Below are 71,821 nucleotides of genomic sequence, written 5' to 3'. Positions count from 1 at the left end.
CCAGTGCCCATCCATTTGCTTCCATCCCACTCCCTGCAAGCCTCTTCACCTTGTTTTATCTACCATCTGATGACGAACCTGAGAGCTTGCACAGTATTTCAGGACAATTTGAGTAATTGTCTCAAAACTAATAAAGGAATTATTCCAGTAATGGATTTTGAAAGAGCAGGCGTGGAATTGAATGGCTTCTGGAAATATTTCAACATTTGGGGTTTTGCTGCGTTTTTAACACAGATCAAGATTTTAGAGTCTGATGGAACAGAATGCCCAATCAGAGCTGGAAGTGTTTGTGCAAAGCCTGGCTTAATAGATCTGGCACATGATGTCACTGTGTTCCTCATGTAGGACATTAAGAGGAAAAATACCTTGCTCTGCTAATAAAACAAGCACCTGGTTGGAAGAACAAAATGTATTTAAGGAACAATCCTGTGCAAATTTAGACCAAAAAAAAGGCATGGGTGGAGCATGCTGGGAGTTTTTTCAATCTAAGCTTGCATAAGATCACCTCTTAGGCTGGTAAATAGTGATCCAGCTATTCAGCTAATTTGGTTGCTGTGATCACCATGAATGCTCCATAGATAAGCAAGAGCATTGGCTAGACACATTTGAATTACTGGTTAAGCATCATGTACTGTGCAGGAATTTTTAAGACTGAATACATCTCAGCATGTATTACAGAGCAATTTTACACATATTTACTCAGAATCAAGACCTCTGTTCAAGGGACCTTTGATTCTAAGGAATGTATTTAGGATTGCTCTATAATCCACAGTTACAATCTGAGCTGTTTACTTTTTAGACTTGGACAATTCTTTATATTTTTGAGTATGGCAAATGTTGTTGAAAGATTGCGCTTTCTATCAGACCAACTAATTTGGTTTAAGGGTTTGTTCAGACTTCCTGAGAGCTCCTGTTGCACCAATTAAGAGATCATTCATTTGTTGAAGGGGAGGGATTCCTTCTGTCCCTCAAAAAAAAGAAATGTTCTTTTCAGGAACACAGTTCACAAAAGACAATATCGCACTTAGGTCAGGATCTTGGATTCTGAACTGAGGGGTGGGTGGGAGTGCCAGTTGCAAAGGATTTAATCCTGCAAATGTAAAGCATTTGCAAGTTCCACTGTTGGCCGGATCAAGCCCAGTTTAGTTAAATGATGCAGGAGCTTGCAGCTTCCCATGCTCAAGGTGAAACTGTCAACCTATGATATAAACATGAATTTAGCCCTGCTTCTATTATTATCACCACCAGGTTCTCTTGCTCTTTTTCAAGGTACAAAGTATTTTGCCATTCTCAATAAATGGGACTGGATCCTTGCCTCATTTCTTACTTAAGGAATGACAGGTTTGGGATTTCATTACATAAGTGTTGGCATGCTGCTTTTCACTCTCTTTCATGACTCAGTCTTACACATGGAGTGTAACAAACAGAGGCTGTCTACTGTTTCCACTCTTTACCTCTGCTCTGTGTCTGAGTAAGAGCAAAGAGCCCTGGCAGGACATGAGAAAGGCAGATGAGATTTCCACTCTGGACACTCACCTTCAGTGCAGTACTGTCCCTTCCACCCTGGATTGCAGACTTTCTCTCCTCGCTCCCCACAAGTGAAGTGGCCAAAGGCATCATCCCTGGGCCGACAGAAGACAGAGCAGCCTTCCCCATAGTAGTGCTCATCACATACGAAACGGTAGGAATACTTGAGGTCAGTGCGGCCACTGCTGTGCAGGTCCTGGGACCATTCTTCCCCAACAGTCAAATGTCTCTGGGTAGCCAGGCGGCTAATGAGACGCTCTGGGTTCTCTGCAGAGGAGTGACAGAGAGAGGAAAGGCAATGCAGTTAATTAAATGGAAAGGCTGAGTGGTGTAAAGGAGATCTGAAGGAGGGAGGGTTGAAAGCAGGTGAGCAAAAGCCATGTGTTCCCTTTGGGCACTCAGATCCTGAACAGGAGTAGCAGTGTTGCATTGATTCCAACAAATGCCTTGAGAATGAAGACACAACTGGCTAGCTAAGAGAAAGACAGGGAAACCTCAAATGCAGTGGCTCTGCACCTAACAGCCAGCTGGAGAGCCGCTTACCTGTGTTCAGGTCGTCAGGGGAGTCGGTGTGCAGTGCTTCAATGATGAGAGAGAAAGTGCCCTGGAAAATAAGATTTCAAAAGAACATGGAGAAACAATGAGAGCAAATGTCTACAGTCAGCAGAATAACACGATCAGAGCCGCCGCAACAGGAATCTGTGTGCCCAGCCAGCCTGACTCTCTGATCCCCTGACTCCGGACTGTTTTCACTTTCCTCAAGGAAATGGCAACACTTTTTTGAAAGGTTGCTTCCTGGCCTGTTTTTTCAGCCTGTTCGTACAGGATGCGGTGTTAAAAAGGAGCAGGGAGGGGAAAGGGCAGGGGAGGGATGAGGAGAGCTGTTGTTGCCAGTCTTCCCACTTGGGCTTTGCCTCCCAGCTTTGCAAGCTGGAGAGGTCCGGCGAAGGGGAAACGGAGCCTTCGGGAATTGCAGGCACGGCTGACAATGACACTGCCATTTCCATAATGGGAAGACAAGGGGAATGGGAGCACAATGAAGCATGCTCAGCCAGCACTGCTATCATCCGCCCCTTCAGCTGACTGGCTGAGGCTACTAATGAGAAGCAAGCGGGCTGCCACCAGGCTTTGCTAGATCAGAGCTGCACACAGCCAGGAACTCTTTCTGGAGCAACATCTCTCCTCTGAAGGCAGAGCTTCGCACAGACGTTATGTGGTCTGGACTACAGCTGCCAACATTCCTGACCACTGGCCATGCTGGCTGGGGCTGATGGCATGGGATTCCAAAACTTGAGGAGGGCACCAGACTGGCGAAGGCTGGGGTAAAGCATGGCAACGTTCCAGACTCAGCCATTCATCTTCCATTGGAAGACGTGAGGGTAACCTTAATTCTCCATGGCCTTCATCTCTACCCACTGGAAGGTCTTGGAAAGGACAAGTGCAAACCTCTAGCTGGGGAAGGGGCAGAGAAACCGGGATTTGTGTTTAGTTCATTACCATTTCCCCTTTCAATCCATGCAGTGCTCAAGTCATGTTGAGAAGCATGCACTTGTTCCATTCTAGCAGCATTCCTCTGCTTGGTGACTCCCAGACCTATTGGACTACAGCTTCCATGCAGGCTGCTGTTGTAGTCCAACAGATCTGGGAAGCACCAGATGAGCAAGGCCATACTGTGTTATCCAAGGGGTGTTAATGAGAACACATGCAACACACTTTTACATGACTGGACATGATGAGAATCAGGAGAAACATTAACTCCTGATTCTCATGGAACCCATGACCTTCCCCAAACAAACAACATGCACATTCTAAAGCCACAATCAGAAGCCCACACCCGGTTTTCACTCCCGTTAAATTTGCACCAGAGTGATTAAACTGTGTTTTGCACAAACACACACTTCACCACAGCCCCATTCTTCTGGTCCATGCAGGTGGGGCTATGAACCTCAATTAGCTAACCTGGAATCCTAAGAAACATATTTTTAAGGATGGAGTGGCCAATCGCCCTCTACAATATGGCCCCAGAACCAAAGAGGTGTAGCTATTCCAGAAATAGAAGTGATATCAACTCTGCCTGAAAAAACAACTGCAGGGTGACAAAGGTGTACCAAGGCTCTGGAAACCTTCCCAATTGTGTTACTCAGTTTTCTAAGGCAATACACGGGGGAATTCCCATTAACTACCAGGACTGCGATTAAATCCTGCCTGGTCCTGGGTGTGTGCCTGCCACCCAAACGGGACCCCCCACCTCACTGGGGCCCGGGCAGCTTACCGGCCAGGTGAAGCCAAAGGGGAAGCGGATGGGGTTGCTGAAGGAGGGGTCGCTGCTGCTGGCCGCGTTGTCCGGGACGCTGAAGGAATTGGCTCCGAGCACCGGGGTGATGGCGCTGCCGTAGGTGCAAGGCGGCTCCGGGGACACGCTGGCTTGGTAGTGCTTGAGGCACACGCGGAAGAAGGTCTTGCAGTCGCACTGCTGCAGCCCGGCCGCGACCACGCCGCCGCCGCCGCCGCTGGGGCTGGCCGAGCCGAGGCCCTCCCGGCAGCAGTTGCGGTTGCCCACAAGCCCCTTCTTGTTGACAAACTCCTGCAGCTTCAGCTCGAACACGCCGGAGCTCCAGACCTGCATGGGAGAGGAAGACGACGCGCCGTTAGGGGCTCGACCCGGGACAAGGCAGGGGAAACGCGGCCGGCACTTCGGCGACCGGGGCGCTATGGCCAGGAGGGGGCGGGGCGCGCCGATCAATGGGACCTCTCCTGCCGCCGATTTCAAGCCGAACGGCGGAGCCTGCTGCCGCAGCCGCCGCCGCGTTCGCTCAGCCCGCTTCCCGTTCAGCAGAATGGCCCCCACCGCGCCCCACCCCACCCCACCCCGCTCCCGCCGAGCCGAACCCAGCGGCGGAACCGTCAACAGCGACGCTTCCCCTCCTTGGTTAGAAACAGGGCACCGCGCGACGCTCCCACAGGGGGCAACTGCGACGAGGAGTCCCCGTGCCGCCGCCCCCTCAGACGCCGAGTTCCTCTGATGCTTGGACAAGCGAGCGATCAGTCGCCGCAGCCACCCTCCGCGCGTGCATGCACGGGTGCGTGCGTGTGCATGCAGACGCACATTACACGCTGTCTTCCTCCAACGCGGGCGCCGGCTGGGGGGTGGGGGGCAGCAAGACAGGGATCAAAGACACGCAACTCTGCTTTTGCGCTTCGCTTCAGAAGCCCTCCCCAACCGTCGCCCAGATCGGAGGAAGCGCTTCAACTTTCCCAGGGAGGTGCACCAACTTCCATCGGTGATGGCTCGTGCAATTCCGGAGCCCTGTTCACACACACAGCACAGATGCTTACCTGGCAAGGAAACTGAAGCACGCAAAAGACGACTAGAGTCAACGTGGACTGTCCTCCCATTTTGAGGGGGTGTTGTTGGGGGGGAAAGAGATTTGGGTTTCTTTTCTTCTTGCCCCTTTCAGAAAGAGCCAAACAAAACGGACGTCTGTCAATAAGGTTTGGCAGGAGAATTCGCTTCTCCGAGCCTGGCCGGGGGGGAATCGGAATGAAGATTTATTAGATTCGAGTCTCGCTCGCTCGCTCCCGTCTCTCTCTCTCTCTCTCTCTTTCCGTCGATGCGGTTTTAGATACGCCCTTTGGATGACTGACAGCTCTTTGGGAGGCGATTGTTTTGAAGATGAATTAGTCTCAAGGAACAACTTCTACCCTCCTCTTGGCTCTTTTCTTCCCGGCTGCAGTTCTTCGGCCGCGTCCTTGCGCTTCGCTCTCTCTTGCTCCCAACCAAGGAAAAGCAGAGAAAAGCCACTTAATTCCCAGAGGCAGAGAAAAGGCTTCCCAAAGTAGATTAAAATAATCAACGAGCTGGCAATCCCTCGGGGGACGACGTGGAGATAATTCCCGATGGCTTCAGGCGAAGAGGGCGAGCGAGGTTCCCCTCCCTTTCTTAGAGATCGGGAGAGAGAGAAAGAGAGAGACCTGGCGTGCGGGCGGTTAGCTTTGCAGCGGGGCTGGTGGTTGTCACGCCGTCTCCAAATCCCGCAGGGTTTGCTGATCGCCACTTGCTGCCAGTGAACCCCGATCGGTCTGTTTTTGTTTTGTTTTCTTGAAGGAATCCAAGCCCAAAGAAAGGCGAAATGGTTTTCGTGGTGTTGGTTTCGAGAGAGCCGATGACTGACGGCGCCCGTGTGAGAATGTGTGATCCCAGGTTTAAGTATGGGGTGATCTTTGCTTTCGCCTTGGAGCTAGCTGGCCGTTGGGTCTTTTATTTGGATTTTATTTTTTTATTTATTGTATTGTATTTTTTTATTCGCTCGCTCGCTCGCTCTGTAGCGCTACGGATCTGCCTGTGGTCGGGCGCCTGCCTGCCTTATATCTCGCCGGCCGCCTGCATGGCTAATGAGATGCAAATGAGCAGCCCCCCAATCTGGCTAGAGCGGTCACAAAGGAACCACTTTTCCAAGCCCTCCTCTCAATGGATCGCCAAATGGTCAGTGAGCTGTAAAATGGGCAACCCTCCTCCTCTTCCCCTCCCCTGTGGCTCTCACAAAAAAGGGGGGCTCATTTACATTCCTGCAAATTTGGTAACCTCAAGAAGCAACCTTCCTCTCCCCCCCCCCGCACATGCACACTTTCCCCTTCTTGCTTTAGAAGATGATCTCTCTCTTTCACACACGCACACACACACGCCAGTATTTCAGTCGCGTCTGAACGTAGAAGCACAGAAAACCTTCCGCTTCAGCGGCAAATCTGGAGCACCTTAAATGTGTAAACGGAACACACGCTCGCTTAAAAAACAAACCAAAAGATACACGCTGGGCAACTGCCGTGATCCACGGCACGCTCAAGAAAGCAACAAGATCAGCTGAAATCGAACACCTTGAACCTGGCGCGTGGGCCAAAATAAATGTTTTATAAATTCCCCCACTGGAGGAGGAGGAGGAGGACGAGAGGTGTGTGAACACGGACGAAGGAGCCAGGGGGCACGCGGGCCCCCAAGGCCGCGCTTGGGGTCGCCCTGTGGTTCTTTGCGGTCCCATCCAAGGGGGCTGCATGTGGCACAGGTGTTCGGTGATCTTGGGGGAGGGAAGGGGGGGGAAGGAGATTTGAGGCAGGAGGAGGAGGAGAGAGAAAGCGGGAACGGTAAGTTTCCCCAAGTTTCAAGAACTCCTCGGGATCCCTGAGCTACCCTTTCCTGATCATCGTGTGCGACACGCCACCCCCATCCTGTGCAAAAATCCCAGAAAGACCCGTGTGTTGAGTTCCAGGAGGGGGAGATGCGGGAGGAGGGAAGGTAGAAGCCTGGCTAGGTAGACAGCTCTGCTTTACAAACACCCCCCCCCCCCGCCCCGTTTCCTCCTGCCCTGTCCCTCAATTCCTGGTGCTCTGACAACCCAAAACGCTCCACTCATCCCCGTTTTCCCTCGTTCGGATGATTATGACGGTCATCACCACCACCCCTCATTTACACGCACACGCGCGCGCGCGCGCGCGGGCACTTTCTCCCTGCCTTTTTCCTCCTTCAAGCTTAGTTAGAAAGAAAGAAAGACAGAGGGAAAAAAGTGAGTTTGGTGTGTGTCGTTCGCGTGGCTGTCATTAAGGCAGTTTGTTATTATGTGAGGCCTGAATCAGTTGGGCCTTTGTGCTCTCAGCTGTATGGTAATGCATCGAGCACCTGCTCCCTGCACAATGCGAACGAGAGAAAGAGCTCCCCTCGGCGCACGCTGCTGCCTCTACAACAATGTGCACACTTTTAAAAAAAGAAATCCCTTCTAGCTTTCCTTCCCGTCCCTACCTTAAAAAAACAACTTTATGCCAACCGTCACTTTATTATTATTTTTTACACATCCATCAGACACTGGGGCTTTTGTGCGTCTTGGAGGAAGAAGAAAACACGCGCACGGCGCGGGAAGATTTGCTGATAGAGCGAGTCCTTATTAGCCTTCGCTCCTGGCAGCAGAAAAAGCAGCACTGGAACAACTAAAACTTTGAAGATAACTAATTTGGAGTTGATGGGGACAGGGAGGGAGCTGAAGAGGAAAGGGAGAGTTTGCTCATCCCTCTTCCTCTCCCAGTCCTTTCTCGGGCTCTTTCTCCTCTCCTCCTCCCTCACCACCCTCGCCCTCCCTTTCTGTCTCCCCCCACTCTCTGTAGGCCAGGCTGCAAAACACCTCTGCAGCCAGACAGACAGACAGACAGCCAAGGCCAGCCTGGCGCTTCATTGGCATGCAAGGTGTAACTGTCTGTGTAAATGTCATTTGAATTGCAAGACCCTTTCAGGGAGCGCTTAAGCTGTTGGGCAAGAGAGAAGAGTTGGCCACAATGAGTGCCCTGTAGGTATGGCTTGCTTTAAAACAAGAAGGAAAACAAGTCCCTTTTCTGGCCATTTTATTGGGTGGGGGTTTCCTTAGGCTTTTGCATAAGGAAATCTGACTTTCATTGAAGCAGATGTCTTGGTCACCAATTACCTTAGCATGGGCGAGCAGTTTGTGGGGGGGGGGGGGTAGGGGTGCGTGGCAGAGAAGCCGCTGCTTCAAGTCCAATTGCTGGGGAAGGTCAAGTAAAAGAAAAGCATTAAAAGTATAATTATATGCACATTTAGGCAGAAAAAAAGTCCTATAGTTCCCAGCATTCCCCAGCCACCTATGCTGGCCAGAGACTGCTGGGAGTTGTAGGATTTTTTTCCCAAATAAAAATACATAGTGTTGCACCCTAATTGAATATGCATTAAAGACAATGACTGAGTTCAGGCAATGTAAGAATCTGTACTCAAGGGTTGAGTATGGGTTGAGTGTGGGTTGTTGTGTTGATGAACCATGGGCTATTGTGTTGTCTGAACCCAACTCAGATAAGAAATCATGGCTTTTAACCATGAACAACCCATGAAGAAAAAGCATGTCCGATTGTGAACTGTGGGTAGTTTCCCATGGTTTGTTATCTCAGCTGGGTTGAGACAACATGAAACCCACATTTCAACAACAAAGCACTGTTCAATGACAATCTATGTCAACCTTCAAGTGTGGGTTATGATGTTGTCTGAATCCTGTCATCATCTGTACTTCCTGGTGGTTAAGGGTTCCAGGAAAGCCGGAAACTCCCAGTTGGAACATATTGGGTGATACATTGGGTGATACCCCTTCTGCAAAAGAAGATCGATCCCTCTCTCTCTCTCTCTCTCTCTCTCTCTCTCTCACGCACACACCACCTGAATGGTTTTTGCAAAGTATCAACCTGCATGGTTCCTTCCTTGCACAGATTCACAGTAGCACAGCACCTTGATATAAGAGCACCGTTTTGCAGGCACCAACACAAGGTTTGATCTCAGATAGTAGAGTTGAGCTGGGGGAAAACCTCTGCTTGAGCTATCTGAGCACCCTGCCATTCAGAGAAGACATCCTAGTATAGAAGGGCCAATGGTCTGGCTTGGGAGAAGGTCCCTAGTGTCATGGGACCATCTTATCCTAAGTAGACTTTGCCTTTAATTAATGCAGGGATGGAGAAATGTGGAAATCCGCAGAGACTGATGGACTGCAGTGTCCATCACAGTGCGCAATGGGCTACACTGGCTAGGGCTGAATGCAGTTGTAATCCTGCATCTTCTCCAGGCCCTGACATTTCCCCAACCAGGATTTAAAAGCAACCCCAGAAAACTGTTAGTCATCATGTCAAGATATCCTTCCCAAAAAGTGGAACTTCAAAATGGCTTTGCACTTCATTAAGTCCAGCATTCCAACAGATGCTTTCTGATAACAAACAGGCATGGATGATGGAAAGAACTGCTCCTTGCTTTTGTCTTTTGTTTAAACTCTGCTTATTGGCTTTCAACCTGCTAATAGGTTGATGCTTTCTTTGTGGAGGAACCCTAGGAGGGGATGTAGCTCAGTGCAGGGCACATGCTTTGCATGCAGAAAGTCCCAGGAAAAAACTCCTCCTGAAAACCCAGAGAGCTGCTGCCAGTCAGTGTTGACATTACTGGGTTAGAAGGACCAATAGTCAGAGAAATAGGAGTTCATTTTCTACATTCTTTGCCTTCCTAATGTTCATTTCACTTCTTTCCTTTTCATTTGAAGCTGTTCTTAGCCACAGTGAGGGTGAGCCATTGTCCCTTATTTTGAAATTCTGTATCTCAGGAATATTTATTTATTTTATTACATTTCTCTAGTGCCCCATAGCCAAATAACAATTAGACCTATAAAATATAACATGATAACATATAATTTACATTTTGAAAACTACAGGATAAAATAAAGATTAAAACCAAAATAAAACTTAGCAACAGTGCAATGTTTTAAAATATAGATTTTAAACAGCATACTTCAAGGACTTAAAATGTTTGGAAAAATCAGGTCTTTTACAAGGCATCAAAAACTACATGATGTGGGTATCAGAAGAGCCTCTCTGGGGAGCTCATTATGCATTTGGGGTCACAACAGAAAAGTTTATCATCTTGAAAGCCACTATCTTCCTTCATTTGGCAGGGGCTCCCAGAGAAGGGCTGCTGAAACTGATCTTAGTGTTGAGGCATATATATTTTGAAGGAGATGATCCTGTAGATAACCTGGTCCCAAGTCATTTAGGGCTTGAGAATGTTAATCTCAGTGCTTTGAATTGGACTGGCAACCAGTGCAGATAGAACAGGACTGGCATAATATGATCAAGTTTTCCAAAGCCCATTAATAACCATGCTGCCCTATTTTGGAACAGCTGAAGTTTCCAGACCATTTGCAAAGGCAGACCTACCTTTGAAAGTGTTGCAATAATCCAGAGCCTGGATATCTCTACCTAGGCTATCTCTGCACAGATAAGGTTGTAGTTACTAAATCAGCATAAACTGATCAAAGGTGGCTCATGGCACTGAGTCCACCTGTGCTTCTAGTGACAATGCTGAATACAAAACAATTTCATTTGCTCCAGGAAAGAAGAAATTTAAAGATAATGTGGGTCCAAGGTAATGGAACCAGGGTGATAATAAGTTTTTTTTAGGCTTGATATTTACCTGCAGGAAGAAGGCAAGGAGGTTGGTAAATAGAGCTCACAATTCATCTGTCTGTCTGTCTGTCTGTCTGTCTGTCTGTCTATCTATCTATCTATCTTAATATTTATATACCACCCCATTCCCATAGGCTCTGGGCAGTTTACAAGAAATTAAACCAACAGTAAGCAATATTGACTAATGCAACATATTAAATGAAACTGACATGAGAACTAATCTGGGAAGGCCTGTCGGATGAGATATGCTTTTAACTCCCTCTTAAAGGTGGGAATTTGGAGAATCAGGCACATCTCTCCTGGCAGACCAATCCACAGCTTAGGGGCATCCACTGAAAAAGTCCTCTGGGTAGTTGACATTATCTTACAGGAACAGACTTCAGAAGATTATCCCCAGAGGACCTTAGCTGGTGAGGCGAAATGTATGGGCAAAGGCATTCTTGAAGGTATTTTGGACCCAAGTCATGAAAGGCTTTAAAGGAAATGACCAACACCTTGCACTGTATCCAGAAACATACTGGCAAAGACTTTAGGTGGTATGTGGTCTCTCCATGATGTCCCAGAGACCAGCCTGGTTGCCTTATTTTGTACTAGTTGTAGTTTCTGGAGGAGAGACAACGGTAGCCCTGTGTAGCACACACTGCAGAAATCGAACCTAGAAGTTAGCAACATGTGCACTACTGTTTTTAGGTCATTCTCCTCCAGGAAGGGATTCAGTTGGTGAATCAGTCAAATATTTGGCTTTCCAAGGAGCTTAAGGGCGATATAGATGGGATTACTATCATTTTTCCCTCGCAGGAAACCTGGGAGGTAGACTAGACTGAGAATAATGACCCACTCAAGGCCATTCAGACCTGCACATAGTTCCAGCAGGAATTTGAACCTAGTATCTTCCAAACTTCATTTAGGCACTCCATCATTCTAGATTTTGACCAGGTTGTGATGGTATACTGGAACACAACTCCAGTTAATAAACTGAGAGCTAAAATGAAAGGGAATACCAGTGCTAAACATGAGTACAATTGCTAGAACATGAAACCTGAATGCAATAAATACTTAAACAAGACAGTCATGAGTGCATGAGTTTTCACAAGAGGCACAGAGTATCTTTCACTAGGCAGAACTGCATGGCCACACTTTCTCTGCAACAAAGAATTAACAGGTGTACAAACTTTTTTTGGGGGGGGGCAGTTTATTCATTCTTAACTCTATTGATGGACTGACTGAAGGCTGTCAGTCTCCAAATGCATTGGATTACAAATCCCAGCTGGAAGTGCCTGCTGTGCTGGCTAGAGATGATGGCAATTGTAGTCCCACATTACTGGAAGCCATCCGGTTTCAAAAGGCTGGGTTTAGAATTAGAAAGCATGTCATCCAGGCCAAGCTACAGTAAGGGAAGGGATCCACATATCCTCAGTTTCTTCAGTCCAATCAGGTGAAAACCCTGCATTTACAAGCAGAGTCTTACATGTTTTTCAGGGCTTGCATAAACATCATACAGAGGTCTTATGCAGACATGCACACCAATGGTCTAACCTCCAATGGAAATTAACCTCCTTTTTGTGGGCAAAGAAACTGGGGCAATGATTTCATCAAATTCCTGCTAGGAATGGAGAAAATAGCACAAGCAAAGCTCACCACTGGGACTGTCTCACTCCAAGTTTCTTTTTTTAGCGCCCATTTTGCATGCACCACTATGTAGTTAGTGTCATACCTAAATCTGTCCTCCCAATTCCTGAAATATTCTTCCCTCATGAAAACGTTTATCATTGTTCTGCCTCATCCAGAGTATGTGTTATAGTATACTGTATTTTGGTGATGTTTTTGAGTGTATCTAATCACTGCAAGGTGGCCATGTTTTCTTTCTCCTACACTTCTCTCCATTGCTCTGCAGTCTTCCTGGCTGCCTGCGCTTCCAAATCTGAAAAAAGCCCTAGTAGGGGAATTGCCTCCTTGCATCTTCCCTGGACACAACAGAAAATTGGGAAGCCCAGAAGGCCACATGCTATTGGATAAACAAGGTGAAATACACTTGGATGCACATTTCAGCCACTTCCCAAATAAGGCAAGCACACAGAACCCAGCTTCTCCATCGCTTTCTTTATGCTTTTGAATTCATTTGCTATTAAATCAATTGAGAAAGATCAAGAAAGATGTGGGGGAACTTTTCAACTATTCTGGATCTGGTTGGTTTCAGCATGGAACAGCTACCTCTGTTCTTTAGAGGGGAGCGGGGGGATGGAATCACATCTATAACATATTTTTTAAATTACATTTTGCTTCCTGAATGTGTATAGCTATTCTGAAGTCATTGCAGCAGTTATCTTTGAGATAACAACCTAGGGGAGGTAGTAAGCTGGTGTTTAAGTCAATACCCTGCATGTTCCCCCCTTCTCTGGGGACTTCAGGAGGGATGATGTACAGTGCCATGGAATCGTTTCCAAATGCCAGTTCCCAATGGGTTGGCAGTACGATCCATCAATACCTCCTTCTCTGGCTTTAGTGACTCGAATAGAAGTTCTTCAAAGGCCTTGTTTTGGAACCAGGTCTATTCATGTCTATGGGTCTCCTTGCACAAGAGAAGCTTGCCAGGGGTGTTTTCCTGCTGTTGTTTTTAAGGTATTTTCTAGCTGTGGACGAAGGAGCAGTGAAGAGAAGCAGAAAAGGTGAAATTCTTTCCTGCATCAAGGATGTAGGGAAAAGGATGTAGGGAAAAGGATATCCTTGATATGCATCAAGGATATAGGGATATAGGGGGCGTAGTAGAGTCAAAGGGATCTGTAGATTTAGGGTCTACTGCAGACCGAATTTGGAAGCAAAGCACTCTGCAGAGAGAGAAAGTTCACTCCTTTGACATTCCTGTTTTGGGAAGGAGTTTGGGAATCAAAAGTGAACACGCGCAAGGGCTTAAAGCCCTCCCTTCCCCTGGATTCCGCCCCCCCCTCCAAAAAAAACAAAGTCTCTCCAAATCTTTTTAACAGCCCTGCCTTCGTTCTCAAGGATTTGTTAAATTGACGCGGCACAGATTTCTCGATTAGGCCTGCAAAGCGGAACTGAAAGGCGTCGTAAAATCCATCAGAATCCTGCCCAAAGCGCTTATTCTCTTCCAACTTAATTTATGCCACGCGATTCTATATTGGGGAAATCAAGCAGAAAGCTCCCTTTTTCCTCGACTCACTCTTCCCTCCCCTTTTTGCTTTCCCTCTCTCCCCCCCCCCCCCCCCCATCCCTTCCCCGTCTCCCCCCACCCCCCTTCTCTTTCAGATGCTGCCGGGCTAACGGGGAGACTGTTTAACTTAAGTGTTTCTATAGGAGGCGGTTGTAGTTTAACTCCTGCCCACCAGTAGCTGGGCCGAACAAAGGAAGGACTCGAGGTCTAACCATTCATCCTTTCTCTGCGCTTTAATTTTCATTGATTTCGAAGACAAGGGGAGCCCTCAGGGATTCGAGCTGAAGGGGGATGACACGCCTTTAGACGCGATCAAGCCCCTAGCCAGCCATCTGCTCCTAACCAAATGGCGTTTTTTCACTCCCAGCTCCTGCGTGTCTCTATACTCTGCAGCTCTCACACGTCCAGCTCCTGTCCTGGAGGAGCTCCCCTTTCCTCCAGCGGCCCCCCTCCCGCCACTGCAAAGGGATCTTAAGTTAAAGTATGCTGAATAGATTTGGGGTGGGGGTCCGGGGGGGGCAGTGATTGGGAAAACTGCCGCTGAAAAGGCCATAAATCCTTACCTTTCTCATTAAGGCAGTGTCGCAACCCCTTTTTAAATACTTTTTGATTCCTCAGCAAATTTACTGTACAACATCAGCCTCATTAGCCAGCAGAGAAGACATTAGCCCCTGATACAAGGAGCATTTGTCTCTGGGAAGAGGGGAGAGGGGGTGTTGGGGGAAGAATATGATTCTTTCTCCCAAAGAACTTCTGGGGGTTTTTTGAGCCTGGTCTGATCAGTTTTACATTCAGTGGATCTTTTTTGTTGGCTCTAATGGATCCCCGAAGTGTTACTGGTCAGAAGCCAGTTTTCACTGAGAGTCGTGGTGGTCTTGGCAAGGGAAAGGTCTGTGGTGTCTTTTGGGGAAGAATACAAAGGCTCTCTGAGGGCTCTGGTCTTGGGACAGGTCTTTAAGCAAGCACAGCTAGCATGCAGCCCGACAGAAGTGGCTAGGCTGCAGCCCCCAGTGGCTCTAACCAATGGAGAGGGATGGTGGACACTGTAACCCAACAAACCCTGGAAGGCCACATGTTCCCCACCTCTATTCTTAAGCCATGAGCTTTGACAGGGCCGGTCCAAGACCTTTTGCTGCTGCAGGCAAAATACAAGATGGCACTGCCTCCCATCTTATGCACAAAAGCCAACTGGACTAGCAGATGCGTCTGTCTTCAGCAGCCTTCTCGAAGCCGCCTTCTTCTGGCTTAGCTAGGGGGATACCGAGCAGGATGCACGGCTCACGGCTTTCTCCGTCAACATGTTGCTGCCACCACCCAGCCTCCGCTCCCTGAGGTGAGTGCTTCACTCTGCCTTAGGGCAGTGCTGGCCCTACAGTTCTTACGCCTTGGGACAGCCAGAAGCGATCGAAGCGGTAAGCTTGTAGGAAGAGCCTTTCCAAATTAGAGCAGAAAATTGTGTCCACTTAGTCTAGCATTCTGTCTTCAAGCTTTGATAAAAACTAGATGCCTCTGGAGAAAACTCCTAAGGAGGGCATGAAGACAATCCTTGCCTCCCTCTTCCCTTTATTTCTCACCAGTATCTGGTACATTGTATCTAGATGGAGGTTCTGTCAAGCTACCTTATATATACTAATTGCAAGTTCTTCCCTGAGTTAGTAGATTGCACCATCCACACAAAAGGAGGCATTGGTGGACTGCGAAAAATATCAGGATTTGCAAAAAATAAAAACAATAAAAAATAAAAAATAGTAATCAGGACTAAGGAAGGACAATCCCCCACCAATCCAGCCCAATGTCACTGAAATGTGTGTTTCTGTGTTGGCTGAACTCCATCACACAAATAAAACATGGTTTGTCAGCCATGGACAACCCACAGTTCACAACCCAACAACAAAACATGAGTTCTTTTTATGAGTTGTGGTTAACAAGCCATAGTTGGTTAGTGCACCTGGGTTCAGACAACATATTTCAACAGCCTACTCTCAACCCATACTTAACTCTTGACTGTGGGTTATGTCGTCTGAACCTAGTTAATCTGTCTCTCTGTGATACTTTTTTTTTGCAAGGGCCCATTCTCACATCTTGATGTTGCTCTCAACAAAAAGGCACCAGGCAAGCTATCCTCATTGGCCATCTAGGAAAGGAGCCCTAATTGTAAGCCTGGCCACCTGACACAAACTTCCAAGTCAGAACAGGTCTAGCTCTGTAGCTGATGTAGTCTCAGGGCTCCAGAAAACCCTGAAAAGACCTCTATGACCTGCCTATTTCTCATCCACTAAAGTAGCTTCCCCTCTTGTGTTGGTAGCCTGCCTCTTTCACTCTGCCCCATGATGGCTCCTTGATGAATTAGCTCAAGGAAAGTCCCGGCAACAGCACATTGGCCCAGTCCTGTAGTGCAGTTGTTAACAAGTGAGACTAGGGTCAGGCAGATGAGAATTCAGATCCATACTCATCTCTAGATCTCATGGGTTGAGTTTGAGCTAGGCTCACTCTTTCATCTTCTCAAGCTAAACTACCTCCGTAGTGATCTTGCAAATATAAAATGGCAGAGTTTTCCATGTTGATTGAACCCTGAAGTCCCTGATCATAATAAAGGATAGCATGATTATGAAAATATACATTCACTCCTTGCTTCGTATCTTCATTCAGACATTGTGTTCAGGATGTTTTTGAGAGCTATTAGCCCTAAGAGCTACATTCTGCCTCCAGGATCAAGAGCAGTACACCTCTTAGAGCCAAGTGCTGGGGAACAAGAGAGTGCCATAATGGTGTTCATGTCATGTTTGTGGGTCTCCCACTGGGGCATCTGGTTGTCTATTGGGGGAGAGAATGCTGAACGAGACTGGCCTTTGGTCTGATCCAGCACAGCCCTCATCTTCCTCTGTAGCAGTGCTTTTGTTATATAGATTCATATAACTGTAGAGTTGGAAGGGCCAAGAAGGCCATCAGGCCCAGCCCCCTGGCCTTCCTCTCGAATGAAATGAATGAAAGCAGAACTGTTCAGAGCCACAGCTGCATCCACCAGCTTGGGGAATCCGGTCCAGAATAAGGATTCTGTCTCCAGGGAACTCTGGGCATGGAGCTGTTGACAAATTGTATCATGTGACATATCTAGTTTGCTTAATTGATATATACCTTGCTCAGGGCTGCTATGTAGCAGTATCCCTGCACATGGCACTTTAGGAAGTAAAGGAACCACATACAAAAGGCCCTGCTGTTGCCTACAACAGGGGTGTTGAACTTCTTTTCCCACAAGGGACAAATTCCATTTCAAAGAAACCCTTGAGGGCTACATTCCAGTGCTGAGCGCAGCAGAAGCAAAATGGGACAAAGAGGCAGGGCCAGAATACCAGAATATTTCAGCTCAAAATTCTTACTACCTTAGGATAATATCAACCCTTTAAAGTCAGTTCAAGCTTTTAAAGTACACGGAAGACACAAAAAGGAAACCACCAAATAGTTCAAAAAAGGCTTGCAGACCTACAGTTTCACTGCCCTAGAAAAACCTCAACTCTAAAGGCAGTTCAAGTCAACTTTAACCATATTGCTCGGAAGTGAGTCCTGTTGGTTTGCATCATCAGAGCCCTATGCCCTATGTCCTAAGTAAAGGGGCACTGACTGGGTTCAGACAACCTGCTCATCCACACTCAAGGGCTGAGTGTAGATTGAGCATGAGTGGTCACTGAATTGTGGGTTGTTGTTGAAATATAGGTTATCCTGCTGCCTGAATCCAGCTGAGATAACAAGTCCTGATGAACAACCCATGGCTCACAACCCCACAAAAAACATGTGTTATCTTCATGGTTTGTTCGTGGTGAACAAGCCATAGTTTGTTAACAGAGCTGGGTTCAGACAAAACGAAAACCCATGTTTCAATAATAAAGCATGGTTCAACAACAACCCTTGAGTGTGCCTTATTAGTGAGTTCAATGAGGCTTGCTGCCAGGTAAGTGGGTATAAAATTACAGACTATGTCTGTTCTTTCAAAGTAATCATTCATTCAGACATGGGTTATGGGCCACTGTAGCACTGTCGAGGATTGCAGCCTGTAGCCATCTAGGAAGAATAAGCAGGTATTAATACTGGGGAAGCAGGGTGTCAAAAAGGTGAGCTCCTTCAAGGTATATCTTTGTTAGAAACATACCACATGATGGGAGAGAAAGTATGCTTTTAATGAAGCACAGCGACAAGTTGCCATCTGTTTCAGCACTAAGCCCAAAGCCTTGACCTTTTCCAAACACTAAAGTAACAAAATTACACAAGTTGATGGAGGTGATGATACTCAACCACTATGTCTACACAGGACAAAATAACGAGATAGCTTTCCTTTAATGTATGGTAATTGTATAACAGATAGGTATACTGTACTGCTTAGTAACAGCCGCTTGTCCTCTGGTTTAACTGATTCAGGAAACAATCCATGTTTGGTTAAGCCAATGGCAAAATGGAATGGGGTAGACTGCATACCTCTGCCCAGATCCTCAACAGATTTGTCCATTTTTCAACTAGACTGTCTTCCAAGGTACTCCTGTCACACAAGCTTCAGTGGACTAACTCATCAGTGCCAGACACACTTCCTCTGAAGGAAAACTTGCTGAAATCAACAAGTCTATCTAGGAGGATCAGGTTATAAATAGCAATACAACAGATCATCCAAAAACTGATGTATACATCATGGTGCCAATGGAACATGAGCAGAAAAATGCGAGCTGTTACCCCATAAGAACTATCCTTTGTTGAGCAGACCCAATGAAATTAATGAGACTTAAGTGATTCATGACTATTGTCTTACTCTATGGACAAAAGGTGTCTGCCTCAAGGAGGTTACAAATGTACCAGGAGTCTTCTGCTTTAGGCATAAAAGTTAAAATCTCACACTGGCAAAGTCACACCATGAACCTGGAATAGGGAAATCTATGCTTCCTGATTCGTTATTCGTAATTAAAACAAAAACAAACAAACAAACAAACAAAAGATTGAAATTATCAGCTCAACCTTATCTAAAATAGAGTAGAGCAAGTGGGGAAGCCTCACTTTGCCACTTAGGAATTGCTAAATTCCCTTACTAACAGCCACCAAGATCATTATGTGTGGGTGGCTGTGTGGGTGCAGCTACTGCCAGATAAATATGTATCCTAGGATAGTACCTTCCATAACCTGGATTGTATGAGAAGGCTTCCCGGAAATGAGGGGTAACTGATCAGCATTAAGCAATCTCAAATCAAGGAGAAATTACACAGTGAGAAATGGATCTGAGCAGTTGCACAATCACATTGGGTGTCTTCACCTGCTTGGTCTAAAGAATGTTTGGAATGCTGATGTTGCCCAAGAGTGAGGAGGTGCGGGTTTTAGACACAGGAGACTTCCAGACAACACTTTTATCACACCATTGCCACATTGCCACTTTCACAGAATTTGTGGTGGGGGAGGGGGTCAGGCACAGCTGTCTTCCACTTGAGACCCTTTGGGTTTTCTTAGTATTTTCTTACCATGGAAAATCCATGAAACAAAGCAAAAACATGCACCTGGAATTGCTGCACAATACTTTCTGATTGGTAATGCTAGGAGCTCTCCATCTGGAAGGACCCTCAGTTTTCTCCACAGCTTAGATCTGAGCTCATTGGGCGTCTTACACAGTAACCTGCTGCCTCAGCCGCAAAATGGGCATCGGAATGGCATGCACACTTGTCTGTGGTGAAGGTAAGTAGCATTCTGCTCATATTTATGTCCAGCCCATAATGCTGCAATCCCATGCATGCTTCACTTGAGACTACACTAGAATAAATCCAGCAGGAGTCTGAGTAGGATCCAAGTTACACAGAGGTGATATTAGTAGGAGTATTATTGCTCCTGCTATGATTTCTTGGGTTCAATCCATAGTTAGTCCTGCCTTCTTAAACCAGAACTGTTGGCTTGAATGAGACCAACATTGGCTAAAGCCTATGATATCCAAATCACCTCCTGGCAGTTTCTGCTATGGAACATTTTAACTCATCCTTCCCCCTCATCCTACCTCCCTGCTCCCTCTGCTTCACATGTGCGGGCCACCGAGAATTAATGTGGGAAAGGAATCCCCTCATGCTCTCATGGGACTTCGCTGCCTGCTGCAACACAAGCCTTTCACACGCCACACCAACATGAAGTATGTGGGGGGCAGGGTGGGCGTTGGTGGTGGAGAGGCCGTGTACGTGTGCGTGGAGGGGGCCACCAGTGTAAAAGGAGAGGGTGATCGTGTCATATGCACGCACATACACGCACCCAGGACATCCACGTTCAAAAGGCCGGTGCGTGTTTGTTTTGGGCTTTTTTTTTTAAGTAGAGCCTTAAGAAGTTTCGCATGCACTGCAGATTTGTGGCAAGTTGCAAAGGCATGTGCTGATTAGAATAAGAAAGGGCTGTCGCGTGGCTCAGCTGGCACACAGAGAAGCCAGATGATAGATAAGCATCCGTGTCGCCCCCCCCCCCCCCCGCTTTCTCCTTTGCACGCTGTCTTTTCTCTCCGCCCCTCCCCTTTCAAATCGCAGATCATCTGCTCCGGCCCTCTCCTCTCGCCTCTCATTTTCATCACAAAGCGAGTGTGTTTACCTGGGATCCCAGAACCGACGGGGCATTCCTTTGTCTCTAGATCAGATTGCTTCGGCCAGCTGCTCTTCCCACCCACCCCCCCTTTCCCTGTGCAAATCTGACCGTGGCCCCGACGTGGCTTGTGGTGGGACGGATTGCAAGGGGGGGGGGCGGATGGAGAAAGGAAGGAAAGGGAAAGATTGATCAATTAGTGAATTCTTTCTCTCCTTCCTAGTTTTAGTACATTTTAGCTTCTGGGGCAAGCCGGTGGGTCTCCAAAAGAAGTTTGAGTTGTATGAGAGAGGAGTGGGGGGAACCGTCTGGTGCGCCGTTCGCCCTCTCCGCTCGGCTCCTCAAACTGGAGAGGATTATTGGTTGAATATTCCTGCGAGGGGGCTGAGGTCAGTCGCGTGCCGATGACTACCCAGCGAACATCTGCCGGTGCCTTCGAGCAAATAAACCAGCTGCGCTGCTGGCCGGCGAGGGTGACGTCTAGGGAGCCGCTGCCTCCAGGCCAAGCAAATTGGAGCGGCCTCGCCCAGAAGGGCCGCAGGCGACAGAGCCTGCCGCCCTCCGCTCCTACCTTCCGCCAGATCGCCCGCGGAGCCAGCGCGGGAAGTCGCTCGCCCGCATGCGCACGAGCCCAGGGTTCTGGCCGAACGAACGTCTGGATTGTGCCGATTAGGTTGGGCGCTCATGATCTGCGCACTTGCGTGCCCTGGGCCGAAGAAGGTGGCAGGGGTTTGAGCTGCGTGACTTTTAATTTGGGACTCGATTTTTGACCTAGGTGGGCCGCCCAAGGCGACTGACCATTACAAGTGGAAAAGAAACTCTGAAACATTAAAGAACAATGTAAACACTGCAAAACTTCTGCAAAGCAGAAGAACATCTTAAAAACTTGGCTTGATTTAGCACATCGATCCCTAAATGCCTTGGTCTATGGAGTTCCATAGCTCAGACACTTCGGGATTAAGGTTACAATGCTAAACATGTTTACATAGACATTCACAACTCCCAGAATTCCCCACACATCATGGTTGCCCGGGGCATCCTGGTAGTTGTAAGACTTCTCTGTAGCGGCCTTAAAATGCTAAAAATCCATGGGGAACAAAAGAGAGCAAGAGGGGAGACTGCTCCAACCTGACTTCCATACAGAGACTGTTTTACAGTGTTGCTTCTGAGAAGAAGCTACCCTGTGTTCCCACCTAGCCTGATATTCTAGTGATAAATAAGCATGTATGTACACACCCTGAATCTGGTCTACAGGTTTACCTCAGGAACCTGGCTTTCACGTTAGGCATCATGAAAAACAGAATTCTAATGTGTTCAACAAGAGTGCATTTTGTTCATCAACAAGTAATCATAGCTAATCCACACCACCTTTCTCCCCCCCCCCCCCCCTTCTCCTATCATCTTTGAGCCAGGACATCACTTATTTCAGAAATAAACTGATACAATTTACTCTAGATTTCTGAATGTGATAAATAAGATGTTACAAACTGTGAACTATAAATCTCCTTGAGTTCAAATATCAAATAAGTGTTCAAAGGACTCTTAATTAATGCAAGGACTTGCACTATGGGACCAGTTGTGAACCCAAGGAACATAAACATCATCCTAACAACCATGAGCAGGTACAGAGTGTCTTGTCTTCAAATAGTAATGCCTGCCCTCATGAACACAGTGATATACATATCTGAATAAAATGGGTAAGATGAGGTTTGAATGCTTTTAATATATTTGCTATGTAAATCTGTCTACTGTTTTAATGTCAATATTTTATCACCTCAAAAGCTAGTTTTTAAAAGAAACTTAATGAAGAAATATTATTCTTCCCATTTTAAATTCTGTTAAATCTTGAGATGCCAATTAAATTTTCATTATGAAGTATGATCGTTGTATTACTTCTGTTAACAATTGTATTATCCTATAAGGTCATATCACAGTGTACTGATTTGTATATTATCAGTCATCTTTTCACAGCTGCTCTCTCTTAATGCCTGGGGTGTGATTTGGAGCTCCATAGATCCTGATCCTTGAAAGCAAATCCTAAAGATTTCAGTGGGACTATTTTCAAATGGAGTAAGCTCAAGCCTTAGAAAAAAAAACTTTTTGCTGCTTGTTTTCTACGGTGCCTCTTTTGTGCCTGTCTCTTCTCCAGTTCTTTCCAGGTTCAAACATACAATTTCTTTTTAAGTACTTGCTCCATATCCTTTTTTTTTTTTTTTTGGTCTTTAAGTTAAAGCACTACCACTTTTCCAAAAGTGAATATGAAAGAAGAGTTTGGGGATGAGGCAAAGAGCCCCTGCTTTTGGAGCAGGCTCCCCTTTTTTTGGCAAGCATCTGCCTGGAGAAGAACAGATGTGGGCACCTGCAGTGACAGGCCACATATGTTCCATCCTATTCACAGGCATTCAGACATGGCCACAATGCTAAGCCTTTGTGTACTCAAAGTCACTAAATATATTAATCTGTGTTCCCCAGAGCACTGCTCTGTTTAATATTTTCACTGGCAATAACATCTGATCTAATCCTCCAATTGCCTCCCCATCGTGCCCGTTTCCCCCTCCCCCGGGAAAATATGTGGAGTTATTCAAGCTTCCACCTGTTGCCTATTGGATTGAAGTAGGTTATGTGATCATCTCAGAACTTCAGAGAGGATCTTACTAAACTCTGTGTATGTGCATGTGCTGTGACAGACAGAGGGAGAAGGGTGGGGAAAAATGAGAGAGGAAGCACATTCAATAGTCCCAAACAGGGTATTTTTGAACTGAGCATTTTATGTGACCTGCTGCTCAAGACAAGCTTCCGAGAATCATCTGATGCCCTTGCATGCAAAACTCCTGCAAGGCCAGAAGGGCAATGGTAAAGGAACAAAACATGGCCCTAGCTGTACCTTTTCTGCCTTTTGCAAATGGTCAGAAAAGTTCCCATGTGAGGCTTTGTTTATTAAACTCTAGTGGTTATTAGAAACACCGGTCAATAGGCCAAGCAGCCAAAAGGTAACATAAATCTCAGATGTAAGACTTCGATTTTGGGGACAATTTTGTTGCATGACTCTTTTCTCTGATCATCGCTTCTTCTGTTTTGATTTGTTTTCAGCCACAATACGTCCTTTAGTTCCATTGTGGCCTGCACAATGCCCGTGGATATCAGGCTGTGAATGAAGACAGAAGCAGTTTAAACAAACCAGCCTCTTTCTTCCCTCTCTGCCCATTGTAATATGAATGGGCCTTCTGCATTCTGCTGCTAGGAAACCATCTTTTTAAAGCCCAGTTCCAAGAAAGGGACACAGAGAAAAGAACCCCAATAAAAAAGAAGCAAAAATAAGAGGAGTGTTGAAAAGTGGGAGGGACATTTAAACAAGTCTTGGACTATTTCTAAAATCATTGAATGTTTAAGATGACAAGTATAATTTTAAGAGTATTGTCTCACGTCCCTTAGTTCCAGCTTTAGCAAAGCGAACAGACAATGTCTAAAGTGAGTACATTTTCACAAAACGATGAGCAACACCTATCTATCAACAGGAGAAAAAAGAGGAAGCTGAACTTGTTCATTATTTGTGAAAATTAACTCTAGAGGACATTTAGAGATTGACAATTCTAAACAATATTCTACTTTGGCTGGAATGACAAATCAGAGAAATGTTTCTCTTTTGAATCTAATTTGCTGATCCTGAAGAATGGAGAGAGTATTTTTAAAAGGATATTTATGGGAAAAAGGACCCCTGGGAGGTTCTTGGGAATATGAAATACGTATTATATGATGATGATTATAGAGCTGAGTGAGCCTGTCATAGCTGAAGAAATGTATGCACATATACGCATCTGAAAACATCACATAGGAGAGGCGTGTGCTCTTAATTTGCTTGCAATAAAAATTGCGGCTGTCAAGGAAGGAAGCTGACTCTTCAGACTTCCAATATCCGCACATACGGGCACTGGGCATGTGAGCCATCGTGTAGCGCAGCGCGGTTTTCTCGCAGCGCATCTCGTCACGCCCGGCCTTCTCGGCTTGGCCTCTATTCTGGACGGGTGTGGAGGGTGCCGGGAATGATGCTTCGGCAGCTGGTGGAAGGGTCATGTGACTGCCACAGCACTTTCTCGGTCGGGGAAAACCATAGAGGGAAAGAAAAAGTTTCCGCATGCGCAATCCCACCTCGCCGTCCCCGCTATCGTCGGCGTCTCTGCAGAGAGATAAAACGACAGAAAGATTCACACAAACCTAACTTCCGATTCCGGTTGGATTCTCTCTCTCTCTCTGTCTCTCTCTCTCTCAAAATCTCAATTGAAATGAATGTACATCTTCAACCGCAGCGCTCCTAAACACGTTATTTAGGACGACCTGCCTTAACATCCAAACATGTTGGACTATAACTGCTATCATCCCCAGTTATAGGATATGCCATCTTCCCAGCCGCTATGGTTAAGGATCGCACGGGCTGAGGGCCGTGAGGGTGGGGGTTGCAGTCCAGCACCTGCAAGCCATTTGGTGTTTCTTCCTTTTCAGTCCCAGAAAATTATACAAGTGACAAAGGCCCAAACATGTCAGTCCTGTTTGGGGTGGTACGGGCAAACCTCACCTTTCCAAGCATCCTTGTTTGGGTGCATGTGCCACCGCCTAACTTTGCCATATATATAACTTCACCATCCGACTACAGTGCTCTTTGGTTTCTTGGTCAACTGAACTAGGGTTCTTACGACCACATATATATATGCATGGGATCAAGGCTGCACGAGTGTAATCCAGTGGATTCCCCTGAAAATAAGTGCAACTAAAATTAATAAGACGCTGGATATTGTGCCCTGTTGTCAGAACTAGTGAGGAGGTCGGATGACAAAAGAGAAGTAAATCTCGCCACCGAAACAAAATACCACCCTTTCGTAGCTTCTTTTGTACATTATATTCGAAAGGGGGCGTGTGTGATTATTTCAAAGTGCTGTCACGAAAGAAAAAGGGGAGCATCCCTTCACTCCTTCCTTCCTTCCTTCATTCGAAGTTTTAAGTTTCCTCCGCATCTCAGTACCACGCATGAACTTTATGAAGGCAACGGAGAACCGGAAGTCTCGCTGGAGATTCAGTGAGACTGGGCCCTCTGGCGCTGTTGTACGAGTAGGAAGCGGAGGAGGCCGTGCAGTCGGGTTAGTGGCGCTGGCAGGGCGCGAGCGTTGGGACGGCAGCGGCTTGCCAAGCCTTCCGGGTGTGGCTTCTTGCTCCGAAACGGGCGCTCAGCCGCGGCGCCCCGGGCCGAGCGCAGTTTCGTCTGGGGTGTCCTCTGCCTCCTGCGGGCAAGGATCGGGCGCCCACCTTTTTAGCATGGCAAATGATGGCTACGCCAGTAGTTTCCAGTTTCACCACAACAGGAGGTTAAGCCTGTAGATTATCAAATAATTTATTGTCTTTCCTTAAACCTGGGTCCTTGTACACGGACTCGAGTGGGCAGAATGCAAACTTTCGTTTTTGCGAACTCATTTCTGCAGTTTCTGTTTATCTGGCCCTAAAATGCCACCTGGTTGGAAGCAATGTACATTGTGCACTCAGTTGCCATGCATAATATGGCACGAACTATGATTCATGTGGGTTGAAATGCTGCTGTCCATTGAGATTTTATTATAAGAAATATGTGCAAACTCCATCTTTCATAATTTTTCTACCATTTATGGACAAAGCCTCTATGTACAAATAACTGAACATAATGGCTAGACTTCAACTTTTGCCTTTCCTGCCATAGTCAGTGTGGATGGGATAGAAGTAGCAGTGTCCTGCAGCCTGCAAAACTATTGAATGAAAGCCAGAAAAATTAAAAAGATGATGAGAAATGATACAGAATAGTGCTGTGGCCCTTGATAGACATAACTTATACTGATATCTTGAGAAACAGGGTGGATTGTTGGATAGAACAGTATTTAAGCACTCAGCTAGTTGCTAGTGGTGGTGAGGAATTGCATGTGGGTGATTTAGCAGGCTTGCAGATGAAGGCTGGAAACAGTGGGCTGCAGAACAGACTTCTCTGCTAGTTCCTGCAGACTAGCAGACATTTTTGCAGGCTAGAAACTTTTGTGGATTCATTTATAGCACCAGTATGAATTATTAAGGCTATACTCGGATGGAATATTTGAGTTTCTTAGCTCAACCCTACACTTATACAGATCACTATATATGGCAAAACCTAGTGTCATGGAGGGCATTGGAAAGAACCTCGTGGTTGTGCACCTATGAAGCACATTAGTTACATCTATAAACATTAACTTCATGTTAGATTTAGATTGCTTCAAACATTACAATGAAAAGGGCCTTGTAAGTTGCACGTGAAGAGCAGGAATTTTAAAAACATAGAGCTCGGAAATAAACCCACAGGCAACTTTTAAAGCTGCACATTCACTATCTTTAATCACCATTTTTAAAAGTAGAATGTACTTAATGTAACACTTCAGATATAGTTTGTAACTGAAAATGTGAGAAATCAGCAGTGTGAAAAAAAAGATACCGGCCTAATTAAAAGGTGTAGTAAATTTCTTAACTATTTGTGTTAAAAATCAGGGGAATTTCTTTTCAGTAACATAAAAGAAAGTGTTACATCATCAAAACCCAGAATTACCATATTTGCTTCTGGAGAGATACTGCCTTTTTAAAAGACCCCTAGACTTTGAAAAGAAAGGATGGTTAGCTGAAATTTTAATGACTCTGCTCTCATAAGTATTTATTTATTTATTTAGGAGACTTGTATGCCATTCATCACAGTAGGACATTTTGAAGCAATACTGTTTGAAGGGCAGGGGGCTTTTGGCAATAATGGACATGATCCGGCTTAATTTAAACGTTTGTTCCTCATTTCTTCCTTTCTTGTTATTTTAAGGAAACGGAGGGAAGGTCTTTGGGGTGGGGACCTGGGAGGATACCATGGCATGCGATAAATACCGCGCCAGCAGGTATAGCTGTGTGACACCAGCGTATTTTGAAAAAGTATTTTCAAAAAGTATTTTGAAAGCATGGTTCTGTTCTGTCCTTACATTCTTTAAATTTCCAGTAAGCAGAGATTCCACCTTTTATCATGCAGCAGAGTTGGGAAAAGTGTAGAAAGAGGCAACTGAAGTGATCAAGAAGCTAGAACAACTTCCCTATGTGGAAAGGTTACACCATCTGGGACAGTTTAGCTTAGAAGAAAGGACACGAGACGTGAACAGAATTACACACAGTGTGCAGAAAATGAAAATGAATAGGGAAGCACTTTCCCCTTTCTCTCATAGTTCTAGAATCTGGGGTCATTCCAGATCAGAAAAAGTGAAAGGAATTACTTCTTCACACAGCACATAAACCATGACTTTCACTTCCGCAAGGTATAATGATGGGCACCAATTTAGATGGCTTTAAAAGGGAGTGTAGAAGTTTCTTGAGGGCCAGGTTATCAACAGCCACTAGCCCTGATGAATATATGCTACCTGCAGTATCAGGGTCAGGAGACCTATATACGCCAGTTGCTGGGAGGCATGGATGGTAGGTGCTGTGGCTCTCGTGTCCTGTTTGTGGGTTTCCTGTGGGTAGCTGGTTGGCCACTATCTGAACAGGATTCTGGGTTAGATGGTCTCTGGTCTGATCCAGGACATTAGTATGTTTCATCATCCTGGAGCATTGGCTGTGGTGGCTGGGTCCTATAGGAGTTGGTGTCCACAACATCTGGTGAGCCACAGGATCCCTTAGGGTCATATCGCTTTTGAACCCATGCATTTAATCGTACAAACAAATTTATTCAATCATCTAGCTATTTCAACAAAAATATGTTTTGGCATAGACTGATTGGTTTCATACGGAAGGAACATGGTACAGAACTGCATGTAGCATAAAGCACTGGCATGTCTGCGCAAGAGCCAGTGAAATCAAAGGCAGTAGTGCGAGAGCAGCCACATGAAAACGATTCCTTTTCATTTCAGTGTTGAATTGTGGCTATTTCTGTTAAAGTAAGCTTTATACGTTTGGTAACCCGGATGATACACAGTGGAAAGGGTAGGAGATTGAATTGAGTTTACATGTTGAGTATTTGAGGGTAAAGGGATGTCAAATCATTCACATCAGGGCTATTTTTCATAGCTCTTAGCAAGGGTACAGTGAGGGGAAGAATGAGATACAATTATGATAAAAAGGTACAGTCAGACTTCCAAAGAGCTGTTTGAGGTATGTCAGTCTCCAGTGGGACTTTTGACTTGCCTTCCTATTCAACAGCTGCGTTCAGCAAAATGTTATAGACTGCTTTCAGAAGGCTAATCAGTTTCAAAAACAGAGTGTTGTGCAGCATTAATGGCTGCCGTTCAAGAAACACAAGCTTGGGTGCATGGTACTAACTGGGTCATTCCTTGGATCCTGAAATGTTCCATCTGCTGCATCTAATGGAAGACCAGGGCTATGCAGATGGAACTAGTACACTGATCTTCTATGGCTTTATATAGTGCTTGTGTTGCTTTTGTTTTTATGCGGTGTTAAGTCATCTTTGACTTATGGCAGCCCTACTGTATGTATGAATACTCTCCAGAGTGCCTTGTCTTTGACAGTCCTGCACAGCTCTTGAAAACGCAAGGCTGTGGCTGGCTTTCTTCGTGGAAATGATCCATCTCGTATTTGGTCTTCATCCTCTTCCTCTGCCTTCAACCTTCTTTAGCATTGCTGTATTCTCCACTGTGTGACTTCAGTTTTAGTATTTTTACTTACAGATAGCATTCTGGCTTACTTTGATCTAGGCTCTGCTTGTTCAACTTTCTGTCAGTACAGGATACTCAGCTTTCCTCCAGCACCTTGTTATGAATGCATCAATTTCTTCCTGTCAGCTTTCTTCACTGTCCAGCTTTCACATCCATACATAGAGATCAAGATAGCGTGGATGATCTTGGCCATGGTATCCAGTAAAACATCCTTATACTTGATGATCTTTTCTTGTTCTTTCATTGATGCTTTTCCAATTCTCAGTCTTCTTGGCTGCAGTCTCTGTTTGAATTGATGACTGGGCCAAAGTATGCAAAATTGTATTTTTGTGTACAATTGATTATATCTGTAGAATGTCTTTTCCGTTAATATCATCGTGGAAGAAGCCTTAATCCAGCAGGGAAAAACATGATTGCTCTGTGTTTCAAATACTAATGACAAGTTTCTCACATCTCATACTTGTTTTGGACAGTAATTTGGTAGACAAAAACATCTTTTCAGATACCCAAGTGATACAACTATGTATGCTTCAATGAAGTGCAATCTCATCAGTTGTAACAACATTCTTTCCCAAGTGAAGAACTACAAAATCTTGTTGAGTCTACACAAATGAATGGATTTTCTCAATAAAAATACTGTAATACAAAGTGCTTTGGGATGACCTGGTCTTGAATGAACAATTGAGATCCATTCTGGATGGAAATGAAAATTGCTAGAACTGGCATGTTGATAGGGATCAACACAGCTGCTGAAGGTTTGAACTCTTCTTCAGGCTGTGGCTATAGGGATGTCATGATGAGCACCCACACTTCAAAATTCATCATTACTGCACTGGTACTTGATCAATCCAGTCCTCCTCAGACAGTTGAGATATCTTGACTTGCTTTGGAGGGACAACCAAGAAACAAAAGTGTTCTTACAAAAAGTGTGTGCAAACTGGATAGTGTGGAAGGGCCTTTTAAAGGTTTGGAAATAGTTTCACATACTAAGGAAAATAGTTTCAGTTTATGGTATCCCCTACCTGGTGCACTCCAGTTATATTGTACTACAAGTCCCATCTTGAAAGGCCCTGTTGACTGGAGATTATGTGAGATGTAGTCCAACATATCTTGAATGGCTCCAGGCTAGGAAAGGCTGCTTTAAGTAATTTCTCCTTGTAATGGCCTTGTTTACTGAAACTGTCTTAATTCATATTTCTCTTATTTCCTTTTGTAGATTGCTGCAGAATTTGAATTTTGCGTAGAGCTCAAGTATGGGTGTTAGAGGCTTGCATTGGTTTGTGACCAGTACCTGTCCAGGTGGGTGTATGGTAGTGAACCTGAAAGAAATGGCTGAAAACCATCAGAGCAAGTATCCTGGATCAGTCCCTGTTTTGGTGGTAGATGCGATGTCTTGTCTTCGACAGTGGTACACACCAGAATCTTGGGTGTGTGGTGGCCAATGGTGTGAATATCTTTCTAATCTGGATGGTTTCATAAGGGCCTTCTCAGCAGCTGGTATCAAACTGGTGTTCTACTTTGATGGCCTGGTGGAGCAGAAGAAGCGGGATGAATGGGTCAAGCGGCGATTAAAAAATAACAAAGAAATAGCCAGGATCTTTCAGTTCCTCAAGATCAATAAGCAGCAGCCTGGGAGAGGAATGTTCTTTATTCCTTCTGGGTTGGCCACTTTTACATGCTTTGCTTTGAAGACCCTTGGTCAAGAGACACGATGTTCACTGCAAGAGGCAGACCATGAAGTGGCATCTTATGGACTGCACAACAATTGCTTGGGAATCCTTGGAGAAGACACTGACTATCTGATTTATGACACAGTTCCCTATTTTTCCATTAATAAGCTCTGTTTAGAGAAACTAGAAACTATCACGTACTCAAGACAGAATCTTTGCAGTATGCTGGGCCTCTGTTTAACAGATCTTCCCCTTTTGGCCTGCATCCTTGGCACAGACATCATACCAGAAAGGGCTATGGAAAGTTTTCGGAATAAATGCATAGCTTCATCATCTGGAAAAAGTCAGTGCTCTGATAAAAGGTCAAGCATGATTCTAGCTGTGGCCAATTACATTTCAACTATTCCACGCTCATATGATAGTGTGATCACTTTGGCAGAAATGTTGCCTCAGGGATTGGACAAGACTATACTTTACCAAGGAATAGAATCTTACCTCCTGCCTGGGCAGCAGTCTCCGTGGCTTCCCTGTGACTTCTCACATCACTCAGTAGCATCAACGCAACAAGAAGTGCCACTGTGTTCAGATCAGGAAATCTTTCAGGTAACTTTTTTTTTTTCATATACAGTAGTCACGAATGTCCTGGTTTTGCTTAGCTTGCTACACATATTCTGTCTTGAGTTATATTTGCATATTGTATTCATATTCTTAAAAAATTCAGTTTGTGAAGCAACCAGTAGCCTTACCTTTTCTCTTATTGATGCAAGTCTTTTGTTTAGGAAATGTATTAATGTGCCCATTCCCCCTATTGTTAAATCCTCATTAGTCTCCCGAAGTTATAAAATGTGAAATGAGAACAACAAAAATGAAGAGAGCCCTTTTGTTCTTCTGAGAACAGATAGCAAAACAGCAACACGTGAGAGCCGAAAACTATATGGTGTACAACATCCTGAGTTCTGGAGAAGTTGAATGTAGCAATACATTGGAAGATGAACAGGATGCAGAACTTCCTGGACAGGCACGTATCTACCAGCTTGCCCGTCAGCATATCTATTCAATCCTGCTGGAATCTGTAAAAGGTAAAGGCTGTACTGGAATTTACTGTGTAATTTTTGAGGTTGGGAGCAAAGAGCACTTGCTGGACCACATTTTTACTCAATTGTGTTTCAAAAGATGTTTGTGAATAGTGGAATCCACATTTGAGAGTCTCACATCTGTATGAAATTTAGGCCTTGGTGCTGTAGGCATTCTACATGTAATTAATAAGGAGAAGACCATTAGAAATAATTAAAACAGGAACAGTGTGCATTTGCATGCTGCTGCATAGTTGAACTTTTTAAGGAATTTTTTAATGTGCTGTAATAAAATACTGATGAAAGCTGTTACTGATCAGAAAGCAGAGCAAAATGGTTATGTTTAGACTAACTTAGGAGATTAAAAAGAGCCCGAAACATTTTGTTGTTTCAGCAACAAACAAACAAAAAATTCTAAGGGGTTGAAATAAAAATCCTAGGTTAAATTGAGAGGATTGCCCCCATAGCGTTTCTTCCTTTTTCAAATTGATAGCCAATAATAGTGCTAAACAATGAATTTTGTGTTAGAAATATAGCAGGAAGTATGTGTGTGTGTCTTCTCAAACTGTACAGACAGTCAACACAGAATTTAGGAGGAGAATGTTGATACATAGGTTTTTTGGATTCTCAAAGAGTGCAATTTTACTCACAGAAAAGCAGCATGCCGATTTGTGATGGTTCTAGGAAATAACTTCCTTAGTTTGGCATGATCCTGCAAGACAATATCCAAGTGGAAGATCTGCCCTAAACAGGGCCAGCAGAAAGGGCAGCCATGGTTGGGCACCTGCCAAGGGCCTACATCCTAGCAAGTGCCCACTTCCAACAGCCTCCTCTTCTTCACTGTGGCAACCAGCTTGTTCACCTGCCCTTCTCTCTGCTCCAGAGGATGGTGGTGGTAAGGAGGAAGTGCAGCAGATGCCACTGCCAACTTGCATACTGGCTCTTCCCCCATCAAACAAGCACATGGTATCAAGGATTAGAGAGGATGAGGGGTGATAGAGCTGGTGGCAATGGCAGTGGGAAGGTTGACTCACTGAGGGAGGAGGTCCATTGAAGGTGTCTTGTTCCCAAAAACCCTAGAAAACCTGGAGCCAGTACTGGCCCTGCCTGTAATGTATCTGTTTACATCAAAAAGCAAGAGTCAGGGTGGAGTATTCTGTGAGCTACAACTGACACTGCAATGCTATGCACTCTTTCTAGGATGTGATTGATTTATGCAGGGCTCCAGTTTTACCTGATTAATCAAACTGGTCAATCAAAGTTCTGTGCTCCAAAATACCTTGCACCTTGTTCAGTCTAGCCTCTTCCCTGTCCCCTGAAATGACCCCTTTGGCCCACCTCTGAGGTCACTTTCCTGACCTCAGAGAGCACCATGCTTGGTTCTTTCTGGGTGGGCTACAAGAAGGTGTGACATTGGAGCTCTGGTTCCCAGCTACGAGGTTGGAACTTTGTCCACAAGTCTGGGAATCCACAAAATTGTATTGCCCTTCAAACAATGTATCATCGCCCCCTTACTGTGTCCTCAAAAAGACACAGTCCTATGCAGGTTTAGCTAGAATAAAGGCCTACAGCTTCCAGTGTGCTCCAGCCAGACCTTTTTTCCCGTTTAAACTTAGGATGACACCTTAACATTTATTAAGGTGTATTAATAAATTATTTAAAAAATATATTACTGTAAGCCATCCTGGGACGATTTCCATGTAGGATGGGGTAAAAATATTTTAAATAAATAAATAACAGTTCTCTGATCATATTTTAGCCTTATGTGTAATAGGCATACATGTAGCAAGGCTTGTTTGTGCCTGAGGATATATTTAGCCATGCCATGTTACACAGGCATTCAGAAGGCGTGATAGACCAGAATTCTAAACATTCTCCCTTTTGTGAATCGAGCGATATGCTGGTGCGACCCACGTGATTGCTCCCACTGTGAGCAGGGGAAACAGACTAGGGAGCTTCAGGCCCAGGTCCCAAATCCAGCCCACCTGAGGTTCTATCCTCGCTCTCTGGAGCTCCCCAGATGGCCACTACCTTTTCCTAAGCGCTGGTGGTTTGGTGGACAGTTCCTCCAGCCACACACACCTGGGCTGGCCAGGACTTGGTTGTCTGTACTGCTGCAGAAGGAATTCATCCCCCATATTGTGTTTAGGGAAGAAAAAGGAAGCGTCTGTGGGATTCCTGAAAGCCTTGGAAGATTCTGTAGTGCATAGAAATGTCAGTAGATGGGAGGTGAAGTTTAGTTGAAGGCAACAGCTCAGCTTTTTTTAGTAGAAGCCTGTATGCTTTAAAATGACCCTGCTCCTTCTATCATGAATTCAGATGGTTATCTTGTATAATTAGAAAAACAAAATTAAACTGTCACTGAAAGTAGCCTACACAAGAATTATACAAAAATGATGTCACATAAAACAAAGATGTGCAACATGTTTGTTTTTATTATTTATTTACAACATTGATGTACTGTTCCACTTCTAACACATTCTCGAATGGTGAACAATAAAAAGATTAAACAGGGAGAATAATAAATAATATGTTTAAAAGGTTGTATCATAAAACCATGGCTGGTCAGTGAAGAAGGGCTTCCCGAAATCAAGATCTTTTCATGTGGCTCTGAAAACAACTCAGTGCTGGTGCCCCTCTGACCTAACACAGGATAATGTAAAGTTTAAGGAGCATTTATTTATTCTAAATCAATGAAAGTATCTTTATTTGTCATAAATATGTTCTGCTTTTTCATGAATCATACCCAATGTGGCTAACAACCATAAAGAACAACAGCAGCAAATTTGTAAATACATTCAGGGAAGAACTGGTATCAAGACATTACAAGAACACAGACAAAAGTTTAATAAAAAACGAGAGCTAAAGGGCTGTCTAAACCGAAAGGTTTTCACACAGTAGCAATGGGTCATGATTAAACACCTGCTTTGCATGTAGAAGGTTCCAGTTTCAATCCGTGGCACCTCCAGGTGGGGCCTGAAAAAGCCATGCCTGAAACCCTGGAAAGTCTCTGCTCTCCTCTGTGTCCACAATAGAAGGCTAGGTGGACCAAGGATCTGACTCTGTATATGGCAGCTTCCTATGTTCCTAGTGGGGAAGAGCCATTCATGAGAGGCAAGGGAAGTCTCTCTCAAGGGAGGATTCCAGAATCTGTGAATGGACACAGAAGAGGCCTTCTTACTCTCTCATTTGCACCAAGCACAGCTCTGAAACTGCAGGATATGCAAAACGCTCTCCAGAAAATCTTAATGTATGGCAGGCAAACAACGAAGGCAAGGCTGGGAGCAACTGAACTATTCATTCAGTTCTCTTGAAGCTTGGAACAAACATACAACCTTGAAAGATGGAGCTTGACTAATGTGAGATTGCAACTTCCCTGCACTGTTTCCAAGGGAAAACAGCTCACTTGAATTGCCCAGAGCGCTGATGTGGTTAAAGCAGTACACACTGCTCTCTGTCTTGTGTCACATCTTAGCTATGCAAATCTACAGGACTGAGTTTAATAATGTCCCTTCTCATTTCCAGCTTCTTGTTTGGAGCTTAACCCATTTGGCCCTAAATACACTAACAATGAGCTTACTTCCATGTGAGTGAGTAGAAACTGCAGCCTAACAGTGCAATCTTCTGCACTTTGACTCAGAAGTAATATAAGTGGCGCTTACTCCCTCCTAAACTGTTGTGGGATTGCAACCTAATTCTGTGCTTTCTTGTAATTCAAGAGGTTGAAACATCTACATGTAAAATGTAATTTTCACCTGATTTCATTGATTCTGCTCTTTATACTTTAGATGTCCATGGAACTTATCCTGTGGTAAAGGAGTGGTTCGTATACCCTGGGAACTCCCTACAGCAACCAGACCTAATACAACCAAAGCAACTTCCAGGTAGAATGAAATTTCTTCTTTCTTTCTTACTTACTTACTTAAAGCTTTTCTACCCCATCCCCTACAGAATGTATCAGGACGGCTTACAATAAATAAGTAGAATAAAACAAATCTCACAGCATACAACCATTAATATACTAAAACCCCAGTTAAAATCAATTAAACATTGCACTGAAAGTTGAAGCAAATATGATATTTAACAGTTAAAGACAAGTAATCTTGCTCAGATATTCTTTGAAATGTTTTGGTTTTGGAGACCCAGACAGCATTCAAAGGTCAGCTTGGATAAATGCATTTATTTTTGAAATGGGTAGCCTGCCAAGATGGCTTTACCAGCCCTCAGGGAGGCTTGCAACATAGAAAAATAACTAACATCAACCCATGAATTCCACATTTTAAAAACAGAAGAATGACATTAAAATAATAACAAACATCTATGGCAGCCTAGTTCAGTTTCCACATAAAAGATCAACAAAGGTCCAGACAGAATTAATTCTCATATACATGTTTAAATAAAAGTATATCCTTTGGCCCGTGCAAAACCTAATTGACCTAACTGAGTAGACTTGGGCTTACCTGAAAAAGATGTTTCACACCTAGGCACCAAAGCCAGTAAAGTCCTGCCCTACTGGCACCAAAGCCAGTAAAGTCTGACAAATAAAATAAATGGGAATCTGCATAGTTCTTTCAGTATGGGTCTGATGTTCACCTGCTCTTCTAGACCTGCTGATCCCAAATGGACATTCCCCCAACAAGTGGTATGCCACATCTGGAACCATTTGAAGTTTCTGGACCATTCTCAGAGGCAGCCCTACAAAGAGTACATGAGTGTAGTCCAGTCTGGAATTTACTAAGGCTTCTCCTTTTCTAGAAGCAGCCACAGCAACCGCTGGCAATAAATGTCACCTGGGTCTTCAGTGGAAGAGGTGGAGTCCCACTTAGGACAACCAGACCTCACCTCCAGTTAGAGTCTCTTGTCTAGTCTGGATTCAGACTTCTGTAACCCTGTAACCCCCACACAGGATAGGTGGATATGATTTAGATGGACGAGTTTAAACCTGTTCTGCCCATGTACTTACAAGGAAGCATTTGGAGCCTCATCAGGCCCCAGGCTCCAAATGCTTCCTTGTAAGTAAAAAGAAAAAGACTAGACTGCACGTTGCCTTGTGTGGTTAAGCTCTGAGAATGAGGAACCTAAAAAGCTTAGGATTTCTCTACAGTAGTGCATCTTGCTACATTAGTTGCATGTTAGGTGTATAGAAATGCCCCCAAACCCATGGATCCGCAGGTCGGTACTGTTTTGGAGGTCGGAGCTGTATAGTGATGATGCAGCTCTCCAAAGAGAACCCAGACTGGAATCAAGCAAAGTGAATACAGTTGATTCCGTTACATGACTTTTCAGCAATACAGCAGTCACAGCTTTGGAAGAAATCTTGCATCTCATAAAGTGGAGAAATTTTCTTCTTAGGAAGATGCTTTGACACCAGTCTATCACTCTCAGAAAATGCTTTACAAAGAATAAAAAGTATGTGGCTGTGTAGACATATGAGGAATTTTGGCCAAAAATGCCTGGAAGCAAAACTTTATAATATAAATTGCCTTTCAAGTATATTTGCTCTAATTCTATAATGAAAGGCTGTCCACTTCTATTTCGGTGCAGATTAGTAAAGAAGAGGAGAACTCCCAGAGTTTATTTTTAGGGTTCAGTTCCAAAACAAATATTTTTCAAAAAAAACCTCAAGTCCATGTTTGTATGCCTTAAATTTTCTCATGAAACTCTTTATTTTCTGCAACATGAATCCGTGGCTCACCAAATAAGGAGCTTGGCTGCATGACACTTTTAAATCTTAAAATGCTCCGGTAAGAAGTTACTACATTTCAATCAAAGTCATTCTAGTAAAAACAAATGTAACATTTTGTTTGCTTGTTTAAAGGCTAATTTTGGAATCTATATAAATTTGCTCCCATCTCATTTGTCCATGAACTTTTCTATTGCTATTAAGGGAAACAAAAGGCAAGTATGAAGTCTTGCTCTGTGCTTGCTATTGGTATTGACTCGCTACTGTTTAACATAGTCACAACTTTGATCTTCAATTCTTTTGTCATCTCGAAACATTTTCTCCAAAAAGATTCAAGTATATTTCATTTAGATCAGAAACTGGTACCTTATACATGGATTTTAAAACTTAAAAGTGGATGATAACAGCATATTTGAGGGGCTGTGAAAGTTCAGCTATATCCACTCACCAATACATTATGAACAGACCATAATTAGATGGTCTGTACTGACATGTAGTGGCCACAATCCATCCCCCTCTCCCCACACCTCCCCACAACTGCCTGTGCATGAGAACAGACAACATGTTATAGAAAACCCTCTTCTTCCATGTTGGGCAAGCTAAAGTGTGGAGCACTCCAACATAGCCAAGTAGATTGCTTCAGATAGAAGATCGTCTGGCTGTCCACTACTCTCCAGACCCCCAAGTGGTTCACTAAACACAGTTTGAAAAGGAGAACCGCTCTTGACTCCAGTGAGGGTGCTGCTCTCTGAGCAAGGGTAACAAGGATTGTCGACACAGAGAACCCCACTGCAGCAGAAATATAAACAATGTATTAGGACTTTACTAGAAATGAATACATTTCACTCAACTTCATTTATATGCAGTGGAGTCCTATGTCTGTTCACTCAAAAGTTCATCCTATTCCCATTGCTTTCAAGGCTGCAATTTGAAGCATATTTACTAAAGAAAAAGACTTGTACTCAGTAAATATGTTTGAGTAAACATGTTTTGAATTATATTATAAAATCTTTATATGCTTGCCAGGATTAGTACTATCAGTGACTTGTAGTTTGTCACCAATGATGCAATGGTCAGGGATGAAAAGTGAATATTCATAGAACATTTTTAAAAACAGAAATATATAAGATATAAAGCATAAAAATGGACTGCTCAGCTATATTCACTCATCAATACATATGAACTTTCAACACAAGAAAATTCCCAGATAAAACACTTAGATGAGACATTGGGTAAACTGGCAGAAGAACAAACTGGTTCCTGTTGCTTTTTAGCCTTGAGACCATCCTCCAAATACTTTGCATTGCAAGAAGAGTAGTTCAGACTAGATAATGGTTCTGGGAAAGCCCATCCCACCACCTCCACCCCTCCCCAGCTCCTGCAAGGATTAGCCCAGAGGGAGCGGGGAAGCCTGCTAATGGAAAAATCAGGTGCTTCACCTCTACAAGCCCAGGCATCCCTGCCCCATTATTTATCACAGCTGAGTTGTTGCTGTGCTCTTAATTATTCCAGTTTGTCTTTAGCTAGTGCTGTTGCTTTCATCCTCCAGGGAGAGGAAATTATTATATATCTATATCAAGAACCACACATAGAGGAACATCTGATGGAGCGCTGTGCCCCTTCCACAAGCTCAACCCGCTGTTGGCACAATGGAGATACAGTCCTTCTGAAAGCAACCAGAAACAAGCAGAAATTCCTGTTTTCTGGAAGGGGCAAGTCAGTGGAGCTTGTGCAAGGGAGCTCTGCTGACCTGTCCTGCTCTAAAAACAAGCATTTGCACCCATGTTGAGGCTTTCTATAGGAAGTGAGGAATCTCTGTTACATAAGCAGGGAGTCCCATTGACACAATTGTGTAAGCAGCCCCTCCCTGAAGTACCCATAGTTTGTTCAAAAGCTGAACATTTTGCAAACTTGCATTATGGTTGTCCTCAACTCTTATGAATTGGGAAAACTTTTCTCCAATTCTGGGACCCTAATATATTCACACCTGGAATATGTGAAAGAAAACTTTCTTATGGAATATATAAGTAATATATAAAAGCAAACTTGTCTTGCGGATGGTGGTCAAAATATTTATTTTCTGTTTTGTCTCCCTGGGCAAAAGTACCATTTGGTTAAGTGAGTTTTGTTTGCTAAATAAACAAACATTTCTTTCACCCACTGTTTGACACTTCAACACTATAATCATTTATAGTAGCCAGGTGGTTCACCCAAAGGAATGCAGCTTCTGTTTGTAATTTTAGAGGTGGGGGGACAGAAAGGGGAAGATGTGTTATCAAATGCAGCTTAATCCTTCTGAAAACTGGTATCTTTGTTTCCCTGAAGGACAAAGTAAGGCTAAGGTCATCTAGCAATCAAATGTCCTCTTTTTCCAGTCACTGACAAGATACAGTATAAACACTGGGACAGGGGTGATAAAAGAAGCCTAGAAACAATACGTGCAATGGATATACATGACTTTCCATGCATTAATACTGGTTCTTTAGAGAATAATTTAACAAACTCAGAAGATGGCACCTCAGGCCTAGGGGCCAAATCTGGCCCTCCAGAGGTTGCAGTCTGGCCTTTGGGTTCTCTAGAGAGCAGTGGCCCCTTCCCTGGCTGTGCCACCTTTTCCCTAAGCCCCACTCATTTGGTGGTTTCCTGATGTTGGTGCAGCTTCCCCAGCCCCCCTTTTTCAGAAGGCTGAAATGCCTCTTGGAAGATAGTAAGAACTTTGCACTTTAAAAGGCTGGTATGGTTGCTATTTTAGCCCCATCTGTTTTGCTTTTGGCCCTACTAATCACTTGAATGAGCCCCCTGAGATCTTCTCCAAAATGGAATTCAGTCCTTGGGCTGAAAGAAGTTCCAGACCCCTGCAATAAATGCTAGGGGTCCCAGTTTGGGTCTGTTATCCACATGCACTCTTGTGCTCTCGACTGAAGAGTAGTGATCTCCAGAATGCAGAGCAGCATAGAGATACATGTCTTGCCCTGTTTGTACATCAGAGCACACCCCACCCTGCAGCAAGTCTCTCTGTTTTAGAGAAGGCCACAGAGGTGCTTTCAAAATGAATGAGAACTTGTGGGTGCTGCAAAGCTCTTGTGCCCACACATCAGGGTGCACTTAGAATTCCTGAAGAAACCAAAAACCTGGCAGTGTGGAGTCCAGTGGCGGGGCAGAATACAGTGTCCCCTTCCTTTGCAATATTGTAGGAACAGAGCCACAAGTGAGGACCTGGGAGAATGTCAGATGGCCAGCAGTGGCTATCCAGGGTTTTAGGCAGGCACTTTCCTAGTCCTACTTGCAGGTGCTGTGGATCCAGCCTGGGACCTTCTGCATGCAAGGCATACCACTTTACTTTTCCAGCTTTACCACTGAGCCCTGGCCCCTCCCTTGGTGTAACATGAGGCCCAGAAATTTGCCTGCCAGATTGCAGCTTGCTTGGACTAGCAACAGGTACAGAGGTGGCATGGTGAGAGAGGAGGGGAGAGATTAAAGGGGATCTTTTTGAGACAGCTTGGAGTACAGTCTGAAGTGTGTATAAAAAGGAAGCAAAAAGAGCCAAGCAGCCTCAAAACTCTCTGATCTTTTGCCTGAGCTAATAAATCAATTTTACAACTCTTCAGCCTCATAATCCTATGCCACAGTAAGACAGGTCCTTTCCAGCCCTGCTGCCCCTAGATTTGAGTGGCTGTGTCTTTGGTATGTCTTGTGTTTGAGAGCTGTACATATTTGCACTGTAAGTAGTTGCTGTAAACTGTGAAAAAAGAAAGAAAAAAGAAGTTTGTCATCATTTCCTGGTACAGCTCGATGAGCAGCGCTTGGCGTGGCTTGCTCCTATCACAGTCCAATGGCAGATGTCTTTCCTAGGTGGCACTCCTAGTTTGAGATTGCTGTGGCTCGGCAGAGGACCAGAAGATGAAAAGCGCCGCTACTGCACATTCCTGGCATGCTTTCAACTTCAAGATGTGGCAGAGGAGCTCCAGGCTCTGGAAGCTCCCACTGGGGCTGTCTGCACCCTGTTGCTCTACCTCATACTGCAAGTAAAGAAAATTCTAATTTTGTAACATCTCGTCATACCCATACGTACAGATGATTAAATTATGGACAGGTGGATAGATTAATGTAGCAAGTGAACTGATTTCTGCTCTTCTTACAGTGCAGTCCTATGCATATTTCCTCACAAGGAAGCTCCACTGAATTCAGTGGGAGTAAGTATGTATAGGATTGTAGCCTTAGACAGAAGGTTCCCAGCACTACCAGTCAGAGGACATGATGCAGCTATTCTGTCTTTTTGCTCCTGAACTGAATTTTTGCCGAAGATGTAGTAGAAAACACAGGAAAGGATAAATGAGAAATTTGGTCCTGGTTTTGACCAAAATTTTCCAGGTTCACACCACTTGGAACAAAACATGGACCCACAGTACATCCAACTTGTGATGCCACAAGAACAAAGCATTTAATTGTGTAATTTTAAAAATGCACATCAAAGATTGTTTACTTTTTAAAAATACACACAAAGTTCACCTAAAGCTTGCGGTCTGATATGGGCACAAATCAGAACACACTTCCAGGTGGAATTCAGAGAAACCTGAACTTTAGTTCTGCAAATTCACACATCCCTCACTACAGGTAGAAGATGATGTGTGGAAGCCCCATAAAATTCAGTGAATGAGGCTGGGCAATGGCGTGATAGAAGCCTTGCCTGTAAGGAGCCTAAATCATTTTGTTGGTCTAATTGCTATATTGAGATTGTGGTTTCTTAACAAGGAACAACAAACACATTAGCAGAGGCGATGCTGTTCTCTTATGGACAGACAAGAGCATGAGAAGAGCTATGCTTCTTATCATAATCCAGGCAGCTGCTTTGGATGAAACTCTCTTGCTGTGCAACATCACACACTATGGAATGCGCTCCCCAGAGAGGTCCGCCTGGTGCCAGCATTATATGCTTTTCGGTGCCAGGTCAAGACCTTTTTATTCTTTCGTACTTTTAATGTTTAATTTTAAGTATGCTTTTATGCTCAGTTTGTGGATCATTTCTATTGTATTATTTGGGTATCTATGTATTTATGGGATTTGAACTGTAAGACATCCTGAGACCCACTGGGTATTGGACGGGGTAAAAAATTACTCAAATAAATAACAAAGGCCTCTACCAAAAAAAAATGTATTGGGCATTTGGAATTAGAGCACTATTTTCTGTATTATGTATAATCATTAAACCACGTCTTGATGGCCCCATGAAACACTTGCTAGAGGGGGTGTCTCTTGCAGATATGTGGTTCAACAAAAGCAGTGGACATGCCATAGTCCTTAATATCAAAAGCAGCTTCAAAACCATGCACACATGCAGGAAATCTTCCCGACCTTGAAACTAGGGCCCCGTTCTGGTCTACAGACAGCTCTTATACCTGTGGAATAATGTGCACTTTTGGTCTACATGTAAGGAATTCTGGTTTTCCCTGATGTTATCTTTTATGGCTCCGATATCCTCATACCCTCCTTTCTACCATTGCCTTATGTTGCATACTCACACCACCCCCTTGGGGCAGACACAGCCAAAGGTCTTTGGGAAGAGGAGACTTGAGAACAGGACCTTATTGTATCTTACTTTGGGCTCTTTGACCTTTCTTCATCCCATAACTGAAGAATTGGCAGACAGGAATATGAGTAAAGATTTGGACCCAAAACTGTTATTATGTCAGTGAAAGCACAACGCTTGCAGAATACAACTTCCCTGTGCTCTCCTCCTCCCACCCCTCCCATAACCACCAAAACTCATTTGGAGGGTTGAGGAAGCACAAGTGATATCTACAAGTGGTTCTGCATCCAGCACAACTAATGGTACAGGCTGTGGTCATGGATGATTATCCAGAATCAAACAAGGACATAGGAGGGATTTTGGCATGGGAAACTTGTCAGGGGGGCATCTAAAGAATGATTCCAATGGGTCACCTTTCCCCCACCTCAATAAAGGAGTAAGTTAATTGGTAGTCAATGGTTTAGGGGAAATGTTGACTTGTCTGCTCTGCAGGTTATTTGGTACTTCTCTGATGTACTGGGTCACATTGGTTAGAGTGCATTAAGACTTGAATATCCATTTATTCTGATGATTTTATATTTGCAAAGCATCTGAGGTTGAACCCAGAATTTGCCAAACTTGAGTAAACCCACTAAAATTGATGGGACCTAAATTTGCCATGTTTTTAAAGTGTGACCAAACCTGGATCTGACCCCCTCCCCATGTTTTGTTTGGATGTCTGAACACCATGTGGTTTCCATTCCAGTTCAGGTTCCTTTTGTTTAAATCTCTCTGCAAAGACTTAAATATTTGTGTGTCATGCTCCAGCAAAATTTTAGTTGAATTTTATTTCATATTTTGGTCCAAGAAAGGGCTAAGGAAGACAGGACAGGAGAAGCCTTGCCTACAAGGTACACTGAAAAACTCTGATTCACAGAGTTTCTGTCCATATACATTTTTAAGAGGGATAAACTGAAGTGGGAGAACATTTCCCCTTTTCAAAGCGGTATAGTTCTGTTGTGGTAACAGTAAATCACACTTCCAGAAATCTCATTGTGTGTACCTCAAATGGGCACTGATACATTTATTTATTTATTGCATTGCTTGCACACATGCTACCTATGTTCTGGGAAAGGATATGACACAGCTCACGTCTGATTGGGTACCACACCTTCTTCTCCAGATGCCTTCTTGTCTATGTCTGTGCATTCTGAGTAACTGCTGAGTCAAGGGGCACTACCTTCCACACATGTTCAGAGGAAGTAATTCAGCCTATCATTCAGAGTGGAGACCAGTGTAGAACACCTGGCTCCTTGCCATGAAAGATAAGGCTAGCAGTGGCTCCTAGCCCGCAGTCTCGGTAGTATGCCTCTCAACACCAGGTGCTGGGGACCACGAGCACCCGCACCCACCACCCACCGCTTCACCACAGAATGCTTTGCTAGATAGGCCTTTGGTTTGATCCAGCACAGCCATTCTTATGCTCTTATCTTCTCTTTATCAGTTAATTTCATAGTCTAAACTAAGGGTAACATTAAAATAGACAACAGACACCAGTCACAGCAGTTTCTTAACTGAATAAATTCCCATAGCCTGCAGCAAGAGAGGAAAGGGAAGGAAATTGCTGTCACACGAGTCTTTGTTCCTGCCTTTGTACTTAGCATTGCAGCTCAGCTTGCTTTAGTTCTATCAGCTTTCTATCCATGTTTCTATTAATTCAGTCAAACATTAAGGAAGCTATTTAATAAAGGTCCCCTCACTTTTTTTTGCAGGCTCCAGAACTGTCTTGCATGAAACAGCAGTACAGATTAACAAAGAGCAAAGAAATCCTTTGTGCAGTGGTAATAGTACAGTGGAGCAGAACTAGAATTGGATGGCGTGCATCTAAAGAATTAAAAGCAAATTACAACACCCTAAATATGCCATCTCACTTCTATAGCCAGAAACCACCAACCACAAAGCTTCAAATCCATTGTATTCTTTTTGATGTCCAGCCAAACCCTTTTTATTTTCCCACAATTTTAATGTTTAATTGATTTTAACTGGGGTTTTAGTATATTAATTGTCCGATGCTGTCGTGTTTGTTTTATTTTGCTCATTTTTGTACGCTGTCCCGTGACATCTGTAGTCATCGGTTTAGAAAAACTTTAGTAAATCAGTCAATAAATCAAATTGAAGAATACTTAAATCCAGTAAATACAGTATATCTTCACATTGACATGTATGTTCATATGAAGCAGGGTTGTATTATATGTTGTTCCACACTGATCCCCTTCTGACTACAACTTTCTGATTGCTTTGCTTCATAATCACCAAAGCAATAGCAATTGTGTCTGGGTTGCACCAAATAATATTTTCCAAATTAAGTACAAATCATGGGTCAAGTCCCCTGCAAGAGGAAGGGCTCCACGTGTGTCCCTCCCCTTTTTGGGAGATTTCCCTCTCACCATCTCATCTCATTCAGCAGGAGTCTGCTGAGTCCTGCTGTTGCCCTTTCAGGGCTTAGAGGAGGCTGCTGTGGGAAAGAGGGGCTGGGGAAGTCCACTTCCATGGGAGCTGTTGATCCAGCATAAAGCTGGGCCCAAGCTCTAGAGTTTTCCCAGAGGTCAACATGGGAAGGAAAGGATTGGGGAGAATAATTTATTTAGAACAACAAGCACCAAGAGTACCTCTTGCTATTTGCATATGCACAGTTCATTATAGAATTATCCAGGAAAAATGAGAGACAAAACAGTAAGCTGAGCTTTGTGTGGGGGTTGCTGAAAGCAGCAGAGTTAGGACAGGGAGTCTGTGTTGGGAAAGCCTTTTCTTTGTTTGTTTGTTTGTTTGTTTGTATAACTGGGTTTTCAAAATATGTGCATGAATAAGACCATGGTGAAAAGATGGACATTCCTGTAAGAAGGAATTTAGATAATGGAGAAAAGAATGAACTTTTTCATAGCTCTGAGCTAAGTTTCCTTTAAAAAAAAAATCTCTCTTTTTCTCAGGTGGGCAGCCTCTCTTTGGAAGACTTGAATGCTTTTATGGCTCAGGCACTGTGCCTTAAGGGGAAGTCAGCTGCTCAGCTTGCAGACTTGCAGGTACAGACATGACTCATCTACTAACCTAATGTCTTAACCCTAAAATGAACAACCTTTGGCTTCCTCTTTGACCTTTTCTCTCAAATTCAAATTTAGGAGATTAGATAGGGGGAACAGGATGTCCTTTGATTATCCTGATTTATTTATATCCTTCAGTTGCATAAACAAGGATTCTTGCTTCAGTGTGTCAGGCTGGTGTTCCAAAGATTTGATGTGACTTGGAGCCCTCAGTTTTCTGCTAACCACTATTGCCACCCAGATGGGACTGATTCAGACACCTCTCCTCCATCACTGTCACTGCCTGCTGATCTTCCTCTTACAGCCAGATTAGGGACTCGACTCCATGAAAGGTCCAGATACCTTTCTTTTCCTTCTGATGCAGGTATTCTTAGTTCCTCACCACCCTCTTAGGATGGTCTAGTGAACTATTGAGTCGAAACCTTGTCCTATGGTTTAAGCATTGGTTACAACTGTGGGTTACCTCTTTCCTTACAGCCTAGAACACCTGGTAGGCACATCACAAGCAGCCCAGAAACAGGGCATCTCCGAATTGGGTAACTCCACTTAGCTGCAGTCAGGCATCGAGATTCAGCATGTTTACTTTTGCTTTATTTATGACAACCCAGGGTATGAAAAAGCCTTGGGTTGTTGTAATGTGCAAACTGGAACTAGTATCTAGTGGAGGGTGGAAAAGACAGTCATTGTTACAGAGGTCAGGACTGAAAGTTCACGTTACTAATTCAACCACAAGTTCTTTGTCCAGCCAGTTTTCAACCGGTAGGGAGACACTGTAGAAATGACATGCAAACATTGACATTGACATGAAATTGACATGCTGCAAACTAGCTTTTGTAGTTCCAAACTGCATTGCCCTGAGCATATAAACAAATAATTATTTCAGCAAAAGATGCCTTAAGGTATAAATATGACTTCTCCTACTGTAGCAGATAACTGGAATTTTGAGTTTTCTACTGACTGATGAAGCACCAAGTCTTAGTAGTAATCCTTTGCTGATAACTAAAATGTTTTGGATCATACGAACAGATGCAACATTTCCCCCCACTACCCATCACTATCATGCAAGCAGACTGTGCTGGGCTTATTTAAAATTTATTCCAGGGTTGTAATCCTGTTTTGTAACATACAGGTGTTTGTGTGTGTGTGTGTGTGTGTTGTTATGTCCAGCATAAGCTACCCAAAGGGGAAGGAAGCCTCTCTTTCTGGTATGTTGGGTTACCTGGAACTGCCACTAGCGCTGTTTGAAACACTCACTCGCTTGATAACCAGGCAAATGAGCCACTTGCAGGTCGTGTGTCTGTGACATTTCCCACTGTTCGCTGGCATAGTTACGCTAGAATTCCAGGCATGCTCTGCCTGCCTTCGGTGTCCTGTCAGTACCTGCCTTGTTCCTGCTACCACTCCCTGTGTGTTTGGCATTTACATCTGCTGATTTTGTCAAAGAATTTTAGTGCCCTGTAGAATTAGCATTACATCTGCATAATACAGGAGAGAAAATAAACACTGTAATTAAATCAGTGTGGCTCCATACTGAAAGATTTTTTTTTCTTTGGGGCAGGGGGACACACAACACAGGATTTTCAGAATGTTTAAATGCCTGGCTTTGTGGCCTCACACCACATAAACCAGTGTGTGAATATGACATGTTTACACTTAGTTTATATGCATGTATTTTAAATGCATTCATTGATAGGAATACCTTTAATGTGGATTTGTAAACAGCTCTGAATTCACTTTTATCTGACTGACTATATGTTTGAGGCTGCTTTCCTCATAGGTCAGGATGTGGTGACAAATTTTCCTTCTTTGTTCTTTGGTGCTTGCTATCCTGTGATGTGAACTTCTGAAGCAAAAATAACTGAAAAATCATGAATGCTCTACTGTAGGATCTTATCTGTGTCCACGGTTGCCCTAGTATCTCTACAGCTCTGTATGTGAAAGACACATCATATCCCAGGGGAAATAAATTGCAGGAACAAACTACATGTTTTGCTAATCATGCAGGTGATCTTGATATTTTTCTTTACTGTAACTGAACACAGTCCCAATTCAGGTAGGAATCAGCCACTCAGAGACAGAAATATTGAATGCTTGCTCTCATTTTTTAGTGAAATTCTACCCCTTTCTCCACAGGGTTAAAAAAACAGGAAAAATGACTCCATTGGAATAAGTGGGAGCATTTTTTATTCCCCTTCCATGTGGGGGTGGAATTTGGGGGTACATGAAGAAGGTCAGTGGTGAGGCTGAGGAGAATCAAGAATATGTATACCGGTTTTGATATTTTCTACATCAGGCATTTATTGTACAGTTGATTTTTTTCCCTATACAGGTGCATTCACAGGTTCTATATATGACATCATGATCCTCTAATTTCAATTCTGTTTTTGAACCACACTTTCAGTGAGGTTTTTTAGAGCAGGGAAAATGCAACAGTACTTGTAAAATTAACAGAAAATACTTTTTTCTCTTGTGTGATTTTGCTATTCCTCTATATCACAGTGCCACCTAGAGGTTATGTAGTGGAAAAGCAGGAAACGAAATATGCTTTGTATGGTGCTTGGGTCTCTGTTCTGCAATGAAATTGAAAGTCGATACAGACGATTTACACATTCATGTAGTTCTCATTCTGTGTGGATATTCTCTGGTCAGCCTACACAGTAAAAACTAAAATAACATAATTAAATGAAATAATTTAAATAAATAAAAATATACAGGCCAACTACAGAGAGGGACAAGATGTGCTCCCTCCATTCTTTGGTTCAGCCTCTTTCACCAGAATGGTTCTTCCACCAAATGTGGCAGCACAGCAGTGGCAAAAGCATCCATACTTTTCTGTCCAATTTCTTCTGTAAACCACTGCAGTGGTTTAAAAGGAACAAATTTAGTGCGGAAACTAATTTGTCCCTTTTAAGTCTCCAGAATGGGTCACCAGCAGAGTTTGGTGGAAAGCCGCTTATCTTGGTGGCATTTTCCACTGTAAAATTTTGGCAGTATGATGGTGCTAGCAGGAGTGTGGCCCCTGGAGTTCTTGGGGAGCAGTGGCCCCCAAGTCCCCCATGTGCCACCCCTATGTTTCTCACTCATGGCCCAAGGCATTTTTGTGTTGCTCTCTTGCTGTACAAACTTTCTGACAATATGGTGCAGGCCCATAGAGAGGCACTGCCGTGCCAGGGACAGCCAGAAACCAAAAGGAGGATCAGGTGAGGACTCTCAGCAGCCCCCCTTCCATCAGTTTTAAATGCCTTGTTTTTAATTGCATTTTTAGCCCATTTCACGATCTTGATCTACAATTTGCATGCATGATTTATCCATGTCATATAGAACAATATACTTCATGCTAGGATCCGTAAATCTATATTTATTCATGCCATGCAAACTGCAAGTGAAGTTTGTTTGAGCTGTTGTGTAGATAGTTCAGTCAATAGTCCATACCAGGTGTTTCATAGGCACAATCCAACATCCCAGGTGGTCGCCTGGCTGTCAATAGAGCCCTGAGCACAGCAATGTGCAGTCGTGTGTGAATGACTCATAAGAACATACGAAGAATCGCGCTGGATCAGACCAGAGGCCTGCCTAGTCTAGCATTCTCTTTGCACAGTAGCTAACCAGCTGCCTACTGGAAACCCACAAGCAAGACATGAGTGTAACAGCACTCCTCACCCATGTTCCCCAGCAACCATAAACAGAGGCTTATTGCCCCGATACTGGAGGCGATACGTAGCCAAGAAGTAGCCATTGACAACCTTATCCTACACAGAATTTCCTAATCCCTTTGACAACCATCTAAGTTGCTGACCATCACTTACCATGTGGTAACAAATTCTACAGGTTCGGCACTGTGTGAAGATGCACTTCCTTATTTGTTCTGAATCTCCCTCCATTGAGCTTCATCAGATGACCCCAGGTTTTCGTTTTTAAGCGAAAAGCTGCTCCCTATCCGTTTTCTCCACACCTGTTTTGTGGTGCTTTCTGTGTCAGGTCACCATACTGGGACCTCCCACATGGCAAATATTACATCCATCCATCCTGCTTTGAAAACACTGAGAATGGATATATATATTTGTATGAAAGTACACTGAGACCTATGATGCTCTGAAGAACTTTACTGAAGAACTTTATTGTGACAGGAACGTGCCATCGCATTTATGAAACCGACTGCAAATGCCTCTGAAGTGCCACCAAAATTCATGATCTCTTTGGAGTAAAATCTGAAGTACTTGGCTTTCCTGTCAGGAAGCGCACCGCCAGGTCCAAGAAGAGCAGAGAAGCCTCTTAGTGAAAGCCTGTTGCATCATGGCCCCTGGTGCAACACCTGCCATCTCAGGGTATGAGAGGAAATCTCCTTCCTGAAACCAGAGCAGCCACCCCATGTGAGGGTCCAGAAGCAAAGAGCCTGCCTCTGATGGACCAGCTGCCTCACTACAAGGCAGCTTCCTGTTCCCCAAGGTGTTATTAAGTATAAAATGAAATCACTTTTCCTGTGTAAGGCTCAAGGTGAGGCACAACCAAACGGTTGGCCAGCTTGCGCCTTATATTTTTGAGAGCTTGTATTAGAGTTTCGTAAATGTCCTGTGTGCTGTGGAATAGCATTCCCTCTGTCATTTTAAGCCCAAATAGGGGGAAGTCTTACAGGAAAATATTTTGCATGTACAATTTCTACAGCTGCGGATGGATGTTAGTAACCTGGGTAACCGGTAGCCAGCTGGCTGCATGTGGCCCTCGGAAGGCTTGAGTGCAGGAGTCTGACTGTGTGTGTATGTGCTTAGCATATTCACATGTCGCAGCAACTGACCCTGGCAATGAGGCACAGTGGGCAGATTGTTCTGCAGAAAACCCACAATTTGCCAGAAGGACAATCAAGCTCACAGAGGGTGTTTGTCAACTCCTTCCCCCTCCTTTCCATATAGTCCTTCCCTCAGGTACTCCAGGGGCACCGTGGCAGGACCAACTTGCCTTCTAGCAGCCTGCCACAATTGTGAGCCATTTTTGGTGCACTTCAGCTTTTTTGCCCTTTACCTGGTTTCCTTTGTCTTTTCCTTCAGAGATTGCATCTCGCAGCTTTACAGTCAGCTTTTGCAGTCCCTGTTTTGGCAGCCTCTTCAAAGTGCTAAAGCAGCACCTGGAAGAGCTGCCAGGGAATACCCGCCAAGCCCCATTTCCTTTAATTCCTTCCCCATTCCACAGGGAAGTTCATCTAGTCTAACTTGAACCCTTCAAGGCAATGGTCAAAATTAGCTCCTCCATAGAGAGCAAGGAAAGTAAACAAAAATGGTAAGGGTTTTGTTGGGAAGGGTGTGTCAGTTCCAAGAAATGCCCTTGCTCCACCTTTCTCACTGAGAAGTTGCTCATGGCTTGGCTCTTTTCTGGACGACTCCCCTTCATGTAGCCATCAAGGGAAACCAGCCTTGGGAGGAATAGATTTTGAGCCTCTGTCAGGCAATATCCAGGGTACATCCCTCCTGCTGCTTGGCAGCAGGCACTCTCCTGGACATTGTTCCAACCAAGGCTTGCAATCTATACAGTTGTGCTTAAGTGAATGAGTATATCTGTCTAATTGTGAGTAAACATTTTAGAAAACGTGTGTGTGTGTGTGTGTGTACATTGTTTTGCATGCAGGCACCCCCTCCAGGGTGCCACTGGAACTCCTTGGAGAGGCTGTTTATAGCTGTCAGAACAAGGATTGCAAAAGGTGGCTAGATAGCTGCCTTTTACAATCTTGGGGGTGGGGGGAATTAAATGCAAATAAAGCCATGGCAAGGAGATGGGGAAAGGAGGTGGTTTGCCATCTACCCCCAGGCACTGCAGGGACAGATTGGGGGCATCTGGAACTTGCACTTGCCCAGTGGCCGTTTGGCAAGCAGCAAAGGTTTGAATGCTCTTGCAGCTCACTCACCACCACCCAGTTTTGGTCATGTCAAACCATTCTGGGTGCAACAACACAGGAAACAAGCCAAGATTTTGTTTGGGTAGTTTATAATCCAAGTTAAAACCACCTTGGGCAACCTGTATTATATGTGGACAACATGCAGTCCCACACAAATGGGGCTGAATTTCATAAGAGAATTTATCATCCATGGAAAGAATATGGTGATATTTGGCATTTGAAATTCTCTGAGAGGTACTGCTTGCAGCAGTTTTATTCCTTAAGACCTAGACTTACCCTTGTAGGGTGCTTCTAAACAGGTGGCTCTTATCACTACAGATCAAAGACATTGTGCTGCTATTTTTCTTTTTCTCCTAAACACTTTATTATGATGATTACTGAAGGGGAAAAGTACTATGCACAGGAAGGTTACCAGTGGAAGATGATGCTCACTGGAGCATCACTATTAAAAAGTCCGTGTGTGAGGCAGAGAGAGTCCAGGATAAAAGCCTTGTCTAGAAACATCCTTAGATAACAGGGAGGATCATTTGTACATTAATGGTGAAGGACTAGCAACATTCAAAAAGAACTATTTTCTAGTGCCTCCTTATTAACGATACAAAGAGCACAAGGAAAAGGCACGTTGTGTAAAAACAGAGGAGAAAACATAAAAATACGTCATTAAGCCCAACATGTTTTTGTAATGAATATCCCTTCATCACGGGTTTCCATTCATCTCTACATGTTTGATTTAACAAATGTTTTTGATACTACTTCTTTTTAAAGTAGTAGTATCTTTCTCCTCTTTTCTGCATATGCCACCAATTGCTTTGGATCTTGAAAAATGGCAGTATGTAAATACACCTTTAGTCAAAATACAAAGTCAGAGGAGGTGACGTGACTTGGTCTCAACTTGAGTTGGCATCAGTTGGATTCTTTGGAAAAGATTATGCTTCGGTCCACCTTTTCGCTATCTGGAACGTAAAATGCCATTTATTTTGAAAACAAACTTAATATGCATTCTTTTTAAAAAGGAGGAAAAAACAAGACTAAAGCTTAAGCTAAATCCTTCCTGCTTAGCAAGGTAGGAGCAAAGGCAGTGTGGCTGAACAGAAGGAAGAACTTGCCAGCTGTAGATCTGTTTGAGGAACAAAACTAGAATAACCAGTTCTTAAATGTCCCTAATGCTTCATGGTAAATATTTAACAGTAAACAAATCAGCAGTTTGGAGTTTATATGCTCAGAAAGGTTTATTTGCTGTGCTTCATAGGTCGATTTGTGTAAAGTGATACTTTGGTTGAACAAAACTCATATTTACTGTAAGCCAAGGCTCTGGAGTGAACCTAAACAAAGATCACAATATCACCTTACATTTCTGTGTCCTACCGAAAAGAACCCGAACATCAAAACAGAGCAAGAAACTCACTACAAATAGAGACCATGTTTATTAATCAAACCACAACCAGTTAAATTCACTTCCAAAGTTCAAAGGGATTCGTTTGGGGCCACGCCTACAGAACAATTTCCTGCACTCCTGTTTTGACGTTGAGTAATGTATAGGAGAGAATGTGAGGAAAAGATGGGTTTTCCCCATTTCTCTTGGGAAAAGGAAGAAGCAGCCATTCAGGTGACATCACCTGCCATGTGTGCTAATTGATTACCAGCATGGCTGGAAACATCCTTTCTGTGTGTGCTGTGAGATCGAACATGGGGAGGGCAATCCTGTTGGTTCTCCCAGCCCTCTCAGTGGCTCTAGGTTAGATATTATCAGACCTAGTAGCCTTCCCAATCACAGCTGAATTTAAGAGGTACCATGTTGAGATTGCTCCAGACTTTCCTGGAAAAACCCTGTCTCAGAAGCTGGTGTTAGGAAACTCCAGTTCCACTCCATCCCCATTTGTCTGTGGGGTGCCACGAATCTCCATCTTATCCTTCATGCCTTTAAACAGCTGCATGAATTTGCTAGGGGAACTCTGAAGGGTGATCATTATACAAATAACACTGAGTTCTGCTTTCATGTCCATCCAAAATCCCTGAGAATTGGAGAATCTTAAACCATTGTCTGGAGGTGCTTTTGGTATAAATCAAGATGAACAAGTTGAGATGTAGTGAAGTGCTGTGGACTGGGAAGCTGAGCACTCCAGTTAGAGGCTTAGAGCTGGTCTTAGGTGGGGTGGCACTTGCCCTAGACAGTGTGCAGTCTGGGAGACTTCCTGGACTCTTCTGTGCTAACTGGAGAAGCTCAGGTGGCTGCAGTGATCCAGAGTGCGTTTTGTTGCTTTAGGTTAGTAGGCCAAGTGTGACTCTGTCCAGAAAGTTCACGTTTTGGTTATTGCTACAGTAGTGACATCTAATCTGGACCTCTGGCAAGGCAGTCAGATCCTGCAACACCCATACCGCATGCACCAAGTACCAGTCCATTTCCAAGCCAAGTTTAAATTGCTGCCTTGACTTCCAAAGCCTTGGGATTAGATTGCTTGAAGGACCAGCTGCACCCACTTCAGCCTGCCTACCCACCCTTAATTATCAACAACAGAGGACCTTCTTATTTGTCCACCTTTGAGAGCAGGCCTTTTCTGCAGTGCCCCCACCTCCCTGGAACGGGTTGGCATTGGAAGTTCTTTACCCCCCCCCCCCCCAAACTGGCATGTTTTTTCAGAAACATGGCTCAGAAAACTAAATTGTTTGCTCTGGCCTTTCTCTGGGATTCAGCTGAAGGAGTGGAAAGTGATTCGGGGTATGTGTGCGTGTTTTTGCACATGCACACACACACAAACTCCAAATATATAGCATCAGAAGCATTTCGGCTAGAAGCAGACTGAAGTACAAGGCTTCATTTCTCTGTATACGATTCTGGCCTAGATGTATAAAGGCAGTTGGAAGGCATATGAAAGGGACAGGACAATCCAGAAGGACTCTTTTTTTAGCCAGTTAATCCCACCTGGAATAGGTCTTTTTCGATTGTTCATGTTGGCAGATGCTGTCCACATACTTTGTAGCACAAGAGTTGAAGAAAAAGACTGTTTAAGCAGCAGTGTTCAGAGTCCCATACCAAAAGCCATGTATCACCTGTATGATGACCACATGCAAATCCCTAAGCCACCTGGCTGCAGCTGTCAATTAAAGCAGCTAAAGGCACAATCCTATAAGCCTTTAGACAGAAAAAGTCCTGCCATTGCCACAATGGCGCAGTCAGCCATGCTGGCTGGGGTGTGCTGGCAGCTGTAGGACATTCCTCTGTCTAAGCAGTGCCCCCCAAGGCACTTTCTGTTTTTAGCAGTCTGTAATGCCTCATGCCAGGGCCCAAATCCAGCCTGGCTGGCCTTCCAGGGTACTGCAGATTGCCATGCTCCCTTTCCCTGGACCATCAATCACTTAATGGTTTCTTGGCTTTTGTACAGTGTTTTTCCACATTTTAATAAGGTTGACATGCCTCTCCTAAGACCAAGTTATTGGCAGAGGGAGCTTTAAGCAAAAGCATACTGAGTTTTAGATTTGTTTGTTTGTTTGTCTTTTTAGCCACAACCCTTGCACTTTGGGCTTAGCCCTGTTTTGTTCCTAGCCCTGCCTAGCACTGGAATGCAAACCTTCTCCAAAATAGAGTTTGGCATTCAGGCTGAAAGAAATTCAGATATTCTCTGCATTAACACGCTTTAAAATTACTTAAGTGACTGCCTTAATCCACTTTTCATCCAGTAAGCCCCATGTAGATCTAACTGTACTTGAAAAGATTATTCTGTCTTCATATGTTTGAATGTTGAGTGGGGAAGTTATCAGAGGCCATTGCTGCCGTTTCTCAAGATCACAGAACCAAAGATGTTCTGTTTTCCTGTTTTCTCCAGTTGTCCTTCAGCTACAAGGTGAGTGGGAGCTGTGAAGCCATTCCAGCTGCCAGAGGCCAGGCACATGGGTACTTTTTTCCTTGTCAGGGGAAAAAATTGTGATCGGCTGTTGCCATAAGGATGCATTATTTCACCCAGTTCACCTGCCGCATGGGATTGTCTTATGCAGAAATCAGCTTCTGCACTCCTGTGGCTGCCGAGGACACCACAGAGTCACAAGAGGTATAAAGGAATGCAGTGTGCCTTGGTCCAGCAGCAGATTGAAACTCGGTTGTATATATTTGAAACTCGGCTTTTATTATCACATCAACCTCTGAACATTCATATGAACAAAGAAAAAGGGTGTTGCTTTTTGTGTGATGGGGGGAAGGTAAGTTATGGAGTGCTTGTCTAAGTCACAGACGCTTCTACATGTTCAGTTCAAATAGGCAGTGTGCATTTCAAGACCTTGAATAAGGAAAAACAGAGTTCCTCTAACAAAAGTAGCTGAACTGTCTTGACTGTAAAAAAAAGTGTGGGGGGAGACCAAAAGCATCACTTCTTCTAGTGGTCTCTGCACTGCTGGAGTGGCATCTAAAATTAATGGGGCCGCCTGTCAGTTGCAATTAAGTCATCCATCAAAGACAGTGTGCACCCACCTCACAGCAAGAGATGCCAGGTGGGACTGTCTCCTAGTTCGCAACCTGCCGTGGGCAGAGAGTTGCAACTGAGGCAGGCATTGCTGGAAAGGGTTCAGGGGAAAGCAGCTTGCATTATGCATGGCAGGATCCCCCCTAATTCACCGTTGCGCACACACCACTCCAACACTGCTGCTGCCCTAGCTCTCTGATTCCTCATTTGGCATCCTGGGAGAGGGCTGCAGCTGGCACGATCTCCGTGCCATTCAGGCAGCCCCACACTGGGCGTGTTCCCAGCACAGCACGAGTTTGTTGTGGCTGGGAGGGTAAACTAGCAGCCTGCACCTAGCCATGGGGAAAGGGCAGCTGTGAAGCCCCGCAATATTCCAGGAAACTATTTTCCCTCCTCGCATTTTCACCCACTTGCTCAGTAATGTACCTCAGCAGATACGATGCTGCTGCTACCTTTCAGCATACATTTGGCTCAAAGCATTACTGGGTTTAGAAAAGCAGGTCTGTTACAATTTTATGATATGCATTATATAGTACAAAGTTTGTAATAATGTATAATACTATGTAAAACTTTATTAGCAGATGTATGATTGCGTTTAAGACCTGCTTGTTTTTTGCACATTCTCAGAATTTAATATTGTGGATGGGGTGTGAGGTGCTTGTTCCCGTGGCCTTATAATTCTGTGTGATATATCCAAACTGTGCTGTTTGTCATCTTCCTAAGAATTAGACGAATTTTTCCTCTGCCTTTTCCTGTATAGCAGGGCTTGCAGCTAGGAGGGAAATCCAGTCACAGCCCAAATTAAGCTCAAGAGCCAAACTGGATTTTGAAGAAGCTGTTGGGGAACCACATTTCAGTGGTGGGCAGACCTGAAGACTAAGGAGGCCAAAGGCAAAGGTGGCAGGGGTGAAATCACACACACACACACACACACACACACACACACACACACACACACACACAGTATCCCTGTATTGTAACTTAATGTTCTGACTGGCAGGAACTACACCTCCGAAGAGGCATCCCGACCTTTTAGAATGAGAGAAAGTGCACAAAAGCAAGGCAAGCTCTGAATGACCAGAGGTTGGAGGAAAGGGAAGGGGGGTTGGGAGATTGTCCCTCTGGGAAACCCCAGGCAGGCCAGGTTGCGTCTGTGGGCATATGGTTCTCCACCCTTGCTCTATAGGGTGGCAGCAGTGGCCTAGGGACCCTGCATGTGGAGGAAGCCAGCAACAAAGATGACTGCATTTCTTCCAGCCAGATGACGGCATTTCCATTCTTCCTTTTGACAGCTGGCCCAGGTTGATTCAAGAGCTGTCCAGCTCGGTTCTCTCTTCATCCGAGGCCTGTGTGTGTTGGTGATGGCCAACAGTGCTTGTGGCTTCCCCTTCAGAATGGATGATTTAATGCCATGGCACATATTTGATGGGAAGCTCTTTCAAGAGAAATATGAGCAGGCCCACAGAGGATGCCATTTGCATGAGCTTTTGGAAGGCAATGTAAGTACACAGGCTTGTCTTGGGATCGGGATGCGGGGGAACCTTTTGTAGCTTAGGGCGCTGTAAAGCTCTTTTATTTAAGAAAAGAAGAAAAAGTATTTATTTTATTTCTTATAACATACTTCTGCAGGCACTATGCACCGGGACCATTTCACCAGTTCATTCTGCCGGTGTTGGAGTAGAGGTCACTTATGTTGGTACTGCATTAAATACATTCAGCACCGCTGCACACTGCGCAGTATCTTAATTGGTCCTGCTTAACCTGAGCAGTCTCCTCTACTTCCCTGCCTCTTCACTGCAGCAAAACAAAAAGACAACAAAAAACTCACCTCATCCAAATAAAAATATTCCCCAGTCTTACTGTTTCCATTGCTGCAGCCTTAATCAACTGAAGCATAGATACAGTCATCTCCTTGATTATGTGAAGCATTAAAATCACTTGTTTCTTAAACTAAAATACTTTCTGATTCTGTTGAAATTGATAGCAGAATATACAGAAACTTTCAGTATTATATTTGCATTAAAGGGTTTTATTTGGTCCCTTTTATTCAAGATCCTTTGCCATCTTTTAGGCAAATATATACTGATTGGTTAATCTGGAGATAATCTGGGTTGGATCTGGATTTAATCATGCTTAGAGCAGAGTCACTGAAATCCATGGGACTTAAGTCAGCCATAACTCAATTTCACCATTGATTTACATCCAACCAGAATGAGAGTAGCCATGCTACTTATTTTTCCCCAGAGCTCTGAAACCCAGCTGGCCTAAACCAGAAGTAAGCAGTACTCAGTTCAAGATAATGTACAGCTGTGGATCCACAGACAAGCCAGCACATGCCACTGAAGAACCCTGTTAGAAAAAACCAAAAGAAAAAAAAAAGCTTTGGTTGTAGCACATCATAATTTGGTGTGACATCTCCACTGGACCCCTGACACATTTCAGTGCAGCTTATCTCAGAAAGAGAGAATTTGCCGTGATCGTTGTATTCCTCTCAACAGGAAGCTTGGCTTGCAGAGTTTCAGAACCTCAGATCCCTTATTTGTAAAGTATGCTCAGCAAAAGGTAGACATATTCAGAGCAGACAGAGACCGAACAGATTTGTGACTGGTAAGTGTCATGTGACTTGCTCAGTAAATCAATTGTACTGACATCATTTTTCACCTCTAAGGCGAAAAATTGCCTCTGATACTTTGCCAAAGCAAGGATGTGGAAGAGGGACATTGCTGGCTTTAAAGCAATAATTTATCTTAAAAGCGTGGCAGTTATGTGAAATTTCTCAATTAAGATTTTAAAAGAGATGCATACAGCTATAGGTGCTACTTAAAAGATGTGTTCATACAAGGAAGGAAACTTGTATATATGCCACATTGTAAATGCTGCATTTCATATGCAGGTAGCATTCCATGTCAAAAATTGCAAGGGTCCAGGGTGTCGCCTTGACAGCAGTTCATGCAGCAAAATAGACATTTGTGTTCTTCCTGTGGGGCCATGAACACACAAGGTGTGCATGACTTTCTACATGTAATTAATACTGGGGAGGGGAATGCATGACATATGAAACTGTTTGAAGTAGACCCACAATCACCACCCTGTCCATTGCTTCTGCACTTTAAAAAGTGTAACTAGTTGTATGACTCCATATTTTTCCGGTTTTGCTTGAGTAGAAACACATGCATTGTGTGCATGAAGTCTCATGTTTGATCTCTGGCATATCTAGGTGGGGCTGAGAAGGAATCCTGCCAAAATTCTGGAGAGTGGCTGCCAGTCAGTGTTAGTACTGGGCTACACAGTCCAGAGTCTGACTCAGTATAAGCAAGTCTTCCGTGTTCCTAGACAAAAGTTTCAAGTTTTGTCACCTGAGACTTCCCATTAAGTTCTGTGGAAATACTTTCAATTATTATAAATTGTAAAACAAGCAGCTTAGGATTGTTTTTGTTAGTGCCTATCTGAATCATGTGAAATACATTGTTTTTTAGACAGACAAGGAAGATGCCAAGGTTCTCGTTTTCAGAATCCAAGAAGAATTCAGCCACATCACCAGTACAGGCAATACTTTGGGAGAGTCTCTCAGCCACCTGGTTATCCAGCTGAATTCCAGCCTCCAGGTAAGAAGAGCACCTGCTGTAGATGAGTAATTGTTGACATCTTGAAATTACTTAAGTTAAAAATTATTTTTCACTGTTGTGTGTTGCATTTAATGCAAAGCATGAATTAAAGAGATGGCAGTTCTATGGTAAGAAATGTGAACAACTAAGTTTTGCTGCTGATGGATTCCATCCAGAATATGCCTTCCACAAGAGGAAGGACCTTTCTACAAAAGGAAAGTTCTGTCCCCAGAAGGACCCTCCTCCCAGTTTGGGGGGAACCCCCAACCTACGACAGCTTGCCCATGCATCAGGGTCTTCTGGAGGACCTGCCATTGGAGGAGGTGGCAGGAAAGCCCACTTCTGCAGCACAGTCGATCCAATGTAAATCTTGATCCAACCCGTTATGTACATGTTACAACCCTCCATGCCATATCCCATATTGTTCAAGAGGTGTCTGAACCTGCAGGTGCAATGCTGGGGAATCTGTGAAAATTGGGTGCCTTAATTTGCATAAGTGGAACTGCATTTCACTCAAGAAAAGTCCCAACTGGATACAACCCAAGGTTTTGATCTTAACCACAGACAAAACACTAATTAACTGTATAAAATAAATGCATAAGTAAATGTGTGGGTTCATCTGACTTCGATCCAGACTTCATCTAATTAATGTAGACCCATTGAAGTCAATGGGACTTATGTCTAATCTGTGACTAGGTCCACTGGATCCAACCCAGTGACATTTTATATTCATGGCAGAAATAGGCAAATGCATCAAAATAAAACTATTCTAAAGGAGTAGAATACATATATGAACATATACACATGTTTACATGCAGGTATGCATGAATTTTCTCATACACTTTGCAAGTTTTTCTGCTTCAGCAGAAGTTTTCTGTGTTTGTTTTGATTTTCAAGTATTTATGTGCACTCTGCCTTTCTGCCAAAAAATGACACTCAATATAAAATTAAAATTATTAAAATGTATTTAAACAATAAAGCAATACATTAGATGTGCCCATGACAGAAATTATTTTAAACAGCACCCAACCCAATATACCCAATTTAAGCCATTAAAAGCCTTCTTGAATAAAGCAGTCTTTGCCTGTCAGTGGAAAAACGGAGGAGAGGAAGTCATCCCAGCCTCTCTTCAGAGGGAGTTCCACAGCCTGGAGGCAGTGCTGAAATGGCCCTTTCTTGGGCCACCAATAAAGCATCTCTGAAGGGAGCAGTCTTGAAGAAGGGCTTCCCTAAAGGATGCAGAAGACAGTCTCATATCAAAGAAGGTGGTCTTTCAGGTGGCCAAGCCTTATAGGACATCTAGTGCTTTGAATTTTGCCTAGAAGCATATGGGTAGCTGCTGAAACTGTTGTAACAGGGGAACTGCACACTCCAGGTGTAAGCAGGTGTAACCAGCCCTGCTCAACAATCTGGCCACAACATTTTGGACCACCTCTGGTTTCAGATTCTGATTCATCCCCCATTTCAGTAAAGTAGGATCAAGCCTTTGTGCAGGATGCCTCTTTAATGGTTCTTGTACATATTTGAAAGTAAGATTACAATTGCAATAAAGGCCTTTCCTCTTTCAAGCCTGAGTTGTATTCAGGGTTCAGTGTGACAATTAAAATATCACACTTAATTGCCTGTAATTTTCCTCCATCTCACCACCACAGTTCGGCAGCCCCTTATTAGTCCTCTGGTAAACAACGAGCTTAGAGCACCTGTTAATTTATCAGATGAAACAACAAAAGTTTCATTTGCCATTTTAAGCAACTGCTCCTCAAACCAAGACTTCTGCCTCTATACGTGGTGAGTTTGGAGGTAATTTAGAAGGATTTAAACAGCAGTACTGAGTACGGAGTTTTATCAGAATGCAGGCGGATGAAACTGCCCAAGGAATCTTCTTGTACTGACTATGCTAGCCTGAGAAGAGAGAAAGTCTTCTGCCCTTTCTGGAGACCTGAGTGGTGACATTTCATTCATCCTTTCCCACCTCTCTCCCCTCATTGAAAGAAATGATGGAGTCAAGCAGCTAGATTAGAATTCAGAGGAAACGCAGCCCCTTCTCACCACAACCACTGCCCCAGAAGGAAGGAAGAAGTGCAACTTGAATTCCTCCAGAGATCATGAATTTCTGCTCTTGGCTGGAATTTTCTATAGCAGTTGCTAAAGGAGACAGGATTTGCTCCTCTGTCTGAGGAAGCAGAAGCTGTAACACTTCCTTCTGAGGAGAAGGCACCATGAGGAGGAGGTCTGAGTTTCTCCTCAGGTCCAACAAATACAAACAGAAACACACAGCTGTCCAGATTACCTCAGGTAGGGACCTCATTCTGCCATATGGTTGGGCCAACTCTGAAAAGTAACAGTTGAAAACTTTTATTACTTTCAATTTATGATAGTCTAATGTTTAATTTGCACTCAGTGGAAGAACATAACCAGCTGCTTCCAAAACTCTCCACTTGCCATGAAGGCACTGTGGTTTTTCTATGGGCATGTACATTTGAATGAAAATTTAGCAGGCTTGAATTTAAAGTGGTTCACAAATGCCTCCAGGGTGTGTGAATCAGCTCCTACTGATAGACAATTCATGTTTCCATTTATTTATATCCATCAGGGTGTGCGTTTCAGCTTTTCATTCTGGCTCTTCTCCCAATTAGTTTAATTCATTGAGGTGGACTCAGAACCCTTGTGCTACCATGGAAGAATACGCTTTGTGGAATGGGTTTTCCTCCCCCTCTTTCCCACAGCATTGTCACTCAGGGTTAGCTGGGTCACCTGGGGAATTTTTTTAATGGCTGTGGTGTACACACATAAATTAAATACAGTATTTTCTGAAATGCTTTAAGGAAGATGTTTGTGCCTGTTCTAAACAGTCATATTTTCTCCCCCTTAGGTCCGGGATTTAGGTCAAGACATGGACCACCAAGGAGACAAAGATTCTAGCTTGCTGCTCAGTGAATCATTATTACAGAATGTAATAAAAACAAGTAGAAAGCGAGTATATGGTTTAACTAAAATGTTCAAAATTATCATTTATTTAGAATTTTAGCTGTACTTCTGACAGATTTGGTTCAGAGTGGTGTCTGTTCTTCAAGAGTTCTTCCTTCAAACCCTCACGGCTCTGCACTGTCCCACCTGGGGACTACTGTGGGCCAGGCATTCCCTTTGCACAGACATTGGATAGAGTTTGTGGGAACTATATGACCTCCTATAGAAAGTAAACATTAACCTTATGACCATATCAAAAGTAGAGTCATACTGTGTTTTAGTGTTGCTTCCCTTTGGATTCTCAAATGCATTGCCAAAATAGGAACCAAATGGTAGTATGAAAACTGTGTCATTCCATAAGCAGAAGTAAGGTTGTACTCCCAAAAACTAGATTCTGAACTAGGCGTAATAAAAAATCCAACTAAGATTACATTTGTGTGAGTGGCTGTACATTCTGCTTTTGCAGCTTGTTGTGCATAATGGTTGTCCATTTCCACAAGGGAAATATTCAGTAGAATTCTGTTAGTGCTATTTGAGTTTTGGAAATGACACTGTTGAATAACTGGCCAGATTCTCTAGTACAGATTTTGACACTGGAGACTTTTCATTGTTGTTGTTATGTGCTGTCAAGTCATCTCCAATTTAGGATGATCCTATGAATGAAAGCCATCCAAAATGTCCTATCCATGACAGCCCTGCTCAGCTCCTGTAATTTCAGAGCTGTGACTTTATGAATGATCAGCCTTCCCAAACCAAAGGAGATGTTTTGGAGTTTAACTCCTTTCAGGTCTACCCAGCATATCAATGTTCAGAAATTCTGGGAATTGTGGTCTGGAACAACTATAGGGTACCTGGTTGGGGAAGTCCTGGATGCACTACCTAAAAGAAAATTTACATCAAAATACAGTTAAAATTGTTTCCTCCTTATACACTGAAGGTGTTGGACATTCTTTATTATTTATTTATTTATTTAAAATATTTCTATGCCGCCCCCATTGCAACAAAGCCTCGGGGCGGCTCCCAGTCCTCCCAATATTTTCCCAATTTTTTAATAGATGGTTTCAGAATTGCAGTCCTGCAACAGTAGGGCTTGAAATCTAGATAAACCGTGCTTTTGACATGGACACTGTAAGTACAGGTTTCTCCAGAACTGAGGTGGTAATGAGTTGCGTGCCTTTTAAGTCATTGATCCTAACATACTACAGCCTCTTGAAAAGGGCTACAAGCAGGGAGTGCATGGCCTGGGATACTTGCCTGAGGTGGAATGAGCTGTAAAATGCACAAAACCAAGAAAACATGCCTCTGTAAATCAAGATTCACCTGCAGTTGTTTGTATATTAACTAGTAAGTGATTTGCACTTATGCAAAAACTACTTACTGCTGCAAATCAAACCTCATATATGGAGTAATGCTTTGATTTCATTATGTATATCCATGCAAACACTTAAAAAAATGTAAGTTTAGATGGACCGTTTATTTTTGCCTGACAATTTATTTCTCTTTTTTAGATGGCCCAGTTGATTCTCCTCATCATAAACAGAACAACCAAGCAAATAGTCCTGATAGTCTGCAAAAATTAATCATTACAATTTCATGATATATTTAATGCTGTATATTGCATTGTTTAAATGTGGTGAGCAATACAGCTTGCCTTGCTTTTTCAAGCTGTATGGATTCTCATGAGTATATATTGTTACACGGTGGATTGAAAGGTGTTCCCTCAAGGGAAGCAGCAGCCAAAAAATAGCAATTAGTCAAAGGAAGAAGAAAAAAAACTTTCTAAAGGGCTCAATTTTGGATGCCACACTATTCAGTAATTTCATTAATCAAGTGGCAGGGAGCATTCTAACACACTTCTGGATGACAGCTGAAGGGTGGACTACAAAGACTGAAAAACAGCATTTCAAAATAAACTCAGAAAGAAGTTAAATTCATTGAAGAGTATATTACACTGAAAGGTGATATCTACAAAGTGGGAGAAAAGTATCTTCAGAGTTTCCATTCCTATTTTGTCCTTATCTGCCAATAAAAAATATTTGTTGTATTGACATTTAATTATCCGTATCAAAATGCCATATATTGAATCTGTATCCTCCTTTTCAGCTTGGGTCCTGAGAACATTCCACAACAGATAAGTAGTGGGATTCATAATAACTTAACACTTAACACAAACAACAAGAACAGATTGACTCATACTACAATTTTTAAAATTTTATTTTTGATATTTGTATACTACTTAAATATAATACAGTCCCTAAATAATTTCAGATTCCCTAAAATTCTAATATACATATGAAATCTTGCCCAGCTTTTCTGCAAGGGAAAAAGCATTATTTAGTTTCTCTGTTTGGGTGAGCATAAAATGAATGCATTAAGAGAGAAAGGTGAAAGAAACACCACAATGACCAGGGCAAGGAAATAGAACTACAAAAGGGGGAAAATGAGAGACCTCTTCCAGAAAGTCCAAGAATTCAAAGGAGATTCAAACCTAGATTAGGAATGCTTGAAAGACCAATGGGAAAGCATGCTATTTGACCAGGAAAAATAAAGAGAAGGTGGAAAGAATATACGAAGAACTATACAGAACAGACGAAAGGATGACAAACCCTTTGAAGAGGACTCCAAAGAGGAAAAACTAGCAGTATCTATAAAAAGTGAAGTGAAAGCTGCTTTGAAAGCACTCAGAAGGAATAATACACCAAGAGTATCAATAGAACTATTCCAGCCTGCAGAGAATGAATTGGTCCAAATCCTAACAAGAATATGCCATCAAATATGGAAAACAAAGCAATGGCCCACAGACTGGAAACATTCAATATACATTCCAGTCCCCAAGAAAGGAGAGGCAAAAGAGTGCATCTACTACAGGACCATTGCACTAATTTCCCATGTAAGTAAAGTGATGCTCAAGGCGTTGCAACAAAGAATGGAGTGAGAAACACCTGAAGTTCAAGCTGGATTCCTATGAGAAAGAGGCACTCCAATGGGATTGGGAGAAACCCTCTTGGAATCCATCCCTCCAAGCATTCACAGGCTTCTTGTGCTCTGCCCTGTCTTCCAAAGCAAGCCAAGCAGAGAAGGAAGCCCATGAGCATTTGCAGACCCCTGGTTGTGCAACAAGGGACTGCAGGTGGCACAGTGGTTTAAACCGGTGCAACAGGCAACTTTCATGTCAGCTGCAGCTGACATGGAAGAGGGACACTGTTGGGGCAGCACTCGCAGGGGGCTCCTTTCCTGGCGAGCCCCTTGAAGCCAGCATGCTTTGGTACCAGATGCAGCTCTCCTGATGCATGAGAGTATTGCTGGGGTTGCTGTCCTAGCAAGCCCCTTGCACCCAACCTTCTTCAGTGTCAGTTGCAGCCGCTCAAATGCTGGCCACACGTGGCATGTGACGAGGGTGCCGCTTGCACATCATGTGGGGCTCTGTTCCTGGTGAGTGCCCTGCAGACGCTGGACATGCCCACCAGGAACTTGAACTCTGACCCCTGAAAAGTGGTCTAGTCTGGGAAGCTGAGCTCAAGGAATCTGGAAGAGTCCTACTCTAACTCAAGGTCATACCATAAATATACGTTAGCTGCTGCAGCGCAGCCAAGCTCAATCTGTGCTTTATGGACTACAACAAATCCTTTGACTGTGTGGATCATGAATAGCTATGAGTATTCCTGAAAAATGGGTGTGCCACAGCACTTGAATATCCTGATGCATAAGCTGTACTGTGAACTAGAAGCTACAGTTAGGACTGACTAGGAAAAACAAAATGGTTTCCTGTAGGCAAAGGCATCAGACGATGGTGTATTTTATCCCCCCTATCTGTTCAATCGCTAAAGAAAATATCACAAGGAACACTGGATTGAATCAAAAGAAGGAGGGGTGAAAATATATCAGGAGATACTTCAGTAATTTAAGATATGCAGATGATACCTTATTACTGGCAGAAAGCATCAATGAATTGACAAACTTCTGATGAAAGAAGAAAGTGCAGAAGCAGAACTGAAGCTGAACATTAAGAAAACAAAACCATGACTATGGAATAATTGCACAACATTAAGGTCAATAGTTAAGAAATTGAGATTATGAAAGATTTTGCATGCCTTAGCTCAGTCATCAGTTCAAATATAGACTGCAGCCAAGAAATTTGATGACTAAAACTTGAAAACAAACTTGAAAGAGAAGCAAAGAAGGAACTAGAAAAGATTATCAAGTGTAAGAAAGTTTTCCTGGAGACCAAAGCCAAGATTATGCACAGTCTTGAATTCTCAATCATAATGCATGTTGTGAAAGCCAGACAGTGAAAAAAGAGGCCGAAGAAAATAGATGCATTCAAAACATGGTGCTGGAGGAGAGCTTTGCAAGTACACTGTACCAACAAGAAAGATGAACAAAGTGGGTCCCACATCAAATTAAGCCAGACCTTTTCCTGGAAGCAAAAATGACAAAATGGAAGCTGTCACATTTTAGGCAGATTCTGAGAAGGCAAGATTCATTCATAGGACAGCCATAAGCTGGAGAAGACTATAACCAACAACAACAAGCAACAACAATTATCAGGCTAATCAGCATAGCCAGTAATGGCGGCTGTTTCTGTGGTCCCAGTCAGAGGCACTCCAAAGACCTCTTCCCAGCCTCACCTGTACCTGGCAGAGACCATTCCTATGAGACTGACTGTCTGAACTCGGTGTCATTGTTGGATCTCCATTTGCACAGCACCTGTGCAGCTGCTGTCAGTCAAGGCTGTGGCTGCTTAACAAACTCCAGTTGGGAAAGGCTATGTCACCCTTGCCTAACCTGGCGCTTTCCTGATATGTTGGATAACAACTCCCATCATCTGGATGCTGGGCTGATGGGACTTGGCATCCCACACATCTGGAGGGTTGCAGGGGAAGGCTGGTGTCTGCTCAAACAATTTGAAATCCCTTCTGCAGCCCCAGAAAGTGCAGCTGGTCCGTGGCCTTTCTCTTGCAAAGCAAAGGATCATTCCCGTTTTGTGGTGAGGCACCCACTTATCGGGGCCTCCCAGCAGCAATTTGCAACAATGGAGGAACAAAGCTGCCATTTGACCTAGAATACAATTTTCAACTAATTAATAAAGTGACCATTAGTGCCCGAGGGGATAATAACAGGAGTAAGAGCAAATTACTGTGCTAACTGATGCTTGCTAAGGGGGTGCAAAGGAGACACGGCCATTGTATTGCAAATGTCTTGAGGCTCTATTCTTCTTTTTTTTTTTTTACACACACACACCACTAATATTCTTAGAGTGCTCCCACTCAACACTTGCTCCTTCTAGGACCCTTGCAAAAGTGTAAGAATTAGCCCTTCAAAGATCAATCAGGATATAATTGTTGCTAACAAAGTGCCACCTGGTGAGACATGTTACAATATACCTTCATTACAAAGCATTCAGTCCTTAACCCTACAACTACAGTAAGAGGGTAGGGGGAAGGAAGCCCTGCCTCCCCCAGCTTCCAGCCACCTGCAACACTGGTAAAAGACTTCAAGGCAAGGCAAAATGTGCTTTTTTCACTTCTTGGGCAGAGTTAACTCTGTTATGTTTGAGGTATCTAAAAACAGTTCTACACAGTACACAGATCCAGTGTTTAGAGTTTCTACCAGCAGTTCTCCACTGTTTTGTTTTTTTCAAAATAGGTCTCCCAATATCAAGAAAATAATTGTTCAAGCCTTTGAAAATGCAGAACAAGTTTGCAATATTCACTTCCCTCCTTTCCTCAGGAGCAAATTGATAAAGGGAAAGCTATTTGTTAACACAGTTCCATTTCATTCCTCCACGTACAAAATAACAACAAAAAAGAAAAATACATTATAAAAATATAACACTGTCAACATATATACATTGTCTATCGTGTAGGGAGAGGAGAGAAACTATATAGCCTTAAGTTCAAAATAAAATAACACAGGAAAGAAATAAATTGCCATCAAACTCTAGCTCCACTGAGATCATATCACCAAGGTATGGATACATGCAATTAACAATAGAGAGCAGAATCTTACCAAGCTGTCCTGATTGTGGTGTTGATGAATGCCAGGTTGGATGAATGCCATGATCTCAGTCATCCATGATGAACATGGGTGAGGGTGCTAACCATCCAGACATCCCAGAGACCAGGTGGGGTGTAGCCACTGTGATCCATAAAAGCCCAATCTCTCGCCAGAAAACCCCTCTGCCCTGGGCCAGGCTATAAGCACCAGTACCTTGCGCTGGGCCAAAGAAACGGGGGAGCTATCCACCCCACTGCTCAAGCAGAGAAGTTCTCCAATGGTTAGGACTCTGTCCTGGGAGGTTTCAACACCCATGCTCAACCTGCCTTAACAGGACTCGCTCAGGACTTCATGCTCTCTGTGACAGCCTCGAGGAAGTCTCAGTTTCATCAACAGCTGTATGCATAGAACAGGGCATACCCTTGATTTGGCTTTTGCCTCTGGAACAAAGAGGGTGGTCTGGATACAGCAGGGGTGGGGGATTGTTGAAATCACCTTGTAGCCATGGTCAGGGCACTTTCTGGTGAAATTTGGTCTACAGTGTCAGTTGCTACCTGCAATGGAGAGGGACCAGTTAAGACAGGGGTCTCAAACTCAACTTACCTGGGGGCTGCTGGAAGTAGAGTCTGGGTGAGGCTGGGCCGCATCAAGTATTCCACCACCATGATGGTGGTGGGCCGCTCATCCCGCATCGCTCCTGGAGGCCGGCCCAGGCGCCGCCGGCACTTTGAAGGCCGCAGGGCCCCTCGCCTGTGCCCCACCCGTCCCATGGGCTGCGAGTTTGAGACCCCTGAGTTAAGATGTTCTGAGCTTAAAGACTTGATGGAAACTGACAAATTCCTGAATGTTCTGGGGGATTTTTCAGTAGCCAGTGCTGTCAGTTCTGTTGGTGCTCTCATGATCATGTGGCGCTCAGAAGGCTTCCTGGCTAGCTCCAGACAGATGGCCAGAGCATATGTGGCCTACGACTCATTATGAAGATGACTGAGCACACAGAAGGGCATATAATCACACCTATGTGGGAGTAAAGGCAGAAAAGAGGGTTTACTTTGCCACTTCCATCACGGCTTTCAGTAGCTGTCTAGCCAACCTTTTCCAAGTGGTTCAGGGGTTACCTTGATCTAACTCAGTGGACCTAATTCTAGAACCCTTAGAGGCCAACTGTGATGTGTGTGCAAGATACTCTGGGTGTGAAATTGCTCGCCCTCATGCTGACTTGAATACCAGTATTGATGCAGTGACTAAACATCTTCAGTGGGATCAGTTTCCATTTTTGGAACCTGAGCATGTGGACAAGATGTTTGTTTCTGCACAACCCACCACATACTCCCTAGCCCCTTTCCCTTTATGGCTGTGGAGGACTCACCAGATGGATCATGGGTGGGGTGACCATATCATTACATGATGCTGTGATCCCTACACTCCCTGAAGGGGGCAGTTGTGCAACCATGTCCCACAAAGGCCTTCCTGGATCCAAAGGTATGCACCATCTACTGTCTGGTCATAAACTCCTTGTTCCTGAGTAAAATGCTCAAGAGAATGGTGACATCTCAGCTCCATGTGCTCTTAAATAAATTAGGATTATCTGGATCCATTCCAGTCTAGATTCAGGAATGGTTTGGGGCCAAGAATTGGTCCCAAATTGATTGCCCTGATACATAATCTTTGAGATTATCTATGGGACAGTGGAGTGTGACCTTGTTACTTCCTAACCTCTCTGCAGCTTCTGATACCACTGATTACGGTATCCTCCTGCACCAACCCCTTTTGTTGGGAATCAGAGGCACTCTTCTCTAGTGGTTCATCTCTTACATGTGTTGGTTCAAAATAACAGCTTTGGGTGCTAGCCCTCAGCCCCATCATCTCTGTACTGTGGGATGCTACAGGGCACTCTAATGGCCCCAGTGTTACTCATATCTGTCAAGCCAGTGTGAGTCGGCACAGCAACTTGGCAGCAAGCTACCGCCAGTATGCTGAAGACACCCAGCTCTCTTTATTTCTCTGTGACATCTGAACAAGTTGGGACCAGGATATCTAGCAAGCTGCCCACTTATACATGCCCAGCCAATCTTCAAGATTATCAGAGGAGGCCTTGCTGGCCATTCCAGAATTAACCTCAGCAGGGGGCCTTCTCAGTAGTGGCAGCCACCCTTTGGAAAATCCTCCACCACACAGTTTGGGTGGCAGAAAATGTGGCAAGTTTCAATTCCTCCTTGAAACTCCCCTGCTGTTCACCCAGGTTTGTCCTGGCTTGTAATTAAATTCACCATGCTGCTCCATTTTACTGCTCCTTGTGTTGCTTTGTATTATTATTACAATTAGAATTGTTTTAATATTTTATTTTAAAATATTTAATATATTTTAAATGTGAGCTTAGCATCTGTATGTAAATTGCTTAAGGATCATATTAGCTGTAGCAGTATACAAACATCACAGATAAATAACTCAATATAGTCTTACTGCCACTTCACATTTGTATAGTTCTTTCAAGTGTTCAAAATATCGTGCAAATGGTGGTGTGGAGGATGGGATGTGGCTGAGAGAGAGTGCCTTGAGGACAGACAGACCCATGGTAAGTTTATGACAGAGCTGGGAGTTGAATCGGAGCTTTCCTAATTCGTAGCTTGTTCTTGAGAACATCTGCATACTTTCTGCATTATGTGCATTTAGGATCGTGGAATGCAGGATGTTTTTAAAGTGATGCATGCATGCATTTCCAGAAGGACAACAGATCAAGTGGGGCTGCTGTGGAGGCGGCCAGCTAGTTGAATGCAAGCACAGCTTAGCCAGGATCCTCTTCCAGCCACCAAGGTAAGAAGGAAGTGAGAGCAAATGCAGCAATGCTACCAACTTCCTCCCCAGTGGTTATGGCAACTGTGCAACTTTTACCAGTCGTGGGAGTGGTGCAGTGAAGATGCCTCCACGGATTGCTCATCCAATGTGCCCTCAGTGATG

The 71,821-nt window shown here is 43.9% G+C and overlaps 2 protein-coding genes across 5 annotated transcripts in view; one reads left to right on the top strand and one right to left on the bottom strand.

Moving 5' to 3' along the window:
- DLL1 (delta like canonical Notch ligand 1) overlaps positions 1 to 4,923 on the bottom strand; it is a 15,399-nt gene extending 10,476 nt beyond the window's left edge. The window contains exons 1-4 of the mRNA XM_044448639.1: positions 4,864 to 4,923; positions 3,800 to 4,147; positions 2,071 to 2,131; positions 1,537 to 1,794 (exon numbers count right to left, since the gene is read on the bottom strand). Of these exons, the coding sequence (XP_044304574.1) occupies positions 1,537 to 1,794; positions 2,071 to 2,131; positions 3,800 to 4,147; positions 4,864 to 4,923 (727 nt within the window). The remainder of the gene's footprint in view (positions 1 to 1,536; positions 1,795 to 2,070; positions 2,132 to 3,799; positions 4,148 to 4,863) is intronic.
- Positions 4,924 to 25,341: 20,418 nt separating this feature from the next.
- On the top strand, positions 25,342 to 64,924 carry FAM120B (family with sequence similarity 120B). 4 transcript variants are annotated; one of them, XM_044420944.1, is made up of 11 exons: positions 25,342 to 25,383; positions 30,149 to 31,205; positions 31,501 to 31,681; positions 35,464 to 35,559; positions 41,211 to 41,383; positions 45,852 to 45,944; positions 57,590 to 57,796; positions 58,796 to 58,904; positions 59,774 to 59,902; positions 62,775 to 62,855; positions 64,378 to 64,924. In XM_044420944.1, the coding sequence occupies exons 2-10, from the start codon at positions 30,186 to 30,188 to the stop codon at positions 62,822 to 62,824; spliced, it is 2,058 nt and encodes a 685-aa protein (XP_044276879.1). In that variant the 5' UTR covers positions 25,342 to 25,383; positions 30,149 to 30,185; the 3' UTR covers positions 62,825 to 62,855; positions 64,378 to 64,924. The 4 variants fall into 4 exon arrangements, with proteins under 4 accessions (XP_044276879.1, XP_044276869.1, XP_044276897.1 ...); XM_044420934.1 differs by lacking the exon at positions 25,342 to 25,383 and adding an exon at positions 25,401 to 25,442; XM_044420952.1 differs by lacking the exon at positions 25,342 to 25,383 and adding an exon at positions 25,572 to 25,608.
- The last annotated feature ends 6,897 nt before the right edge of the window (positions 64,925 to 71,821 follow it).

This window comes from Varanus komodoensis, unplaced genomic scaffold, assembly GCF_004798865.1.
Source record: "Varanus komodoensis strain SLA01 unplaced genomic scaffold, ASM479886v1 scaffold1, whole genome shotgun sequence".
Classification (NCBI taxonomy): Eukaryota; Metazoa; Chordata; class Lepidosauria; order Squamata; family Varanidae; genus Varanus; species Varanus komodoensis.
This window is presented reverse-complemented; position numbering and strand designations above follow the sequence as displayed.

Bases quoted from the DNA above. Each gene is read 5' to 3' on its own strand.
- FAM120B (XM_044420944.1), top strand. From the start codon at position 30,186: ATGGGTGTTAGAGGCTTGCATTGGTTTGTGACCAGTACCTGTCCAGGT. The intron at 45,945-57,589 runs GTACAGACATGA...TCCTTTTGACAG, and splicing joins CTCAGCTTGCAGACTTGCAG to CTGGCCCAGGTTGATTCAAG. The intron at 57,797-58,795 runs GTAAGTACACAG...TCCTCTCAACAG, and splicing joins ATGAGCTTTTGGAAGGCAAT to GAAGCTTGGCTTGCAGAGTT.